The sequence below is a fragment of the Daktulosphaira vitifoliae genome, unplaced genomic scaffold, assembly GCF_025091365.1.
Source record: "Daktulosphaira vitifoliae isolate Bord-2020 unplaced genomic scaffold, ASM2509136v1 Scaffold_1, whole genome shotgun sequence".
NCBI classification, from domain to species: Eukaryota; Metazoa; Arthropoda; class Insecta; order Hemiptera; family Phylloxeridae; genus Daktulosphaira; species Daktulosphaira vitifoliae.
The window spans coordinates 44,452,535-44,524,623 of NW_026099572.1; the positions used below are offsets into that span (position 1 = coordinate 44,452,535).

General features: G+C 29.0%; 4 protein-coding genes across 14 annotated transcripts in view; 1 reads left to right on the plus strand and 3 right to left on the minus strand.

The window, feature by feature from the left end:
* The first annotated feature begins 19,783 nt into the window (after positions 1–19,783).
* LOC126901014 (DNA topoisomerase 2) lies at positions 19,784–31,451 on the plus strand. Of its 5 annotated transcripts, none has more exons than XM_050677141.1 (25): positions 19,784–20,042; positions 20,114–20,227; positions 20,376–20,540; positions 20,629–20,809; positions 21,760–22,003; positions 22,071–22,283; positions 22,372–22,545; positions 22,618–22,857; positions 23,144–23,437; positions 23,498–23,629; positions 23,690–24,010; positions 24,080–24,310; positions 24,383–24,630; positions 24,684–24,915; positions 25,724–25,923; positions 25,980–26,115; positions 26,169–26,326; positions 26,396–26,537; positions 28,171–28,422; positions 28,652–28,888; positions 29,784–30,000; positions 30,152–30,272; positions 30,348–30,670; positions 30,837–30,962; positions 31,064–31,451. In XM_050677141.1, the coding sequence occupies exons 3-25, from the start codon at positions 20,414–20,416 to the stop codon at positions 31,156–31,158; spliced, it is 4,644 nt and encodes a 1,547-aa protein (XP_050533098.1). In that variant the 5' UTR covers positions 19,784–20,042; positions 20,114–20,227; positions 20,376–20,413; the 3' UTR covers positions 31,159–31,451. The 5 variants fall into 5 exon arrangements, with proteins under 5 accessions (XP_050533098.1, XP_050533107.1, XP_050533085.1 ...); XM_050677150.1 differs by having other exon boundaries at positions 20,114–20,160; XM_050677128.1 differs by having other exon boundaries at positions 19,784–20,160.
* A 353-nt stretch (positions 31,452–31,804) lies between these two features.
* Positions 31,805–49,678, minus strand: LOC126901091 (uncharacterized). 2 transcript variants are annotated; one of them, XM_050677320.1, is made up of 5 exons: positions 49,409–49,678; positions 33,353–33,514; positions 32,865–33,066; positions 32,524–32,802; positions 31,805–32,449 (listed from the first exon to the last, which is right to left on the minus strand). In XM_050677320.1, the coding sequence occupies exons 2-5, from the start codon at positions 33,462–33,464 to the stop codon at positions 32,167–32,169; spliced, it is 876 nt and encodes a 291-aa protein (XP_050533277.1). In that variant the 5' UTR covers positions 33,465–33,514; positions 49,409–49,678; the 3' UTR covers positions 31,805–32,166. The 2 variants fall into 2 exon arrangements, with proteins under 2 accessions (XP_050533277.1, XP_050533279.1); XM_050677322.1 differs by lacking the exon at positions 49,409–49,678 and adding an exon at positions 35,464–35,694.
* Positions 49,679–55,115: 5,437 nt separating this feature from the next.
* Positions 55,116–59,991, minus strand: LOC126901060 (uncharacterized). 2 transcript variants are annotated; one of them, XM_050677239.1, is made up of 3 exons: positions 58,576–59,991; positions 57,752–58,006; positions 55,117–55,497 (listed from the first exon to the last, which is right to left on the minus strand). In XM_050677239.1, the coding sequence occupies exons 1-2, from the start codon at positions 59,936–59,938 to the stop codon at positions 57,753–57,755; spliced, it is 1,617 nt and encodes a 538-aa protein (XP_050533196.1). In that variant the 5' UTR covers positions 59,939–59,991; the 3' UTR covers positions 55,117–55,497; position 57,752. The 2 variants fall into 2 exon arrangements, with proteins under 2 accessions (XP_050533185.1, XP_050533196.1); XM_050677228.1 differs by having other exon boundaries at positions 55,116–58,006.
* Positions 59,992–66,724: 6,733 nt separating this feature from the next.
* The window catches only part of LOC126901045 (uncharacterized), a 12,895-nt gene continuing 7,530 nt past the window's right edge, over positions 66,725–72,089 (minus strand). For 2 of the 5 annotated variants that reach the window (XM_050677182.1, XM_050677176.1), the window contains exons 3-7: positions 71,705–71,893; positions 70,664–71,022; positions 69,478–69,691; positions 68,610–69,016; positions 66,725–67,127 (exon numbers count right to left, since the gene is read on the minus strand). In XM_050677182.1, the coding sequence (XP_050533139.1) occupies positions 66,969–67,127; positions 68,610–69,016; positions 69,478–69,691; positions 70,664–71,022; positions 71,705–71,893 (1,328 nt within the window). In that variant the 3' untranslated portion in view covers positions 66,725–66,968. The remainder of the gene's footprint in view (positions 67,128–68,609; positions 69,017–69,477; positions 69,692–70,663; positions 71,023–71,704; positions 71,894–72,089) is intronic. The other 3 variants (XM_050677212.1, XM_050677202.1, XM_050677191.1) reach the window with 2 other exon arrangements.

Here is a 72,089-nt window from a genome sequence, read left to right on the forward strand (position 1 = left end):
GAGTTTTTTTAGGAAATATTACTAAATCCAATTTTAAAGGAAAAATTTGATGAAACTTCAACCACTCAGTAAAAATATTAAAATATTTAAAAAAATATATTTATGCTAAATTTTGAAAAATTTTTATGTTAAGTTATTTTTCCCAAAATATAATGAATTTATGAAAAATATTATTATCTTTTTTGTAGACAATAATAAGTTCTATAATTAATATTCTATTCATTTTAGTGCTAAGTGTAATAGTTGTCGAGTTAAACATAAAAAAAGCAAAAACAACTATCAAGTGCCATATTTCAACCCTAATGCGGCACCAGAAGGGTTTGAATAAAATCTTACAAATTTTACCTACATTAAAAAAATTGAGTTTGAAAAATAAGGACCACCCTACTACGTATATATGGTGTTGTGCGGAAGAGGTGACTATGAAATAAAATGTGTATAAAACAATTTGTGTGTCGAAAATATCAAAATATTCAATCAATAATATAAAAAACTTACCTTGTGCAGCACCAGTTAAATGTATATCAACCATTGTTATTCGATTTTAAATTAAAAAAAAAAACCCAGCACTGTGGGGTCGCGGTATAGTGTGGAAGTTGCATTGTTGGGTCCAGTATAGATTTAATCTGACAGTGATTAAAATCACTATCATACGAAACGATTCGATGCAAGTCTATAGATACTGTTTAATTCTATGAAATTAATGAATAACTACAAAGCAACATCAACTTCTATTTCCTTATTTATACCCAGATTAGTAATTCTTTTAATTATATATTATATAATTTTTAAAATTAATTGTTTTCAAATTATTATTGGTTTTGATTTTTAATATGTTTAAAGTAAACATTTTGAACCTACTTTTTTAGCTTTGATGCAAAACTGAGAAGGTATTAATTTTACCATGATGCGTTTTTTTTTTTTTTTATGTCTGTTGCCACTTTTTCTCAGCTCTCACCGAACCGATTTCTTTCAATGATACGTCAAAAGATCACAAATCGTATCTAGTCGAAGACATTACCCTCAAAAATTGAAAAAATTTCCCTCGTTCCCCGTAAATGGGGGAAACCTCCAAAAAAATTACAAATTTAAAAATCGCTAATTTCACTACTGTGCCGCGACACCCCTGTGCTGGGTTTTTGTTCTTTAAAGTGAATGTTTTAATAAAAAAAAAATTAATTAATTACCATAACTTTTAGTTCAACTTGCAAGTTTGAAATTGACATTATTAAATAGAAAAAAATGAAATTATTAAGATTAAAATCAATCAGGGAATTTTATAATTACTATTTACAGTACATTTATCAGAAAAGTTCGATTTTTTTACATTTTTATCGTAATAGATCACTTAAATAAAAATTATAGTAATCATTTCTAATTAACTTTTGGTGTTTAAAAATATTTTACAATGGAAATTATAATTGCAAAAATCCATCGTTAAATTCAGGTGAAACTAAAAATAATTTTTTTTTTTAATTTATGATTTATATAGCAACATGTTACAAAAAAATTATAGACTGATTGTAGCACACACAAATGGAGTTAAAAATTAATAAATTACAAAGTAAAATTATTTACTCTTGTAGTTAATTACTTTTATCATATCAAATATAATTCGACAATAAATACTTTAAGAATATTAGAAATGAATGATTTTAATTGTGTGTATGGAAAAAGCTAGTTAAGCTACTTTTTCTTTGAATAAGGAATATTTTTTCGATTTTTAAGAGTAATAACTTAAACTAATCATTAACTTAAATATAATAAACTTAAATGAATCATTTGACGTATGGTTGAAAAAATAGGTATAGTGAGGGCTGGCAAAATAAATCGTGACCACAAAAAGAACAACATAGTAAAATAATATTAACATGAATATAAATTTCTTCTCACGAGGGGAGACTACAGTAATAGGATCTTTTATATTTATTGAAGTTATTGAATCTAAATGAGATAACTATTAAATGATTTGAAAATTTTATTCTAACTCAAAAAAAATGCAAAATATTAAAGCCACAGACGCATTTGAACCTCGTACCGTAAGCACGAAAGACTCAAGTGTTACCGATTTGGCAATTGTTCGTTGCTTTAGTCGCATGATAAAATTGGCTATTTAAGCTAATTCAAATTTAAAAATTACTTTTTCGACTTAAAAAAAATAAAAAAAGATTAATTTCTTATATCTTATGAACTTTATTCTTTGTCAATTAAATTATAAAATATTCATGAAAGTCAGCGTATTGCCCTTAAAATAAAATAAAATACAAAACCCAGGATTTTAACACAAAAATAGCATATTTTTGAATACGGTAGCCATTTGCGCATAGAAGATAGGTCGTCGGGACAAAATTTTTTTTTTAATTTTATAGTGTTGACATAAGCTATAATTTGATTTATGTTTAAAGGACGCAGTATTTCCAGAACATTCTCAAAAATTAAGCTGAAAAAGTTAATTTTTTGTGAAAAAGTTGTCATTTTAAACCCCCCTCAATGGGCAGATTAAGAGCCATATTTACAAAAAATATATACTAAATGATAGACAAAGACATCAAGCATATAAAAAAAAAAAATTATATTAATATATTCATTTTTGAAAAAGTTACAGCAGTTTTTAGTAAAAAAATTGAAAAAATTTCGAAAATTAGCGAATTTGTAATTTTTTTTGAGGTTTCCCCCATTTACGGGGAAAGAGGGAAAATTTTTCAATTTTTGAGAGTAATGTCTTCGACTAGATACAATTTGTGATCTTTTGGCGTATTGTTGAAATAAATCGGTCCAGTGAGAGCTGAGAAAAAGTGGCAACAGACATAAAAAAAAAAAAAAACGCATCATGGTAAAATTAATACCTTCTCAGTTTCGCATCGAAGCTAAAAAATTAAATTGACACCCATATATGGTATAAGGAGTTAACATAAAAAATGATTGATAATTTGAAAAAAACATATACCTAAAAGAAACCAACTATAAAATTCTCAATATTATATTTATTTTTCAAATAATTAAGAGGTTTATAATAAATATATTACTCTGAATGTTGTGACATCTCTTTAATATTTTTATAGTCGAGTAAAAAATGTAAATATATTTCTACTCCATAATGATGTTTTCAGAATTATATTTTTAATTATAATTATTTTACAATTTTTGTTTTGATTTATATTTATACTGTGAAGTAATTAATACTTAAGACTAATTTTTATTTGAACTAGAAGGATAATGTAATACAACAAATGCTAATTTTGATATGTGTGAATATGATTTGTCTTTTAAATGGTTTTGTGTTTTGAAAATATATTAATTAAAGATGAATGATATACAGAGTGATTTTTTTATTATAACCCACACAATTACTTGCAGAATAATAATAATTTAAATATTTTTTTTTTTTATTATCTTTAGTTACACATTATTCTTGAATTATTAACTATGTAATACTTTTTAAGTTCATCCCTTATGCCTGGTAAGGGTGTCAACTTTGTTTTTTTAAATGGTAACACATATTTTTAATTTAATAAAATGTTTGAGTTTTTAATTNGTAACACATATTTTTTAATTTAATAAATGTTTGAGTTTTTAATTTAATAGTAAATGGCATTTGAATTTTTAATATAACTTTATTAGCTTATTAGATATAAACATTTAAAGTTTCAAAATTTTGAGTTAATATACATGTATAATACACATGGGATTGTAAATACAGGTAGCTAATTGGATTTTTATGACATTGCTGTCTCAGTCACAGATTGTTTATTATCAATTATGATTATCAATAGATATACTTTCTGTATTGTCAGTTAGTGTATTTATAAACTCATAACAATGTACCTTACTATCATTGATAATAACAATGATGTGTACCTGCTAATATCGATGTTATAAAAAACCAATTAGCTACCTATATTTGTAATCCTTAATATATTATACCTGTATATTAATTCAAAAATTTGAAACTTTAAATGTTTATATCTAATAAGCTAATAAAGTTATATTAAAAATTCAAATGCCATTTACTATTAAATTAAAAACTCAAACATTTTATTAAATTAAAAATATGTGTTACCATTTAAAAAAACAAAGTTGACCCCTTTCCAAGGCATAAGGGATGAACTTAAAAAATATTACATAGTTAAAAATTCAAGAATAATATGTAACTAAAGATAATAAAAAAAAAAAAAATGTTTAAATTATTATTATTCTGCAAGTAATTGAGTGGTTTATGATAAAAAAATCACCCTGTATATAAAATACTTAATTAGTATTTAATAATGTATATCATGTACAAATTATTTACAATGATACTAAATTAAACCAATTTTAGTAAAAAAAAATGTGTTAAATGTAGGTATATTATTATGTAGAAAACCATGGCTGCTTTAACGAGTATCTGCACCGTATTCGTAAAGCAGTCGCGCCGTCATGTGACCACTGTTCGAATCACAGCGCTCTGCACACCCTCTTCCGGTGCGAGCTGTAGGCCCAGGTCAGGACTTTCTGGAGTCCCGTTTGGGGTCCATTATCGGAGTCGAGTCCTTGGTAGACCTGATGTTGAGGAGCCGGGAGGCGTGGAGGCTCGTTTAGGCGTTCGCCGAATCCATCTTGGAAAAGAAGGAGGAAGTGAAACGCCTGAGACAGAGGTAGCCGCGCCGCCTGGTACATGAGGACCTAAGGCGCTGGTTTAGGCCGGTGCCTTAGGTATTCGTGTTTTATGTTTTTGTGAATTATTAATTGCCCCCACCTCCACATGGTGCAACCCGGGCAACGGATCCCAGTCAGGGATCCGGCTAACGGGGGAGACCACACCACGTTGTGAATCAGCCCGAAATTAATCAAGAGCTGAAAGACGGCGAGGGCCGCCCTGCAGTAATACCTAACGGTAGTTCCAAGGCGGTCCACAACTAAGACGATCGGAGAAAAAAAAAAAAAAAAAAGGTGGTCAGCTGACTCGGCGTTACGTCGTTGTCGGTGTGACGTATGCAGCAACGCGTAACCCTCAATCAGGAGCATCACAGGTGTTACGTTATATAATCGCCCTTAAGGTCAACACGTCACATACAATAATATTAAAAAAAAAAAAAAAATTTGGTAATCGTCGTTCCCCCTCCCATTGCAGTATGTTAGTATACGTTGGATTTTCATCCCCACTCAACACCTATTTGGCACCACCTGATGGTGGGGTGGGTGGGTGAAGCGTAGAGGGCCCATTATTCCCTTTTTTACCCTACTGAGTGATGTGACATCATCGACGCTGCATAGAGATGGCTTTGAACAACAGTTAAAAGTAATATATAAATTTTTATTTTACAAGCTATAAATATACAGTATGAAATATTTTTTTCTATTGACATAAATGATTTTATTACAGCATAATTAATTTATATTAAACTTTGGCTTTTCATAAAAAACAGTTAGTTGCGTAATACAAAATACAAAATTTAATCAGCTGTAAATAATGCAAATATCATATGTGCTAAAATAAAATATTTAAAATTAAATAAAACTCTTAAATAGGTTTATGCAAAATTAACAATGTATAATAAAAAAATTTTTGAAATAGAGAAAAAAAAATTATTTGAATTTTTTTATTAAAGATAAATAATTAAAAATATGCTTTTAATATAGTCCAAATTAGTAAAAATTAGTTTAAAAAAGTAACATAAAATATTTGCTTAATCAAAAGTTATTAGATTTATCAAAACATCGTGGACCACCCAGGGCAGTATTTAGTAGTGGCGCTAATTAGTGCGATTATCCTTTTTTTTTCTTCCGCCGGCATTGCTGTGGACCGCCCTGGAACTTCAGTTAGGCATTACTTTAGGGCGGCCCACACCGTTTATATAATTCACACCACCACGTTGTAAATCAGCCCGAAATTAATCAAGAGCTGATACGCAACGTGGTGTGGCCCACTTCCATTAAACCGGATCCCAGAGTGGTAACCGTGAGGGAGAGTTGGCAAAAGAACTCAAAACAAAAATAATACACAATAACAAGAACCTGAGGCACCGGCATAAACCAGCGCCTCAGATCCTCCTGTGCCGGGCGACGTGGCTGCCTCTGTCTTAGGCGTTCCACTTCCTCCTTTAACAAGAAGGATTCGGCTAACGCCTGGACGAGCCTTCACGCCTCCCGACTCCTTAACATCAGATCTACCATGAACCTGACTCGGAGCGTGGACCTTAGTCGGGACTCCAAAGAATACCACTCCTGGGCCCATGCTTCGCTCCGGAAGAGGGTGTTCAGAGCGCTGTAACCCTCTTCCTGGCGATCCGAACAGTGGTCACACGACGGCGCGAATGTTTTACGAATATATTTATTATATACCTCTTAATTATTTGAAAAATAAAAATAATATTGAGAATTTTATATTTGGTTTCTTTTAGGTATATGTTTTTCTCAAATTATCAATCATTTTTTATGTTAACTCCTTATACCATATATGGGTGTCAATTTAATTTTTTAGCTTCGATGCGAAGCTGAGAAGGTTTTGGTTTTAACTATGAAGTGTTTTTTTTTGTCTGTTAACACTTTTTTTTCAGCTTTCACTGAACGGATTTCTTTCAACGATACGTCAAAAGATCACAAATTGTATCTAATCGAAGACATTACCCTCAAAAATTGAAAAAATTTCCCTCGTTCCCCGTACATGGGGGAAACCTCCAAAAAAATTACAAATATAAAAATCGCTAATTTTCGAAATTTTTTCAATTTTTTTTACTAAAAACTGCCGTAACTTTTTCAAAAATAAATATATTAATATAATTTTTTTTTTTTAGATGCTTGATATCTTTGTCTATCATTTGGTATATATTTTTTGTAAATGTGACACTTAACCTGCCCACAGGGGGGGATTTAAAATGACAATTTTTTCACAAAAAATTAACTTTTTTAACTTGACTTTTGAAAATCTTTCGGAAAGTCTGACACTTTTATATATATCTTAAATTAAAGCTAATGTAATGTACTTTATTATGAAAAAATAAAACTTTGAACTTTATTTAGTCTTTGTGGTGAAAATGGCTACCGAATGCTATTTTTGTGTGAAATTTCACTATTTTATATTTTACATTTTTTACTTTAAAATTCTATAACTTTTTAAAAAATGTATGGATCAATACAATTTTTTCATGAGAAATAGTATTTATATACATCTTTCATGGTCATACTTTTTTTTTAAATCAGACCATTTCCCTATATACGGGTGGGGCTTCAAATATAAAAAATTCATATAGAAAGTAGAACTTTTTCAACTTAACTTTTGAAAGTGTTCCGGAAGGTCTGACACTTTTATATATATCTTAAATTAAAGCTAATAAAATATACTTTATTATAAAAAAAAAAATTTTGGACTTTATTTTATCTACACGGTGAAAATAGACATCAAAGTTAATAAAAAATTACGATTTTTGTAAAATGATTTTTTTTTTATTTTTAACTTAATATTGCTATAACATTTCGGAAAGTGTATGGATCACTAAATTTTTTTTATTATAGATGCTTGATGTCTTTACCTATCATTTAATATATTTTTTTTGTAAATCTGACACTTAACCTGCCCACAGGGGGAGATTTAAAATGACAACTTTTTCACAAAAAATTAACTTTTATATATATCTTAAATTTAAGCTAATGTAATATACTTTAATTTGAAAAACAAAAATTTGACCTCTGGACTTGTCTTCGTGGTGAAAATGCCTACCGTATGCTATTATTGTGTGATAATTCTCGATTTTATTTTTTATATTTTTAACTTTATAATGCTATAAGTTATTGAAAAGTGTATGGTTCAACACAATTTTTTATGAGAAATAATATAGGGATTTAATAATCCCTTTTTAATTCAGGGTATTAATAAGAAAATAGCAGATCATGTAGCTTTTGGAATAATCCACCAATTTTTTAAAATTAAACACTATCTAAAGATTTGCATCGAAGCGTTTTTTTTTATAGTGATTTTAATCACTGTCAGATATTATTATACTTGATCCAACTATGCCACGTCACCACTGTGCTGCGACCCCCCTGTGCTGGGTTTTTTTAGTCTCAACATACATAATTAACTAACATATTTAACACAATATGATCTAATTAAAAAAAATCTAGCCGATAGAAACTTTTGGATCAGTATTTTAGAAGTTATTGACTTTGTTAAATCTTGTTATTATATTAGTACGTCAGTACTAGTGCGACAACGGACGCAATAACCTATTCGCTAGTTCCGCTCAATGTCAATTAATTATAAATTGTATAGAATTTATATTTGTGAATTAATAAATTATTTTTAAATTAATTACATAAAATTGTATTGTTGAGAATATCATTTTTATATCCTACAGTCCGCTAATCATTAAAAGAGGAATAAAATAACACAAAACCATTACGTGGCGNAAATAAAATAACACAAAACCATTACGTGGCGTTAACAGACATTTTTATTCCTTGTCAATTGTACATTGATGATTGCATTGAGAAATTAAATAATAATTATTCCAGAAAATATTGTCGTAACACAATAAAAGGAAATTGGCGGTAAATGAAATGGTAATGTGTACGAAGATAAAGATGAGGATGTCGTGCCTGCTGTCTAGGCATTCACGTGCGTGTTGTCGTAAAGCAGTCACCGTTCTCGGCTGACATTCCAGGTTAGCTGTGGGTATCGAAAGGCTGTTGTTATAGGAAGAGAATAAGGGTAACACCAAGGTATGAGGTGCAGAAGAAGTGCAAGACACAAGTAGTTTAGTTATTAGTAGAGGATAATGAAGTACGAGGTGCAGACGAAATGCAAGACTCAAATACTAGACGTACCAGATGAGGAAAATAACAGAGTACGAGGTACAGACGAAGTGCAAGACACAAGTACTCTGAAATGTTGTGAAAGAGTGTAGATAGGTTTAAAAAGGAAAATACAAAGACTTTATTTTAAGCAGTAAGCCGGACAGCGACAACCGAGTACTGAGACTGATGAAAGACACAAGGCACTGGAGTCGACTGACCACGATGGTCAGGTCTTTTGGGTTTTTACAATAATTAGAACTATTGCCAAATTGGCAATAAATATTATTTATTAATTCATCAGTCTCAGGCAGCGGATGTGCTGTCTGTATTTTAATAAAATAATTCTCACGATAATGGTAACGTGACATCACCTCAATATTATAAATAAAAAATCTTTTGTTCATTCTTCATATTGTTTAATTAAAATGTCATAGCGATTTTAAAACATTATTTCATTTTCTATATTGTATTATATTAATAGAACATATGTGACAATTTAGTAGTATAATTTGAATATGAACCAATCAATAATTTGCTTATTATTTTCGTTTTGAATTTAATATTTTAAAACACGTTTAACTGCTTAATTTGATATTTTCTTTCAGGCTTTAATTTAAAGTATAGTTGAACATTGTTTATACAGTTGGGAAAATTTTTGCATAGTTGTGAAAAATATTTCGAGCATCCAAAAATTACTAAAATTTGAATAAAAACAAGCTACAAAAATAATTCTTGGAAATATTAGTATTTCAAATTAACTGTTCTCTATGATACTATCATTAAAGTGTATTTTAATTCTAAACATAATAAAAAACAATGTAATTATTCATATATAGGTAGATAAATCATTGTCGTAGCCATATATTTTTTTGGGTGGGGAGGGGGTTGCACACGACTTATGTCGCAAAAAATGTGGTCGACGCTGGTTTTGAGGGTAGAGACTCGTGGGTCGTTTATTAAAAGAGCAACAACAGGTTATTTTAACAAAAAATAAAACAAACCGAAAAAATGAACACAATAATAATAATATCGCGGCACTTTTGCTGGCGTCGACGACACGATGTCCGGCGTGATCCTTGGACGACAAAAGATTAGCAGCGTTGTAGGCGATGGCGCGCGGGTGCGGTTCGGTTGGTCGACGTTGTCGCTTTCACAATGGGAAGAAGACTACTGTATCATTTGCGGCGGGTCGTCGTCGGCTGTGCGGCACTTGCTGGACTTTGCACCGTAGCAAATGGCACGCGGTGTTGGTCAGTCAAATACTCATAGTAGGACGACGGCTGATAAAGGTGGCACGAGTCGCGGGGCATCGTGTATAACGAAGCGACGCGGGCCGTGTCAGGGTAAAGAAATGTTTTATTATTTGTTTGCTATATATCTATGTAAAAGTACAGTTTTTGGTAAATAATTCAATCATGTAGTGGCAAAGCTACTAAAATAAATAATTTTTAGAATTTTTTTTCTAGACTGTTAATTTTAATTAGACTGTTAATTTACAGCAAACTAAGTTGTGCAAATTTGTTTAAGTCCCTGTGCATAAATTTAACTAATTGATTTGTTCTTGTTCAATAGATAACAAATTTGTTGGAAGGTCAGCACTTGGTTTTTAATTTTAGGACGCAGCTCCCTTCGACAACTCCCGCGACGCCCCTGGGAGCCGCGACGCACATTTTAAATACCTCTGAGTTAAAGTATATCATTAAAATTAATTAAGTTTGTAACGTAATAAAATTATCATGGGTATCAGGTCACAGGTAACTGTATTCAAACAGTGCGCGTCGTATCTCTGTAGGTTCAGTGTTGCACATACACACATAATTATTTATTAAATTGATATATATTTCCTACCACCTGTGATTCTCATCCTAAAAACCATAATAATGAACACACTGTCACGTACCCTCTCCCATGTGTGATCAAGCCGTCATAAGAAAAAATCACGGTTATGTTCAAAAAGAAGCTCTCAATCATCATTTGTTTTTTTTTCTACTTCTTCTTCATTTGGATCAATGGCATCGTCTCTTCAATATTTTGACGTGTGTTACGATTCCGTGATGGAGGAGTAAAGTTCTTCAATTTGGCTTGGCCATCATAATGGCATCAACACCAATACATTTTCTTGGGCATTCAACAACAAATTATTCTAACATGGTATATTTGTTCCTTTTCTGTTTGTTATATTTTGTCTTGCATATGTAAATTACTTCATTGTGTTACGGGTTATGACTTTTTCGTCATCCTTTTATTTTTTAGTTAATGACTATATGGATTATAACTATGATCTGAGATTATGTTATATGGTCAATTCTTTCTGTTTCTTTAATTTTTCTTTCTTCACCTTACGTGAGTTGACAGGTTCTCGGGTGTGGTCAGAGTGGACATGGTGAACAATGTTCACTGAACATCTCAATTGGTCCTCTACACTTATGTAGAGGATACCCATTGACGTTAGTGACATGTCCATTTTACCCTGACCCATGCGATGGATATGTCATACCCACGTTACCCTCCTATTTTCTTTGTGTTTTCTCTTGTTGATACATTATTAAATGAATTATTTGATCCAGTTAATATTTGATATGTCAAGTCGTTCTGAAATGAATTCTTAAATACTGATTATGTGAACATTATGTTTAAACCACATGGACCATGTATAATTATACAACTCGTAAAATACAAAGGCCGTTATGAAGCCAGTCTGTCTGTAGACAGTTAACTCAATATAATTTCAATCAATCACCATTCACTGTTTTACCTTTATGGGTGTAAAATGCTGCATGCACATAAAAGATCATTTATTAGGCCAAAATCATATTAACTGGGTTTATCTAAATGTACCTGTTTTTCTTTCTGTTATTGCCTTACTTACCTTTTACTCATATATTGTATTCTGATCTTTGAGCATTGTTTAATTTTCCTAGTATTTTATTTAACATTCTTCGGTTTATTCGGATATATATAGATCTATTTTGTTTATTAGTAAAATTTAATTGTCTATTAAGTTTAGTTGTTATGATAAACAAAAATTGAACTCGTAATAATTAATAAATTTTAATCATTGTTATCTTAAAGAATTACTACTCTTCATTACCTTTCCCCATAGAATAAGGTACAAAATCCCTGGTGCTCCGGCATTGCCTCGGCCCAGGGTGGGCTCTTCTTGAGGTCCTTGTAAAGTGAGGCTGATGAGGCTAAACTAATAAACATTAGTCTAGTTTACAAGTTCTAAATATTTTAATTGTAGAATCTTTTTAAACACTTAAAGTTACTTAGAAATAATTACTATGACCTATCTAAGTGATCTATTACACTAAAAATTCAAAAAAAAAAATATTGACTTTTCTGATAAATTTACATTAAATAGTAATTATAAAATTTCCTGACTGCATATTAATCTTAAAAATACCTTTTTTTAATTCTCATAAACTTGCAGTTGAGCTAAAATTTATGGAATAAATTCAATTTATTGTCGACTATATTAATCGAAAAAATGCTATCGACACAAATGTCGCGGCAAAAAAGTATTGCCGACTTAAATACGTTTCTTAAAACTTTTGACGAGAATATTTCTTTGCTTAAAGTATTAAATATACCCGATATAGGGTCATTTATTTTGTTTGCGCTACCCAAACATTAGCCGATGATGTAATTAAATTTTTAAAAAGACGAGTAGCCGTTTTAGAAAACGTTCAACATTGTCGCCCTGTTCATGGTAATTAACAAAATGTTCATACAATTAGGCGTAATGAGCAAAATAGTAGGTTTCCGGTAATGTCGCCCGTTACCACAAAACTGGTCAATAACATTTAAGTATCGAAACAATGCACAACATGCAAAAATTAGCATACGCTAATTAAAGAATATTATTCTATTATTAAAAAATATAATGCAAGTATCATGTGTTGCTGAAATCAATTGTTTAAAATCAAATGAAACTCTTAAATAAGGTTATGTAAAATTGACTAAAGTATCTAATAACTTTTGATCCAGAGAAAAATAATAATAAATTTTATAGATGCATAATGTCTTTATCTATCTTATTTTTTTTATAAATTTCACACTTTACCTGCCTACAGGGAGGATTCAAAATGACAACTTATTCACAAAAAATTAACTTTTTGAAGTTTTCCGGTAATACTGACACTTTTATACAGGGTGGCCCACCACTCACTGACAACTTAAATAACTTTTGATCCAGTTAATATTTTTAGTTGATTTTTTTTTTAAATAATAGTTATACGTTAGGTCTATAGCTATATCTCAATAATTAATTTTTTTACATTTTATTAAAAATATTAATTATTTTTAAATTTTAAATAAAATGTAAAAAAAAAATCTAAGATAGCTATTTTGTAGAGTAGAATTTAAGAAAAATTTTAGTAAAAAAATATCTTATTAATATTCAGTAGTAAATATTCTGTAGCGTTTTGAAGTTTGTGAAAATTTGAATTTTCATGTATTATTTTACGGTATTAAACATTGAAATACGTATTGAGAAAAGGACAGAAGAAAACGCTATCTTTTCAATATACTTTTGAATGAGAGTGATAAGTAATAATTGCCTTATCTAATTTCTTATCATGGTATTAATGCCAAGTTTGTAATGTATACACATTATCATCATATGTATACACAGTAATCATGAAAAGATAGCGTTTTCTTCTGTCCTTTTCTCAATACGTATTTCAATGTTTAATACCGTAAAATAATACATGAAAATTCAAATTTTCACAAACTTCAAAACGCTACAGAATATTTACTACTGAATATTAATAAGATATTTTTTTACTAAAATTTTTCTTAAATTCTACTCTACAAAATAGCTATCTTAGATTTTTTTTTTACATTTTATTTAAAATTTAAAAATAATTAATATTTTTAATAAAATGTAAAAAAATTAATTATTGAGATATAGCTATAGACCTAACGTATAACTATTATTTAAAAAAAAAATCAACTAAAAATATTAACTGGATCAAAAGTTATTTAAGTTGTCAGTGAGTGGTGGGCCACCCTGTATATACCTTAAATTAAAGCTTATGTAATATACATTTTTATGAAAAAATTTCGAACTTTATTTTGTCTTCATGGTGAAAATGGCTACCAAATACTATTTTTGTATGAAAATTCTCGATTTTATTTTTTACATTTTTTACTTTATGATGCTACAACTTATTGAAAAGTGTATGGACCAACACAATTTTTTTATGAGAAATAATATTTATATCCCTTTTTCATTCGAAATACTTTATCTTAATCAGGATATTAATAAGTAAATAGGAGATCATGTATATATTGAAATAGTCCACCAATTTTTTAAAATTAATCACTATCTACAGATTTGCATCGAAGCGTTTTTTATAATAGTGATTTTAATCACTGTCAGATATCTTTATACTTGACACAACTATGCCACGTCACCACTGTGTTGGGTTTTTTTAGTTATTTTTAAATAATTAATAATCAATAACACATGAATAATTCAATTACTAAATCATTTTATTATGTTTTCATTAAAAAATATTAGTTGATAAAATTTTAGTGAAGTAAGAAAGGGATAGGATGTTTTTTTTTTTTTAATATTATAAAACATGAGAAATAATAAACTTCTATAATGAAAAAATCTTATAATGTTGTATATTTTTACAGATTTGCGTGAATCAAAGTTTAATAATTGCCTGTAAAAAAAATTATTTACTTATTTTATGACATGTATAAAGAAATAATTTACAGAAGACTGAGATTTGATTAAAAAAAAAAAAAAAATTTGAACAAATATGTAGTGGTCTAAAATTATTAATAATTAATAAAAATATTAAAAAAAGGAAAAGTTATAATAGTAATAAAAATAATTAATAAAATTATCCTGTGTGTAACAATAATTAACAAAAATAATAATCTAAAATGGCTGAACTTTAAATTTGATTTTAAAAAAAGTATCTAAATATACTTTTTAGTGAATAATAAATTATTACATTAAAAAGTTTATGTATAATATAATATTTTAATTGATAGTTGTTTGTAAATTACAAGGTAAGGAAGAACAATAAAGAAAAATAAATATTATGTATTATACCTCCTAATATTAAAATCCAAAATTTCTGCACAATAAGAAAACACCATCTTTAACATGTAAGTTTAATTTTGGGTCAATATGATTATTATACAAAGAATTATATTGTAGTTTTTTCAATTCAGAAATATATTTTTTTAAGAAACGTTCAACTGTTAATTCAAAGAAGTATTTTGTTTTAAAATTTCCGTGTTTTTTAGCAAAATCATAAATTTTCTGAAGTGTGTTATTTATAAATTCATAATTTAGAGTGTTGTCTGAATTATGAAAGTTGTTAATAGTAGTCAATTCGTCAGTTAATAATAATGATTCGTTGAGAACATCGAGTACAAGATTCTTATTATTACATACAAAATAATTTAATGCATTAGCCATACAAGACATAAGTGGTTTAAACGTAGAAAACATTTCGATTAATTTTTTCAAATTTGTCAATTTAGATTCCTCATTTGGGTACTTTTTATTTTTGTATGACATAGCTCTATAGTAACTACGTAAATGATTTAGCATATCTATGTAAATTTTACTTAATGCCATTGAAGCATAATACTCTACTGTTTCAAAATAGATTTTATTGACATTATTGTTAGTAGGAAATGCATGGACCCATTCCCTGACTGGTACATAACTATCATCCATGTCTACAAATCCAAAACCATCTATATTATGCCATCCTATTGAATTAATAATATTATTAAATTTAGTAACTTCGTCAGGATTTGCTATTGGTTCTCGTTCTGGTTCTGGTTCTGGTTCTGGCTCTGGTTCTGGCTCTGGCTCTGGCTCTGGTTCTGGCTCTGGTTCTGGCTTTATTTTACAGCGACTAAATCTGCTACTAGTAAGACATATTAACATAAAAACGAAAATTAATCGTGTGAGCAACATCATAAAAATCGTAATTAAACAAAAAAATAACTTACTCCTATACGCCTTTTACCATTATTACTTTTAATTTATATGTATAGAGTATTTACATATATTAATAAAATATGTAAAATTATTATTTATGTATACTTGTTTTATTAATATTTATTCATATTTATTTAGTCAATGTAAGTATTTTTGTGTTAGGTGTTCATTTATCACTATACAGCATAAAAATAAAATTATACTTATCAAATAACATTGTAGCTTCGATGCGAAGCTGAGAATATATTGGTTTTACTATGATGTGTTTTTTTTTTGTGTGTCTGTTACCACTTTTATCAGCTCTCGCTGAACCGATTTCTTTCAACGATAAGTCAAAAGATCACTAATATCTAGTCGAAGACATTACCCTCAAAAATTGAAAAAATTTCCCTCGTTCCCCGTAAATGGGGGAAACCTCCAAAAAATTACAAATTTTAAAATAAATTAAAAATCGCTAATTTTCGAAATTTTTTTTTGTATATAATCAATGGAGGATTTCTCCACTATAAAGTTATTTGACAAATGTATCAAACAAATTTTTTTTCCATTTTCTTATTCATTTTCCCATTCTAAATTTTGATAGAATATATCTTCAACAAAAGTACAATTTTCTTTTCTTTAATCTTTATTTCTATTGAATTTGTACGCCATTGACCTTTGCAATGTTTATATATTATAGAACATTTAAGCCCTGTTTTTCGGCAGCCACAATTTTTACCAGCTGCAGCACCTGACTAAAGGCCGTTTTATGACAATTATCTTTATTATTAGCAAAAATTACGGTGGCAATTGACATAATATAATTGTTGTATGGGAATGTACAATTTAGCGTTTAGCTGTTTAGCTTAAACAATATAGCGTTAAATCAATTACCTACTCTATCGGTTTCGCATAGAAGATAGGTCATCAGGACAAATTTTTTTTTTTCATTTTATAGCACATAAAACAAGCTTTAATTTAATATATGTTTAAAGGACGCAGTATTTCCGGAACATTTTCAAAAACTAAGTTGAAAAAGTTAGTTCCCCCCCAATGAGCAGGTTAAGTGTTATTTTAGCTTAAAATTTGGTTGGGAATTTTTTCCGCTATTCGCCAAAATTACTCCTTCGTTGACTGGCCTATTTAATCACTAACAGATATCATATATATTTTTAGTTTCGATGCGAAGGTATTGATTTTACCATGATGTGTTTTTTTTTATGTCTGTTGCCACTTTTTCTCAGCTCTTACTAGACCGATTTCTTTCAACAATACGTCAAAAAATCACTAATCGTATCTAGTTGAAGACATTACCCTTAAAAATTGAAAAAACTTCCCTCGTTCCCCGTAAAGTGGGGAAACCTCCAAAAAAATTACAAATTTAAAAATCGCTAATTTTCAAAATTTTACCTTTCATTTGGTATATTTTTTTTTTTATATCTGACCCTTTAACTGCCCACAGGGGGGGATTTAAAATGACAATTTTTTTACAAAAAATTAACTTTTTCAACTTAACTTTTGAAAATGTTCCGCAAGGTCTGACACTTTTATATATATCTTAAATTAAAGCTTATGTAATATTCTTTATTATGGTAAAAAAATTTTCGGACTCTATTTTATCTTCATGGTGAAAACAGACATCAAAGTTAATAAAAAAATACGATTTTTGTAAAAAAAGTCTTTTTTATATTTTTAACTTTATAATGCTATAACTTTTTGAAAGATGTATGGATCAATATAACTCTTTTTTTTGTAGATGCATGATGTCTTTACCTATCATTTGGCATATTCTTTTTATAAATCTGACGTTTTACCTACCTACAGGGAGGGATTTAAAATTACAACTTTTTCACAAAAAATTTTTTTTTTGATAGTGATTTTAATCACGGTCAGATATCATAATACTTGATCCAACTATGCAACGTCACCACTGTGCCGCGACCCCCCTGTGCTGGGTTTTTAAATTTGAGTAAGTTTAAATAGACAATTTTATCGAAAGTCGAAAGCATCGATCAATTACCGAGTCGGTAACACTTATATTTATCACGCGAAGGGTACGAGGTTCAAATTCCGTCTATGGCTAAAAAAATTTTGCATTTTTTTTGTGTTCAAATAAAATTTTCAAATTATTTGATATTTATCTCATTTAGATTCAATAACTCCAATAAATATAAAGAATCCTATCACTATAGTCTCCCTTTTGAGAAGAAATTTCTTATTCATGTTAATATTATTTTACCATTTGGTTCTTTTTGTGACTATGATTTATTTTGCCAACCCTCATTAGACCTACTTTTTTCAACGATACGTCAAATGATTACAATTCGTATTTAGTTTAAGTTATTACTCTTAAAAATCAAAAAAATATTCCTTATTCAAATAAAAAGTAGATTAACCAGCTTTTTCCATACAAACAATTAAAATCATTAATTTTAAATATTCTTGAAGTATTTATTGTCGAATTAGATATGATATGATAAAAGTATTCAACTACAAAAGTAAATAATTTTACTTTGTAATTTATTAATTTTTTAACTCTATTTGTGTGTTCTACTACCAGTCTATAATATTCCAAATTTTTTTGTAACATGTTGCTATATAAATCATAAATATAAAAAAAAAATGATTTTTAGTTTCACCTGAATTTAACGATGGATTTTTACAATTATAATCAAATTTATATAAAATAATAATAATCAATTTTATTTTTTAATCATAACTTTTTTATCAGATACTATTGAGGGGCAACTACCCTCCGGTTATATTTTATTTTATTATTTGCTATCATCATCCATGGTTAAGACAATATCATTTCATAGTAATTTTAACACAAAAATCATTTTTTGATCACTTCAACCGAACTCCCGAAGAATTTTTTAGGAAAAATGAAAACAGTAATTAAAATAATCATTATTAATTCATAAATATATATATGGAATGAGTAATGATTCAAATAATACAACTAACGGCGTACATAGAGGGTATATTTGGCCCGTTCTGTATAACAACCGTGATTAACACCTGATTTGGTTGAAGTGTTATGCAAAAAGATAACGCTTGAAAATCACTCCATAAGCGAAAATGTCTAGATGCCGCATAAAATGTTTTCACAATAAATATCTAATAGATATTTTTAATTACAAAAATTACTCTTCTAGGAAAATTATGGCCGTTGATAACATGATTCTAGTTCCCTTAAAAAAGCTATTTCCTTATCAAAGTGGTCTCACGATTTTTAGAGCCGGCTCGAGATAAAATATTTTAATTCGATTTTTAACTAGTATTTATCAGCGTTGAACTATCTCTCGATAAGAAAAGTTTGTGTGTACTTTTTACCATTAGTACCATTTTTTGTTTTTTCTTTTGACAATTATCGTTAATTGTAAGATTGTCATAATCGAGATATTAATCGAATTTTCTCACGATCCCAAAATGATTTGAATTGTTGTCTACCGTGTCTTTCAATTGTAAATATTTATACTAATTTCGTAATTGAATTAGTACATTTGATATTTCAATAATAGTATACATACATTACACGCACTAATAGTTGAGTATTAATACGATTGTTATTTTAAAATAATAATTTAATTAATAATAGGTATTATGTCAACAAATACAAAAAAATAAAAATTAATTATTCATTTACTAGTGAATATGCAATAGTAGGTGCACATTTTTTTTACTTATACATATTTGAATAATTTGGTTATAAGTTATAACTTATAAACGTATTTAATGTGATTGAAACATACTCAAAATCAGTAAAAACAATCGATTATTTTTATCAAACGGATAAACGATTATAATTTCAAAAGATCCTCTTGTATTCAATAATTTGATTATGCCCATCACTAATTATTAATCAACCTGTGAATAATCACATGTATTGTGGCTGTTAAACTTTCCCGCCAAAATGATATCTCATGAACACTAATATTATTCACTTTTGATTTTGTGACTAGATCTTTACGGATCTACGCGTGCGTTGTCAATGAAAAAATTGTAACGCATGCGTAGTTAGTAGATTTGCTCTCCCGGCAATTGGCTTTGTCGACCGGCCGCCATCTTTCGAAAACGGTTATTTTTTTCATCGTGTTATTTTGTTGTGTGTACCGTCTTGTCCAATTTGGTACACTTTTAAAAATTGTTATTATAATATATGTGATTTAGAGTTTTTATTGTTATTTTCTCATATAAATATTTTGACAACGACAGCTAGCCGCTGTCTATCAGCATTGTTTACGTCGGTAATGAACTACTGTAAATGATCTTCGTGTAAAAACTCAATAATAACAAATATTAACAGGTAAATAATTCAAAACTGTTGTAATAGTTGCTCAATTTTGTGACTTTAACTTCGAGTTGCATGTTATTCAGCCGGTTCCTGAGATCAATTTCAATTGTTGGTGTTGGTAAAGTTCTCAGTACGTTTTATGTGATACCTATTAATTAAGACCTTGACCGACGTTAGGATTTTTGCACTCTTTCAAGGTTAATTTTTATTTAAAATTGCCCTCAATTAATAAGTTAGTTGTGAACATCTTTAGATCAATTTTTACTCAGAGAATTTAATATATAAAAATGATTTTACTCCAATTCAGTATACGGTAATTAAACACTAAATTAATTGTTTTTACAGATTTATCTAAAAAAGAAAACTTTACTTCAGTCTCCAAAATGGCGACTATGGAAAATGGAGCTGTTGAAGCTCCCACTAACAAATCAAAGAAAACAGCAGTTGAAGAAATTTATCAAAAAAAATCACAGCTTGAACACATATTACTGCGACCTGATACTTATATTGGTTAGTTACTTACAAAATTTTAATTTAATGAAAATTTTAAACACTCATTGATTTGTTCTCTATTTAATTATTCATATAAAATGTTTAGGTTCTGTCGAACCCGTAACAGAAAATATGTGGGTATATGATACTGAAGAAAATTCAATGGTTCAAAGAGAAATAACTTATGTACCAGGATTGTACAAGATCTTTGATGAAATTTTGGTAAATGCTGCTGATAATAAACAACGTGATCCGACCATGGATACCATAAAAGTTGATATCAATAAGTAAGTGTAATTTTTTTTTCTACTCAAATAATAATGCTTAATAAGGGTAAAGTTTTCTTATTTAGTTTTATTACAAACGTTGTCACTAGTCTAGAATAGTCTGTTTATTTTTAATAAAAGTTAAATATCATATTCTGCTCTGTTGAAATGCTTCATTTAGATTGTTTATATTTTAATAAATGTTAATTTTTTCATACTTTTACTGCAGAAATATTTTATTGTATACATAAAATTATTTAAAATGGCAGGTTATTGTCGGGCTATTATATTTCTATAGTATACTTGCTGTATTTGACTGCCTATATTATTAATTTGGTATATTCACTTAATATATCCTTGCTAATTGGAAATAAAGTAATAACCATTACATCAAAACAATTTTTTATGACAGTATATATATGTATAGAATTATAGATAAACGTAATATTAGTTTTTAATGAAAAAAAACAGATTCCATACCACACAATAAATAAATAACTTCAATTTTTAGACATGATACTATTATATATTACATCTAATGATATAAATCAGTAATATTACTTTGGTAAAGTATTTTAACTAATTAATTTGTTGAATTATTATTTTATTCCTTAAATGTATTAATTATTATTAATGACTGATTGTTTGATTTGAATTAAGGTAGATTCTGTATTATTATTAATTTAATGATTAGACTTAATTGAAATACGTTATTTCAAATAAATTAAAGTGATGATAAACAATAATCATTAAATTTAAATAACTTAATATAATTTTCTAAGCTTGTTAAAAATTACCACCCAAAAATAAATTACTGGTAATTTTGCATTACTGAAAAATGCAAAAAAAAAATGTAATATAATTTTTTATAACAACAAATTTATTTTTATTTAGTTTTTTTAGGTGCATTTTTTTAGAACTGTGTAGGTTTTTTTTTTATAAAAAATTAAATTGGTAATTTTTGTGTATAGAGAAGACAATATCATATCTGTTTGGAATAATGGACAAGGTATTCCTGTAGTAGAACATAAAGATGAAAAAATGTACGTACCTACTATGATATTCGGACATTTATTGACAAGCTCTAACTATAATGATGAAGAAGCTAAAGTAACAGGTGGTAGAAATGGTTTTGGTGCAAAACTTTGTAATATATTCAGTAACAAATTTACTGTAGAAACTGCTAGTCGAGAATACCATAAAGCTTTTAAACAAGTAATGGATTGTACATTTATTGTTATGGAATTATTATTCAATAATAAATTATTTTATATTGTTTTAGACTTGGGCTAATAATATGGCAAAATCATCTGATCCTAGTATTAAAGAAGTAAAAACTAATGATTTTACCAAAGTGACATTTAGTCCTGATTTAGAAAAATTTAAAATGACTTGTCTTGATAAAGATATTGTTGACCTGATGTCAAGACGTGCTTATGATGTAGCTGCTTCTACTCGTGGTGTCAAAGTATACTTAAATGGGAAATTGTTGCCTGTATGTTAAATAGTTACATAATTAATCTTTACTAGTTTTCTTTTTATCAATAAGTAATTTTAGGATTTTAAGACAAATTTATTTTTAGGTTAAAAGTTTCCAAGATTATGTTAATTTATATATAAAAGGAAAAGAAGATGAAATAGGAAATCCTTTGAAAGTAGTGTATGAAAATGCAGGAGCTCGTTGGGAAGTTGCTGTTACACTATCGGATACTGGTTTTAAACAAGTTTCTTTTGTCAACAGTATTGCCACAACTAAAGTAATTTAGTTGTCAGCCTTTGAATATTTGAAATATTTTTAATGTATTATTATTTAATTAAATTATTTTTAGGGGGGACGACATGTAGATTACATAACTGATATGATTGTAAAACAGCTAATAGATATTGTTAAGAAACGTAATAAAGGTGGTATGGATTTAAAAAACCACCAAGTCAAAAATCATCTATGGGTATTTGTAAATTGTCTTATTGTAAACCCAACATTTGATTCACAAACAAAAGAACACATGACTTTGCAAGTTAAAAGTTTTGGATCGAAATGCTCACTGAGTGAAAAGTTTGTAACTGGTGTAAGTTTTTTTGATTATTTATTTTATAAATAGGTGTTGGTAAAGTACACAGATATAAATTAAAAGTATAGTGCAAATAATTCACAACTGATGACACAATGATAGTGAGAAATAACTTAAGTGACTTCTTGTCTCATACACAAATGTTTACCTGATCCCAGTTGTTAATTTCTATTAGAATGATATTTGTAAATTGGACTCTTACTACCATCCCTGTAAAAATAACATTAAACAATTTGAAAGAAAAACTACTTATGTAATAAATTTATAATTATTCATGTACTAGGTATCTAAATGTGGTGTTGTTGAAGCAGTTCTTAGTTGGGCCAAGTTTAAAGCCCAAACACAACTCCAAAAACAAAGTGGGAAAAAACAGAGTAAACTTAAAGGTGTTCCAAAATTGGAAGATGCAAATGATGCTGGAACCAAAAATTCGATTGATTGTACGCTTATTTTAACTGAAGGAGATTCAGCTAAGTCATTAGCTGTATCTGGATTGGGTGTTGTTGGTCGTGACAAATATGGTGTGTTTCCACTTAGGGGTAAACTTTTAAATGTGCGAGAAGCCTCTCACAAACAGGTAATATATTGTATTAAACATGAATTAGCTGTATTTTTAAATGTAATATATCTATTTAAGATAATGGAAAATGCAGAAATAAATAATATTGTAAAAATTGTGGGGTTGCAATACAAGAAAAAGTATGAAACAATGGAAGATTTAAAAACTTTAAGATATGGTAGATTAATGATAATGACTGATCAAGATCAGGTATTATTTTATTGTATTTAAATCATTATTTTTACTAATGAAACGTGTAATTAAATTTAGGATGGTTCTCATATTAAAGGGTTAATCATAAATTTTATTCATCACAACTGGCCATCATTATTAAAATTACCCTTTTTAGAAGAATTTATTACTCCTATTGTAAAAGCAACCAAAGGTAAAGAGGAATTATCTTTTTATTCTCTACCAGAATTTGAAGAATGGAAAGAAGCTACGAGAAATTGGAATAAGTATAAAATCAAGTACTACAAAGGTTTGGGTACCTCTACGTCTAAAGAGGCTAAAGAATATTTCCAAAATATGAGGAGACACAGGATTTTGTTCAAATATGAAGGTACCCATGATGATGAACACATTGAAATGGTAATTTTATTTTTACTTTTATTGCTTTCATGCTAAGTAATATATTAAATTTATTAATTAATACTTTAGGCATTTAGTAAAAAAATGGTAGATGCTCGTAAAGAATGGCTAACAAACTGGATGGTTGAAAGTAAAAGGCGTAAAGAAGCTGGACTGGCTGAGGAATATTTGTATGAAAAAAATACCAGAGCTGTTACTTACAAAGATTTTGTAAATAAAGAATTAGTATTGTTCAGTAATATGGATAATGAACGATCAATTGCATCAGTTGTTGATGGTTTAAAACCTGGTTCTAGAAAAGTATTTATTTTAATATTTTGATTAATAAATATTTAAAAGAAACATTTACTATAATCTTATAAAATATTTTAGGTCTTGTTTACATGTCTTAAAAGAAATGACAAACGAGAAATTAAGGTTGCTCAGTTAGCTGGTTCAGTTGCTGAACACTCAGCATACCATCATGGTGAAACATCATTGATGTCTACAATTGTTAATCTAGCCCAAAATTATGTAGGTAGTAACAATATTAATTTGCTTCAACCCATTGGTCAGTTTGGTACTAGGCTTCAAGGTGGTAAAGATGCAGCTAGTCCTAGATATATCTTCACTATGTTGAGGTATTATTTATCATTCAAATGTATATATGAAAATTAAATTCTTTATATTTTAGTCCATTGACACGGTTGATATTTCATCCGCATGATGATCCTTTATTAACATATCTTCGAGATGATAATCAAAAAATTGAACCTGTATGGTATATGCCTATCATACCAATGGTTTTAATCAATGGAGCTGAAGGTATTGGTACTGGATGGATGACAAAAATTCCAAATCACAATCCAAGAGAAGTAGTTGAAAATCTAAGGCGAATGATCAGAGGAGAAGAACCATTACCAATGGTAAATTTAAAATATAGATCTTAATTAAAAACATTTTATAAACTTACTATTCCAAAATTTATTAGTAAATAACATTATTAAAAGAACACATCTTTTAGAATACTTTTTCTTGTCAAATAAAAGTATCAAAATTTTTTAAAAAATGTGTGTTAGTAGCATAGATATGATTTTGAAATAAATTTTTGATTATTTTCTGCTATCTTCAATCAATTTTGTGGTGTAAATTTTAAAGTGTTTTGTCTCAAGTTTTAGCATAACCAAAATAACTAATTTGAAAATTAATTTTTATAACTTGTTTTAATTGTTAGTTTAATTATTAACTAAATAAGCTATTAAATAATTATTACCTATGGCGTGATCAATTTATCGTTGACCATTAGATTTCTTCTAAAAAAATAATAATTTTGAGAAATTCTTTTTTTATTTATGAAAGGTAGTATTTATATCTCAATATACAAGTGGTTAAATGTTTTTTCGGTTCATCCCTTATAAGGGTACCAATTTTTTTTTTTTTATTGCTACATATTTTACTAGTAAACATTAAAACTAATTTGGTACCCTTATAAGGGATAATGAATGAACCTAAAAAAAAATTTAACCACTTGTAAATTGAGAAATAAATACTTCTTTAATAAGTCAACAAATAAATTCCTTGAAATTGTTATTACTTTGTATATAAAATAAGTGTCATTATTATAATAGTTATTTATTCAAAATTTTACTCATTACTAGTTATTTTCATGAGATGATAAATTACTTCTAAAAAAATTTCATTTTATAGTTCTTAAGCTTATTTTTATATTTTTAGAAACCATGGTACAAAAATTTCATAGGTCATATTGAAAAACTATCTGATCATAAATTCATTAGTAGTGGTGAAGTGGGTATTATTAGAGACAACAAAGTTGAAATAACTGAGTTACCTGTGGGTGTATGGACTCAAAATTATAAGGAAAGTGTTTTGGAAACTATGCTAGCTGATAGTGAAAAATCCCCTGCAGTTATTACGTAAGTATTAACATAAGATTGTAATTAAACATTTTCATTATTATGTACTATTATAGTGACTATAAAGAGTACAACACTGATACCACTATCAAGTTTGTTGTCTCTATGAACCCACAAAAACTCCAAAAAGCTGAAAATGAAGGAATCCACAAATTTTTCAAGTTACATTCTTCCCTCAGTTTAACTTCAATGGTAAAAGTTAGATATTAATTATTATATTTTTCAACAACATACAAATTTTTCAGTGCGCTTTCGACAAAGATTGTGTTTTAAAAAAATATGACAGTAGCTTACAAATTATGCATGAATTTTATAGTGTTAGATTAGAGTTTTATGGAAAAAGAAAAGCTTATTTGGAAGGTATGTTAGGTGCAGAGGCAGCCAAACTAACCAATCAAGCTCGGTAAGTAAAATAAATAATTTTTTTTTTCTATTAGATAGATACTTATTAATGCTCCTCTTTTATATATAGATTCATTGTAGAAAAATGTGATGGTGATTTGAGGATTGAAAATCGGAAAAAAAGTGAAATGGTAAAGGAATTAGTTAGAAGGGGTTATAATAGTGACCCAGTAAAAGCCTGGAAATTGATTCAAGATCGAGAGTCAGTATTGGTAAGAACAATAATAGCATAACCATTTATAATTGTTAACATTTTAAAATGTGGAGATTAAAAACTACAGAATTTTTATTGTCTCTTTGGTGTGATATTTGAATTTTTATTCAACTTTTATGTATTTACGTAATATTAGTCATTAAAATTAAAACTATAATTAAAAAATTTCTGCCACTATTAATTATATTGAGCTTTAATTTAATTAAATAAATGAAACATTAAGCAACAATTTTTGAAAAGCTCATATAAAACAATTTATTTTTAATAATATATATATATATATATTTGTATACAAAGTAGTGTTGGGATATAAATCAGAATTTTTCTTAAAATCTGTTAAATCCTAATTTTAGATTTCAAACTTCTATTTAAAAAAAATCTGTATTTTATGAGGAAATGGAATTTATAGATTAATTCCGTTTGAACTTCAAACTTGGTCTTATAACTTTCATTTAACTCTTTTAATCTTTAATATAGAGTGATTGATTTATTTTTGATCACTAGATATCTTCTAAAATAATAATTTAAAAAAATTTTAGCTTATTTAAGAAGTATTTATTTCTCAATTTTTAATGGTTAAATATTTTTACGAAAAAAATATTAATGGTAAATATAGATAGTGACAACTCTAATAAAATCAGTGTGAATAACTAAATAAATGATTAGGTTAATCAAATATTCTGTTATTCCAACTGTCTAACTTAATTGTAGTTGTCACTATATTAACCATTAATAAAATTTCACCTTCTGGATTTGTAAAGGAAAATTTGAAATTCAGATTTCAATGTTCAAATTTTAAAAATCTGGTTTTCTGAACTTGGGAAAATCGGGATATTCTTATCACTATTACAAAGTGATTGATTAACTATGCCTCCCACAGTATATTTAAAAGTATATAAAATATTATAATTTTTTCTTTTCAGAAGACAGTAGTATTCAATGTTCTATAATTTTCAAAAAAAATTGTATCCTATGCCTTCTCTCTCTATTAAAATGGCATTTACTTAAGTTTTTTAATTGAAAATATATATTGATACATTAATTATGAAGTATTTTTTAGGTCTATCCCATATATAAATAAGAATTTTAACTTTAATTTTTTGAATAGCAAAATACATAATTAATTAGCTTAAAAATAATAAAATGATTAGTCGATATTAATTATTAAATAGTATTTTAAGAAATGTTAGCACTTTTATACTAGGACAGGATGAGTAGTGTGGTTCATTAATGTCTAGAAATAAAAAATATACATACTTGCACTTCATCTCCAGTATTTATAGTAAATATTAAATATTTCAAATGTTAATGATCAGTAATTTTCTTAATTAAACAATTTGCTTATATATAAGCTATTTAAAAATATATGTTCCATAATAAAAACTTAAGTTATTACTATTTTAAAGTGGTGAAAGAGGGATATGACTAAAATTTATTTTTGAAAAATATAGAACATAGGATACTATTAATTAATGAAAAAAAAATATTTTATATTTCTAAAATTCTTGTGTTAGGCATAGTTAATTAATCACTCAGTATATGAGTTATTAATATAATAACCTTAAAGTTGAATTATTATTATTGTAGAGTTCATAACTAATAATATTAAAAATATAACATTTATGCTTTAGGAGGATGAAGCTGCTCAAGCTGCTGAAGAAACTGAAGAAGATGAATCAATACCATCAGTTAGCAATGCATCTACAAAAGACGATGACTTGGACTTTGATTATTTACTTGGTATGTCATTCTGGCATCTAACATTGGAGAAAAAGAATGAACTTCTAAGGAAAAAAGAAGAAAAATGTACTGAATTAGATATCTTAAAGAAAAAAACACCTTCTGACCTCTGGACTGAAGATTTAGATGCTTTTCTTGAAAAAGTAATTATAAAATATTGACTACTATTCTAATAGTTATATATATTGTTTGTGTTTGATACTGGTTTTTTTTTTGTAAATGATTTTTTTAAATTAAATATTTTTTAGTTTTAAATTAATTATTAAATACCAAACTATTTGCTTGTATAAATTAATTTTTACAAAAATAATTCTTTCAAAAATTGTTTTTTTCATAATTTTTAACTGATGAAAATTATATATTATTAATTAGTTGGAAGAAGTTGAAGAAAAAGAAAGACAAGAGGAAGCAGGTGAAGGAAAATTTAAAACTGGACCAAAAAGCTCTAAATTACCAGCTGTAGGAAAGAAAAAATTACTTTTAGCTGCTGATTCTTTACCTTCACCAGCTGCTAGACGAATCATTCCTAAAATTGATGCTGAAATGTTGAAAAAGGAAGAAAAATTAATAGCTGCTAAAGAAAATAAGGGAAAACGTGCTGAAAAAAAGGTATGGAATATTTATTGTAATATAAATCATCATTTATTTCTAAAGCTAGGTGTTAAAGTTTGCTTTTTATTTGTTAATTAACAGCATTAGATAGATTTCTAAATATATTATTTACTCAAATAAAATGTATTAATAAGTTAAAAAAATGTATCAAATTGAAATGTATATCTTAAAGTTGGTATTTGTTTTAATATAAAATTATTGATAATGTACAAACAAACCATTAACATAGGTTTTTAATAAAAACGTGAAATTATTGGTTTAAGGTAAATTATTAATATCAAATATACCTTTTTTTACAAGAAACATTTAAAAAAAAATTTAACAAATTTTTTTTTTCAATATCCCAATGGTGCAAACGATAGAAATGATTTTAGAGTATGAAATTATTTTTATTTTATTGGGTGATTTTATAACTTATTTTACTTTATTTTATAAACCGCATCTCTGTTAGATAAAAGCAATACTAAAATAACTAAAAAATTAGAGGAAATGAAAAACTGAAAAAGAAGTGGTTGGATGTAATTGGGTGTGATATAAAGATTGCTGATGTGTGTATCATGTTTAGTGAAGGTTCAGGATATCGGTGGCTGACCTCAATTATTTGGAATAAATGAGAAAAAAAGAAAAAACGTTTTTTAAAAACTACAATTTTATATAAAAAAAAAATAGTTTTTCCAAATAACTAAATTTTTTTTAGTTTATCTTGACTAAAATACATCCAGATTATAGAATTTTTTATTGAAATAACTAGAAATCTTATTATAATAATTTTTTAAATAATAATATGTAAACATATTAGCATATAATGATTAATGTTTCTTACATTTTTAAAAGTTATAATTCATTATTATTAAAGACAAATTATTAATGATATATTATAATTATTATTTAGAAAAAAGGTGAAGAAATTGGAGAAGATGGTGAAGTAATTAAAAAAGAGAAGAAGGAGCCAAAAGAAAAGAAAGAAAAAGTACCTAGAAAAAAAACTGATGGTTTAAAACAAACAAAACTTAAATTTAGCAAAAAAGATTCTGGTGATGAAGATGATAATGGAAACTTATCTGATTCTCCGCCTCCACCCCCAAGAACTGTGTCTAAACGACAAGCAGGTAATTAAATTTATCTATGATTTTAGATTTAATATATAAAAATAATTTATATATATTTTAATTTGTTTACCTCATACATATTATCCAGATGAATGTTGAATAAAATATTTTTTTAGCTGCAAATGTATNGTTGAATAAAATATTTTTTTAGCTGCAAATGTATCTTTCAAATTTGATGATCAAAGTGGTGATGAAGATGATCCAGGAAATAAGTCAGATCATAGTGCTAATAGTTTCAAAACTTCTCCTATGCGAGATGTATTTTCGGATGAGTTAGTATAATAATGAAGTATAATTTTATTGTGGTATTAAATATAAAATATTTATATAATTAATTTTTTTTTCAGATTAATGTCAGACGATGATGATTTTATTCCAAAAAAGAAAAAGGAATCTCCTAAAAAGGCTCCTAAAAAAGAACCAGCCCCTAAAAAAGCATCTACTAAAAAGAATGGTCCTGGTATTACAACAAGCAGCCCTAATTCTAAACCACCTACTAAAAAAGCACCAGCTAAAAAACAACCTGCTATTGAAATTAGTGATGATGACAGTGATATACCTGTATCTAAGCCAGAAAAAAAACCAAGAGCAGCTGCATCAAAGCCCAAGCGTAAATATAGTTCTTCAGATGATTCAGATGATATATTCAAATCTCCAAATAATAGTAATAGTATGTATAAGTAAATTATTTCAGTACATCTACAGTAACGCATCTAGTCAATAATGGGTTTATTTTATTATGACTTAAGTATCTTTATCTAGATTTCAATTATATTTAATTTTAACATACTATATTAATTATTTAAATTTTAATTGCTCTTACTTATTTTATTTAGATAAACCTCAAAAGTCTTTTGACGATCTTTTTGGGGAATCCAATCTCAAAAAACAAGCCTCTGATGACGATGATGACTTTATTATGTCTAATGAATCGGATGACGAATTCGTTCCTAAATCTAAAAGTAATGTTTTTTTTTTATTTTATATCATATTCTATCCAGAAATATAAGTCAATGCTTACTATTTTTAAATATTAATTTTAATATTTTAATTATTTTTTTAGCAGCGAAAAAGAAAGCTCCAGCAAAAACTACTACCAAAAAACCACCTGCCAAAAAAGTTAAAGCTAAATCTTCATTTCATTCAGACTCTGATTAAATAATAACATTTATGTAAAGTTAGTGTTTAATCTTACTAAGAAATAAGATTTATTTTATTTAATGATAAGACATTATTTAATAATTTTTTTTTTCTTATAAGCCTTATTATTTTAAAATATTCTTATGGAATAAGTTAATAAATAATGTTCAGGCGGTAGTGGTTTTCTATACCTATTTCATTTTTTTTTTAAATTTGTACAATTTTTTTAATGTTAGTTATGTTTGATGTTTTTTAACAAAATACCCATGTAATTTATATTGAGTAAATTATGAATATTATGTTTTATATCAGACATAAATTGAATATTACACTTAATTTTTTTACTTTAAATTTGTAATAATTATTTATATTTTTTATTATGATTCTTATCACTTATTTAGTTTTTGACAAACTATACCTCTAGTAATTAAAAACATAGTTTGTTTATTATTAAATATAAATTAATTTTACAAATAATTTATAACATTTTGTAAAAGTTTTTATTCTTAATTTAAATAAAATATAAAGTTGTACATAAATTAATGTGTTTAGGTATTTTTTACATTACAATATTGCATTTTACATTAAAATTGTATACAAATAATTTTCTACCATTCAAATAGTTCAATGGAACATTAAAAAGTTATTATATTTTTGAAATAAAATTTTAATTTATAACAATATTATGAACACAACGGAAATTTATTTTATTGTTTCATTCAATTATAGATATTTTTTACGTTTAATGTTTTTGTAGCCTCAAAAAGAAAAAGTTTTATCTGGATGTTGACAACCTGAATTTTTTTAAATATTCAGAAAAAAATCTCAAAATTTATATTTTTAGTATTCATTAGTAAAACTGAAATATTTTCAATCAAGTTACTCTTATCACAATAACTTAAAATTATCTACCATAAAAGAAATTAAAAAAGTATTTAAACATCTATAACAATAAATATAAAGTATAACATTTCATTTTATATAAAATTTATTTACATTGCATAATTTATTGCTTATTATTAATAACTAATATCTTCGTCCATTCATATGCCGGTCTGAATGCTTGCCAATAGAAAAGCGATCGCTGTATTCATCATGGTCTGAATGAATGGGCTGTGGCGGATATTTTTCTGTTTTGTAATGTATTTCAGGTGTTGCACCAAAACTCTTTTGCCAATGATGTGTCCAATAGTGATTCTGCATAGCGACTTCTTTTGGGGTTTTGGCATCTCTACAGACAGTGACACAATAAATGAGACTACCCATGAGTGTTAAAAATCCAAATATTAAAAACACGATACCAAGTACCCTAAAAAAAATGCAATAGTTAATAATATCAAAGCATAAAATATTCAATATATAAAAATGATAGTGTTTTCTTACCAAACAAAAAGAGGTTCGAAAAACTGAATAACGATCACAAATCCCAGCGTGACCAAAATCAGTCCTAAGTTGAGCAATAACATTAAACAACACATACCCTTGGTGTTTGGACAAAACGGGTTAGGTGCTGACATGGTTTCTATGGTAACGCCTGGTTTGCGCGTTATCTTAGACTTTACAGTGGAAACTTCGGACGGTGCTCTGCCGTTACTTCTGTACGAATAGTGACTGGGAGCCCCTCTACTTCGATTGCTCTTATTCGTGTAATGAGAACCTCGGCTGAAATTTCGTATCGTATTAAATTATTTTCCATATGTATTACCACAGTTTGTATTATTCACCTCATTTCAGATGGCGGTCTATAGACACCGCTGGTCACATAAACATCCGAGTCTCGATGACTGGCTGCTGACCGAGCCCTGGAACTACTCGATGGTCTCTCTAAACTTCGAGATCTTTTAGATCTAGGAGTCCGATGACCGCGCGATGAAGGTCTATCGGTCGCAATGGTGTACTCTGATAACGTTCTTTGACTATCTTCGCCTAAAATATGCGTGACTTGCATTTATTATTATACTGATTAATTTACACTATTCAAATTTTATTTAATCGACTATATAAGATTGATAAAAAAAACTGAAGGACATTTTTATCATCATCATCTATTAAAGCCTTGTCGTTGAAGCCACTCCTCTGTTTGGCATTTTTATATATTTATTAAAATTTCAATGAATAATAATTTTATGTAATAAATAAATGTCTAATTAAATAATTTTCTATGCACCGGATCAATTAATTCTTAAGATAGTAATTAAACTATAATATTTACCATCAGTGGAGTACCCTCGATGAACGTACGGCAATGTTTCTGATGATCTATGACGGTGTCTATTTTCACCCGGCGTGGCCACATAATGATGTTTACTGACTCGCTTTACCATTTCGTTAACTTTTAAGTAAAAAATATTTCGTTTAAGATTATATGATTAACCTAAAACAAAAGTCGTATAAACTTATTAGCTATTTTCATAAAGAACGCATATATTAAATCTTAATTATGACGAAAAGTATATTTTTTAATGTTGCATTTGTTAGCAGCCATTAATGTCTAGAATTTAAAGGATTTTAAGTGTTAAGCCCCCAAAAAATAATACCATAGTATAATTACAGCGGCGTATCCAGCGTATAACTGGGCCTGTCCTAAATAATATTTATCCCAAGTACGTTTCTACATAATTACATCTAATTTTTTCTTTGAAAAACTTGTATATAACCGTTTAATTATTGTTAAATTATTATGTAACAAGAACAGACGGAATTCGTTTTTTGGGAGCCACGTATGATTCACATGGGTCTGATTGAAAACCGGGTAATAATTTATCAAATATATTAATTGCGCAATGTATGAACATCATAAATTGTGTTAAAATTTATGTACCAGGAACTCATGAGAATTATCGACTGGTAGCATTATAATTTGTTACAGAATTATGGAAGTGACCATTAAATAGCTAACAAAATGCTCCTTTCCGAGACACCTGGACATAATATGTCCTTATAAATTCCTGGTACTAGATTTTGACATTTGTTATAGAATACCGACATCGGTCGAAAGTATTAATCAGAAAACTCTTTGCGCGTTGCCTTATGAATTCCTGGTACGAAATTTTAATCTCGCACAGTCGTTTTTAATTGTGCGCTGGATATCCTACAAATAATCTGACAGATGTACAAATAACGTGATAACAGCTGCGACTGCCACGAAAGAGCAATTAAGATATTTTACAAAAAGGCGTACCCTAAGTTGGAAAGGAATTACACTCCTTTATGACAAAAGTAATCATGTAATCTAACAAGTGAACATCACAAAGCGATGAATGAGGTTTCAGGTTGAAACCTATGCAGTGAGATGTTTACATTAGGGGCTACTTGGGGCAGCTACCCCAGAGCACAACGAAAAGGGAGCCCCTGAATCTTTTGGAAACGTCATAGCCGATGAACCTGATAAAACTCGGGTAGAAATGTATGCAATGTTATTTATAATTAATATTCTTGCGTTTATGCATATTTTAATTTTCTTTTTAAATATTTTTTTCGGGGTAGCTGAAAAAAATTTTTTATTTTTGCTCAACAAAAATTTTGGAGAAGCATCAAATACAAACTGCTCCGGGGCATTTAGACCTTTAATACGCCACTGAACATATGCTATTCAATAGTATTGTTTTTGTCAAATCAACTCCACCAAAATTTTAGGTACTATGAACTGAGGACTGAGGGACGAGAAGATATTAGCGATTAATTTGAACTTGTGGACGTATGGAATTTGTCGTTTTTTGGGCTATTCATAATTTTTAATAATTAAATCATACTTCAAAGGCGTATAGTTGAAAATATTTTGATGAGACTAAATCTCATTTTCTCCCCCTTAAAAATATTTTTTTATGAAGTTTCATAATTTTTTTTTTTAATATTTAGTGCTACTAAATTTAAACTGTCGAGCTAAATTCTCCCACCATATGCCTAACACTTCCCTTGCAAAATATTAAGAAGATCTAAAGTAGTTAAAATATATTTTCACAATATAAAATTCAACTATATAATAACTACATCGTGATAACAATAACTCTTCAACTATTGTAGAACTGTTAAATATTTCATAATTTAGTAAAGTTCAACGAACAAAAATAATATAAAATGATAAATAGCACAAAAAATATTAAATTCCATGTGTTCTCATATTAACATAGCTTATATCTCCTCACTCTCAAACCATAGCACCTAAAATTTTGTTCAAGTTCATTTGACAAACAATACTATCGAATCACGCATATCTTAACCTGATATTCCATTCATCCATTTGTGACGTTTACTTGTAAGATACAATAACCTCTCTAAAAAATATCCCGAACATGGATTTTCGTAAAGTATATTTTATTATACCAGAAATTTATTGGTCCAATTTTTTCAAGAACTGTAGACATAACTTTTTTTTGTTCTTAGGAAGACCGGCCTTGGTTGTTAGAGTTTTTAATGATTCAATTTTCTCCAAAAATAACCCTTCTTGTAATTATATAATTTAAACAATAGTTATTTCGTAGCATTTATAGTTAACTTGTTTGTTGAATTATGCTTTAATTGTTTCACTATTGTATTTTACTGTTGATAATAATTATTAAAAGTAACAGTTATTGTTTTTCAGGCGTCATCCAAAACTATTCGGTAGATACCTGGGAATTTTCGGATGACATGGTCATTTTAAAGTATAACAATACTTATTTTGTATTTGTACTTTTACTATTAGACAAAAGGACTTCCGGCTTAACCGTTATTCTCGTTTAGTTAAAAAATTTTGCCTCAGTCTTCATAGTATAAAATATTCAAAATAAAATCGTCGCATGTAATGGACCGTAAACTTTATTATTTCAATGGTCGTCATTGTATTCTCATATTGTATGCCAATAAGTAAAACATTTAACCGGATCTCTCTCTGCTTTTTCTTCGTCAACACGTTAAAAAAAAATTGCGGTATGTATTTATAAACAGTACAATGATAGTTTTAAATAAATGCATATTTCACAGAGGATTTTAGTATCTAATAATACATGGAATATTAACGGGTTGATTGAGTTATTATAAAGTAAGTATGCTCCTATTTAAGAATGGTGGTGATTAGAACAAAAAAAAACAAAATTTTAGGATAAAAAAATTATTTGATAGAATGTTCACTATGGGTAACACTATGTCGGCTAATATTTAACCGACAAAACGTATAATAACTTTTAGATCAAACGTTCAAAAAAATATATATATATAAAATTTATGAATTGTAAATGTAATTTAAACATGGAAAAAGTACAATAAGAATACGAGTCTATAAAAGTAATCGGTTTAGAGATTGTAGGAAATGTTTAATGAGTTGTATTAGTAGTTAAATTTTATTAAATCGGTAGGCATGTAACAGTTAAACAAACAATATTGATCATTTATTTATCAAACCTTATTTGTTTTACTAAAAAATTCACACTTGTTATTACACTATGCGCACGTAACGTTCTTAAGTACATATTGAAATTGACGCCTATGGCTATGAGTGTGTTGCCGTCTGTAAATAATCGACAATTATAATTATTAATCCGTCGAATACACGACCTTGATGGTATTAATTACGATTTCGCTTATATGTATGCAGATTTACAATAGTTATTTTTTACAACAATTCTCCTACGTTTTTATTATATAAAAATACATCGTCTCTAATGAATAGAGCATGAAATTTAATTCCTAAATATGTATATATTTTTTGTTATTTTTATTTTTAGGATGTCCGTTTTTTTTACTCTTAAGCTAATTTATTCTTATGTTGTTTGCAGGTCAATTTTATGGAAGGGCAAATTTTAAATATTTTTTTTAACTAGTTAATAAGTCATAGATGAAAGTAATGTTTTAAACTTGAAGGTATTTCATCTCCGAAAGCCAAATAATTGTATCTATTCATTAATGTCACCTACCTGTATGTGATTATAAATATATTATATTAATAATCATAATTTGACTAATAATACAATATAATGAATCTTATAGTATTAGCTAAAAAAATAAACACTTTATATAATTGTTATTAAGACAACTCCAACTTGTATCAATTTTTTATTACAACAGTAACACATAATGATGAACGAGTAGCATAAAAAGCTAATTATAGCCAAATTAAACAATAAAGTCTAATACTCTTTTAAAAAAATCAATTTAACTGTGGCTATAGATATTAATGTGTCACGTGACAAATGTAAAATATGTTTATACAGAGTATAGAGAGGAAATAATCTAACTGACAGCTCAAATAATTTTTGATACAATTAACATTTCATCGTAAAAATGTTTTATATGACATGCATTCTTAGGCTACGTTATAATCATATTTTTATAATTTGTTTTTAAAAATAATATATATATATTTCCAAAATTTCAAAATAGTTGGTGTAATGTGCATTATAAATATACATCACCCTCCCCAGGTTGATTATATCTAATATGTTACCTCCGTGTACATTGAATTTTATTAAGTCCAGCTTGGCATGTTTAAATGATGAATATAAAAAACAAAGTAAGCATTGAATAACCAACCAGTAATGATTCCAGTGTAAAATTTTTGATGAGGCGCCATCAATCAATTCGCAGACATAGTTTAATGGTTACGGGATTGATTCACGTAACCTATTTTTTATTTGTGTGCTATAAATTATGGAGCACATAAATAAGTCACACAAGTCCATCCTAATTTACAGTCACGTAGCTCGTAAAGGATTATTGCTAATTATGCATTAGTTGTATGTGTGTATGATTTTCATATGACTATCTCCGCCTAGGATGCAAAAAATCCTAGACACACTACAGTCATTTTACTTTAAACAAGCATATTGAAATATAATTTTTGTGCGATTCCACTTGGATCCGGTTATCTAAATCTGACGCTGTTTTGTACGGGTTCGCAACAGCAATTTCGATCCGACCTGTTACAAACGTGAAAAAACGCTTGGTCGTTACAACGAGTCGGTTNTGTGAGCAATCCGACCTGTTACAAACGTGAAAAAACGCTTGGTCGTTACAACGAGTCGGTTGTTTTATAGCGTAATTAGTTAAGCTTATAANCGATCCGACCTGTTACAAACGTGAAAAAACGCTTGGTCGTTACAACGAGTCGGTTGTTTTATAGCGTAATTAGTTAAGCTTATAATGGAATCTCTCATAAAACAAACGCGTGTTTGCCTCATGGGAAATGCATACGTCCACCTGTCAAAACACAACCATAGCGATACCCTACGTGAACAGACCTCAGTAATCTCAGTCTCGTTAAACTTGAACGCCTAAATCATTCACATACACGTTTTGGCTGCACGCGAATATCACGGCCGAGATCTTGTTCAGTTAAACGCTCTTGTGTGGGTGGTTCTTCTTCGTGACAACTTGAATATTCGCAAACAACTCTGAATGATGAATTGTTGTTGAACGTTATGTGCCTCTTAGTCTCTCACGAATCGTTTTTTAGGAACGCGAGAGGCCCTTTTATAATTCTACAGCCTAAACCTCAGCTTAATGAAATAATTAAAAACGTTATATATTTTCAATTACATTAGATTTCGCTTATAAGCAACTATAAAACGACGGCTGGCTTACGAACAAACCAAATTTTTTCTACGGTACGTGTAATTAACCTACAAATAAAATTAGGAGAAAAAAGTTTTTGTTCATATTATTCGTATTTTCCTTTACCACGGGAGATGTTAAGGGTGTCATTGATGTCGAACAATTCGTTTTAAAATGTTCTACTTCTGTGTTAAATTAGTTAACATCTTTTTTATTTATAATCAAACTCTATCTACAAATTATCAGATGAACTATGTTTGGTCATATCTCGCAATGATGCGTCAATGTAAAAAATTATTGAGGGATGTAAAACGTAGCCAGATGATGTGATCAGTACCATTATTCATTCGACAAAAAGTTGGTGTTGTAGTTGGCCTAATCGCCGAGCAGTGTATCTATCTGTTTGCATAAATATTTATTATCTCATTAAGGTGATAAAAACGTGAACCAGACATGGTCCACCGGGTGATCTAAGCCGTGTCGTAATATTCTCGATGTGATGACTTGAGGTTAAAAACCCATCAACAGTGCTTGACGACAGCTCCTGCTGCAGTAGCGTCTCATACGGTTGGCTAATCATGAGGAAACGACTTGGACATTTCTCTCGGAGCTGAATAAGAACTGTGGCGGAAAAGGTCGCCCGCATCGGCCAAAATTACACGACAAAACCAAACGCCGACGTCATTTCGCATGCACAACGGCCGCAATCAAATTTCTATTATGATCGTGTGGACTTTATCAACAATAACCGATCGTATTGTACATGTTCAAATGTATTATGTAAAGTCGTGTTGTTTTTTACCATTACCATAATATTTAATATCATATTATACTTTCACTGGGAAACAGAGTAAACAATAGAGTAGACGCACAACAAGAAAGCGTTACACGCAGACAGCAGCTTCAGGTGGCGGTCGGGACGAAGGAGAAAAAACCGCTATTATTATTATTCAAACTTTATGTTTTTTTATTTTTTTACTTCCGGAAAATATTGTTGTTTTAATAAAACTCGTATAACGTCCGGCGGCGCTTGCATTTCAATACAAATATCCATATAACATTTTTTTTTTAACGCTGCTCGGTCATAATTGTGCCATTCATAAAACTAAGTTACGCGCCATTTGCTTTTTTTTTATTATTTAAACAAAAAATTCGACGTTGACGACACGATCAATTGGTTGTCCTTTGATAGTGCCGATTTCGCATAGTCTATACTCATTTACTGGCCGTAGTTGATAACTTCGTTTTATATTATAGAGAACCGATTTTACACGAAATATATATTATCCTCTGCGACAGCTTCCTCGACATGTTGTAGAAAAAAATCGATTAGTAACACCTCAAAAAAACTTTGATTTTTTTAAACAAATTATGCTGTCATGGTGGCGTTATTGTCCAGAGGAGGTATTCTATAATATTATCATTAAATTATACATATGCGATGTGAAACTCATGTCAAGTAAATTGTTAAAATGAGTTTATCAATTACATTATCGTTTTGTCAAAATTTCTATTATTTCAAATCAAAATTAACAAAGCAACCTTTTTAAAGAAAAATAATAACAATTTCACTATTCGGTACAATTTAATTTGACGTGCTATGTTTTTTTTTTATATGACGTTGTTATGTATCGAACAAAAAACTCCATAGGTCAACATGAAAACTCGATACAATCTTCTTTAGTTCTACGCTATGATTGATAAACCCTTCACGTTGAAGACCCGTACAAAACGAGCAACGTAAATTATGTTGTCTTGCTCTTCAGCCTTCACGATGTTAAACTATTACCGAGGGAATAAACCTGTAATTCTGATGTTGGAATGTTTTACGCGCCCAACGTCAGTATGATAATCATATACGTTAATCATTGCGACGATAAAAGATTTATCATAATAGTTTATTTATAATAGTCATAAGAAAGTTGCATTGACATGGATTAAAAAACTTTACTGATAGTATAACGAGATGAAATACATTTGAACGAGTTTTATAATGTCGTGTGGAAAATTATTATTATTACAACTTTTAATCGCTATGTGCGATCGCCGATCTACTAAACTATAAAAGTTAATCGAAGGATAATGGTTTTTTATACAATATCAACGAATTATACTACAGCAAATTATGTACCCATTTGACCACAGTGAAGTTTTTACTGTTGATCCCACTGTTTTTTAAACTTAAACGAGTCTAGCTGTACGCATTATATCCGACTGATTTAATGATGTTAAGTAAATTGTTTATAATAATTCAATATAAATAGAGTGAAATTACATCGAATCGATTAAATTATTGATGTACAAATTGAACGAATCGATAGAATTTCTACTAGAGAAGTTTAACTTAATCGAGAGACGACACCACTGACACAACTATAAAAAATCAAAATACAACTCCCATTACATCTGTGCTCGTCAGGCACGTAGCCAGAAAATGTTTATTGGAGGGGCCAACAATTTTGGGCCCTTGTATCATTTTCCATAATATGTTTACCATGAAAAGCTTGTGGGGGGGGTCCCTCCACTCCTTCATAGACAGTATCCCATTCTATGAATCTTACAAGTTCAAAATTTGTGTTTATTTTTCGAAAATTGGTGGATTATTCCAAAAGTTACATGATCTGCTATTTCCTTATTAATATCCTGATTAAGAAAAAGTATATCGAATGAAAAAGAGATTATTAAAAAATATTATTTCTCATAAAAAAATTGTGCTGATCCATACATTTTTCAAAAAGTTATAGCATTATAAAGTTAAAAATGTAAAATACAAAATCGAGAATTTTTACACAAAAATAGCATTCGGTAGCCATTTTTACCGTGAAGACAAAATTAACTCCGAAATTTTTTTAAATAAAATAGTACATTACGTTAGCTTTAATTTAAGATATAGATAAATTATCAGACTTTCCGGAACATTTTAAATATTTAAGCGAAAAAAGTTGTCATTTTAAATCCCCCCCGTGGACAGGTAAAGGGTCAGATTTATAAAAAAAATATATCAAATGAAAAGTAACGATATCATACATCTATATCAAAAAGTTATGGCAATTTTTAAGGCTAATGTCTTCGACTAGATACGATTTGTGATCTTTTGACGTATTACTGAAAGAAATAGAAAGAGCTGAGAAAAAGTGGTAACAGACACAAAAAACACATCATAGTAAAAATAATACCTTCTCAGCTTTGCATCGAAGCTAATAAAATAATGATGTGAACATAAGCTGATTTACTTTTTCAACTTTTATTTTTAACTTTAAAGCTATTAAGAAAAAATAATTTATTCCTAAATACTAATAACAATTAAGTTATAAAAAATTTAAAAATAAATATAAATTATAAACAATGTAAAATTTATTTTATTTAAAATTAAAAACAATTCCTGCCTTTTTTTAGTCATATTTTCATTACTATTATTTAGAGCACGTAAATAACAAATTAACAAAAACAAATAAATTACCTATTGTAACTACTAAATTATAAAAAAAGAAACAAATTAAAGATAAGATTTATCAAAAATTTTTTCATAGAGTATACTCTATCGAATTTTGTAATCAACTAGATTCTAATCAATGCAGATACTTGGTAGTTTGTTATCATTTGTTAGACCAGAGTTAAAAAAAATTTGCCTACAACCACGTTTGGAGTAATTGCTATTCCATTTATTATTACGTCTAGAACGTTATCTTTTTCAAATAACGTTTTCTATGAATATAAAAATGAAAATACAGCCATAATAATAACTGTATTACTCAATAGTAATCACAAATTAATAACAATTTCAATGTATATAAGGCCTAGCACGTTTTTGATAATTTGTAAAAATAATTGAATTTTAAATTTGGAGGAGCCGGCTCTTGGCCACATTAAATTTTAGGGGGGGCCAGGCCCACCCTTGTCTAAGTGCCTGGTGCTCGTCAGCATTCGAGTTATGCGCATTGTTGGAAAATGACGAGGAGACAAAACCGCTGGACCAAAACACATTTTGACGACGGCGACAACCGAAAATTTCAAAAACACAGGGCACTCGGCCTTTTTTTTAACGCCAGCGTCGATTCTCGGCGAAAACTAGTGAAAGTAGGTGTGCACCGTGGGCCACACAAACGCCTACAACCGGTCATGTGGTGGGTAGACGTCGTCGTCGCCACGGATGATGATGTCATTGCACATGTCGTTTAGCGACAACAGCGGCGGTAGCAAAAGTCGGTGTGTGTGTGTGTGTGTTATTGTGTAGGCAATACGAATACGTTATATGGGAACGGCAAGGTCGAACGTCGTCAGACATCCGGACCAGAATAACCTTCTCGGTTAAAATAACGTGTAGCTCGAAGGCATTGGATAGTTATAATAACTCTTGATAATTCCGATTGCAACGTTTTCTACACGTTATCAGGTTTTGCAATCAATGTCGTTGTTGTAACAAAAAATTCACTGGTCCGGACAGTTTTTATGTCAACACGAACGAATCGAAAATAACGTTTGATTTTTTTTAATCGTCAATCGGCGTTGCGCTTATCGTTTTTTTACCGCCGCCGTTGGCCGACAATAAGTACGACATCTCGATGTCACCGCGAGAACGATTTTCATATTCAAATATTGTGTCGAGCGGTTTGCCTGCGATTTTAAATGTGTTCCGCGAAAGTATCCTTGAAGTTTGTATGTGCTACTCGATTGCATATTGGCCGTATTTTGCAATGTGAACCGACAGGAAAAATCTCACGCTCGTCAGTGCTCATCTCCGAAAGTCTTGTTTTTAAAACGCATTGTTCGTGTGTCAGAGAAATAAAAAACCGCCTTTTCTTGGTAATTTACGTTTGACACTTTGTACGTCGTCCGCGTTCGAAAATACATGTGTAAATGAAAACGTACAAGTATCATAACGAGCAGAGTTTCAACACAAATGAAACATAATAACAAAAGGTCGTATATCGTTTACACTCAACGGAAGCGTATTCAGAACTCATTTTAGGAAAAGGCGACTTAGTTTTTTTAGGCGTGTTAGAAAAATGTTCGCTTGCAACAATATTTCCAAGTGACGACCAAGAATTAGTCTTCAGAGACATATTTCGTAAATATCGGTTTAATAAAATATCCGTGGGGGGGGGGCAAACACGCCCCTGGTACTTGAATTTAGAACTTTCCTTGTGTAACACGTTGCAGGCAGACAAGTTCAATGATTTCTCCGGAAATATTTACTATGCGAATGGGGCAAGTTGTTGTCAATAGAGTAACATGATCTTATCGTGTTTTGAACCTGCGCCCAGACTTATGTGCACGAGAACTAACGGCTGCGATACGTCGACTTGTGTCAATTTAAAATATACAACACTTTAAGCCTGCGGTTGGGTGAAACGACATTGTTAACGGTAACGAATCGAGTTCCGCCTGTGGAGTTGGACGGTTTTTCAATGTAAACACGCCCCCGCGTGTGTGAGTTCTGACACAAAACTATGAAGTGTATACGCGCCGAGCTCGTAATTTTCGGCTACCGTGCAGATTATAACGACCATAAATCACAGTGCCAACAGCCATACGATGAAAACGTTATGATATTTTTATTGTTATCAAAATGCCCCCAACCGTATTTTGCATCGCGGCCGTGTCATTACTGTGCGACGCTATGAGAAAACGGTCAGTGAACTGTGCGAGGTGTGAACGAAAAAGATCCTACGCGGGCGCGTTGACGGAGCCCCATACGGGACAGCGCCACGGGACAGCTATGTCTGTGCGCACGTCGGATAATTATTCATAAAAACGCAAAATGAAAATAGAAATTCCGTGTAACGCCTGCGGCCGACCGTATGCAAAATACCCAAGTCGGTGAGGTTCGCGAACAGCCGTCGGCATGCGACTAATGCGAATTCGTGTGATGCGCTGGACGTAATAAATAATGTTAACGAGGCTGTGCTGACGCTAAACTTTAGGTCCAATTAGCGAACAATTATTTTTTAATCATGTCACACGGCGGACAATGTGATGTTGCGGTGGTTCAACAACCGATCCCATCGGGTCACCTATTCGTTCGAGGGTGCTGAATAACGTGTACGGCGGCATCCATACGAGACCATCACAGATAACAATCGGCTTCGCGCGTTATCGGTGATTACTAGTTCCCTGCAAAACTCCGGCGTTGCATAACACGACTTCAACATTATTTTCTTTATCTGTTATTCCTTGAAAACTAATAGCCCGTTGTGAACGCCCGACTCGAGTCGGGTAGAATAACGGGCATGGATAGTGATGACACCTGTCACTAATCGACGTTAATCTAAAAGTCAATTGACACCACGATGTAAATGCGACGGGAATGTCGATTCGATAGAAATTTACCGTCGAGTTTGTCCGGTCGCGTGTAAGTGCTATTGTTTTAGCATAATGAACGTTTTATGCGCCGGCCGCGTATTACTCTTCATATTTACTGGAAGATAATGCCGTTATAAACGACCGTAGTTCATCATTGTGCACGTTGTAATTTCGCTCGGACTCGTTTTATTGGTAATTATTGTTCTTCCGACCGGGTTAAGCTGAAATTATACACTGTGGGAAGCGACCGGAGAAAAATCGCATCACTGAGCGACTACTCATCTCCAGAAACGTTTGTGTTACACCCGCAATGGACGGAACCCAGGCACTGTGTTGGAATTATTGGCGTCGGGTGGGCGTGCCGGCGTCGCGAGCACAGCGCCCCAACAGTATACTTCACGTCTTCTTTGATCTCTTCCGGTTTGCCAACCGACGACATTGCCATCGACCGCGTCATTAATTATTGTTAACCTCTTCGAGGGTGTGATCGGAGGCGCACCTATTGTTAGCCGTTGACTATAGTAACGCTGCCATATGTTTTGTACAATGTGTTCGCCCTACACAATCGATTGTACCGCGGGCCCACAGTGTCGCGTGTAAAAATATCAACCGTATCACGTTAAAACACATCGTCACTGTTCTACGTGGCGCCCACCATTAATTACTGTAATAAAAAAATCGTCATAGTCCATGACACGCGTTGCAACCGAGCGTGGAACTTGCACACATTGTGACCGTTTCAGACGTTTTTCGCAGTCGACAGAATTTTACCGAAAGACGACCGGTGCGGTTGAACGCGTCGCAGTGGAAATTATGAAATATTATCGTTTTGGTGTGTGTGTGCGTGCGCCTTGCCGCCAACGATGGTGAGAAGATTGAACGTTTCGTAACAATCGATGCAAATCGTATTTCACAGCCGGCCGCGGGGTCGACAGTGGTGTTGGTTGTGCCACGGCAAACAATCACGTTCGGTGCACGACCAGAGAGAATCGGTAATGTGCGCGTTTCCAAGGAAGTCGATACTTATGAACTCCAGTAGACAACTGCTCACCTAGCCGTCGACGGTAAATGCGACGCTCCACACAACGTTTACTTTGCACGGCACAAGTCATTCACATGCATTCGTCAGTCTATGAGTAATCGGACACATACACACTTCAGCAAAGGTGGACGTAAGGCTGATGTAGTGTTGTGTCGAAATAGACACAGTAATCGCGGCCAACGATTTTTAGTCTTGTACTTTTACAAATGCCGTGTAAAAAACTTTATGGATAAAAACATTTCCAAGTAACAATCAAAGTGCCGAGTTGTTACAATCAATTAGTAGTCACTTTAGCAATAACATTCGTACGTATCGGCCTGTAATAAAATCGTTGTGTTTCGATTGCGGAATCCTTTTGCAATTGTCAATTGCCGTTTGTGAACTGTTCAATTATCCACATTGGGACGGTCGAATAATGACGTGTGTTGGCTACAAAATCAAACGCCAAATGTACTTGTTGCAACAACTTCTGAGGTTTTCCATTCGGTAAGTCCACCGCGGTCGCAATTGTTTCTCGAAACTCTTGTCGAAAAACTGTGCGTGATTTGTTCGTAAAGTCGTAGTAATTGTTTCCGAAAATAATTAGGATTACTGAACAAAGAACGCAACCACAACCTTGACAAAAACGATCAATCAGATATCAAACGATCTCCAGCCGAGTGTAGAGTGACTGTGTGTCTATCGTCGAGACAATCAAAATAAGTCGACTTCCAGTACTCTATTGGTTCCATTGTGTTTTGTAAGCACAACGTTTTCCACGTTCGCGCGAGGCCCAAGATGCGATATGGTCGTAGGCACAAGACATTCGGTCATGACGAAAACAAATCGCCGACGGGTTGACCCGCTATAATAAACCTAATTTGCATTTCCATTATTATTATTACTAGTGTGTATTGTAATAATTCCAAGTTGCGTTATTGTTGGCAATTTTCCATCGACCCGAAAATAGAAGGTACACATGTGCGGTGCTAATTAAATTTCGAACGTGATCGATCGGAATGCTGTGGTGGACTTACTGCGGGTGTGTAACGATTAGCTTTTAGAATTTATTGCTCAAGACTCGACTCGTGACTCCGGCTCGGCATTAGGAATTAGACGGTCGATTCCCATGTCTTAGTGTTTTAGTCAGAACTCGGAAACCGCACCGCTACCGTATGACTTGTGTGTGACTCGACAAAAAAAAAAAAAANATTTATTGCTCAAGACTCGACTCGTGACTCCGGCTCGGCATTAGGAATTAGACGGTCGATTCCCATGTCTTAGTGTTTTAGTCAGAACTCGGAAACCGCACCGCTACCGTACGACTTGTGTGTGACTCGAAAAAAAAAAAAAAAGAGGAGGTTTTCAAATCCATTAAGATACTCGCCTCAATAATTATTGTCAGAGACGACAAATTACCGACGGCGGCGACGACGTAGGCGCTTATTTTCTCATGATTCGGTTTGCATCAATCGCGAGAGTGTCACGTTTCTGGTTACACGTCTTGCTGCCCGTCTGTCGTCTGATAAAACGGTCTTCCGCAGCCGAATCTAATTGCTCGCACTCGCCTTGTGTGACATTAGGCTTGCCGAAATGGTTACACGTCTCTTAATAATCTCCGACACGTATTGTCGTAAGACTCATAACCTGACATTCTCCGGAGGTACTTCCAAATACTCAACCAATCGGTTGAATCAACGGTATTTGCGGACGCGCTAAAACGTGGAATTTCTCCGCTGGCGATTCACACTGGACTAGTACATTGTCGAGCGATTACACAGAAAAAAGCCATAATAATTGTAGTGCATAGGTTTTTAATAAGTACACTCTGAAAGACATTACGGTCATCGTCACGGGAGTCCTAGAACTTAAAAAAATAATACGTCACATAGCTTCTTGAAATAAGAAAACAAAACATAACGAGACAAAGGTAATTCCAGGAGATAACCGAGCAATTTATGTATACCTAATAGGTACTACCAATATGTTACTAACATACATATGTAATATGAGACTTAATAGAGTGCTTAACGTCAGTTAAACGCTGCGACATGTTTTCTGTCCCGAAACAATGTTAAGAGTTCCATTAATTTTCACGACTACCGAGATTCAAAAAACGATAATCACCAAACAGCGGTCTGCCTAACACTTTAGTTAAAACAATTCATTTCTTTAATCCAAACATACGATTCAAATTACAATCACGATCCGGGTGTGCATTATATTTTTATAATCGTGCGAAGTAAACTCATTCGTTATAACCTATGCCTAATAATTGTTGCGCAATACTTATTATTGTAGTTGAAGTGTGATTTATTATGCTTTAAATAGAATAATGAATAAAAAAATGCAGCCATAAAAACTATTGACATCTAATGGAAACGCATTGGGTTTCAAAACCTAATTATGCGTAACATAATTTATGTTTTTAATTAATTTTTAAAGAGTTTTGAATATACTCGAAACACGGTAAGTGTTATAGTCCGATTGTTTAAAAGCGCGTGGACAGTTTCACACGTATATATTGTATAATTTTATTTTTTTAACGTTTTGATTATGCAACACAGTTATACACGAGTAATTAATACGAAATACTTTTTCCGATCAAATTTGTTTATTATTCTCAATGTTTATTGCTTTTAATTACTAGGTATGAATTGAAACTCTGAGAAATGCGATTAGGCCTGAGAAAAAAATGTATGACATAATAACACTCGCTAATAAGGCAAAAAACAAATCGTTTGAATTGAACATACACGAACAACTCTTTTATGTTGTGCGCCATTTGATTGTCGTCATGTAGACCACAGCTGGTACGTTTGTATTTATGCAATGCGATGAGTTTTTTAAGAGGTATTAAAAGTTAAGTCACGTGAAAGCAACCAGCTGCTGGCCTAGGGCGTCTACTACTCTATAATATTATTTACTATGTGATTATCAAAACGCAACGTGAATAGATAAAATTTGTAAGTGTTATGTAAACATTGCTGGATATACCGAAAACCGTAAATAGCATTTCACATCTATGTAATTGAACTGCTGTTTGATTGATTTCAAAATAGAAATTTAATTATAAAACTAAATTGCCACTTTTAAAGTACTAAGAGACCTAATGATACGTATAATAATAATAAAAGCCACTAGACAAGTAGTCGTTACGGATTTCCTTGAACTACCATAACAGTCGTATTGACCTTCTTATTGTCTGTTTCAAACGTGTGTGATATATTATGTCATTAACATATGAACTACATTAATGTCATTGATAAGCACACGTTCGACTATGTTAATAAAGAAAAAGTATTTAAGTAATAACACGCGTTCACAGGTTGACTAATGTTTTGTTTGTCTTGTTAGAACTTGAATGTTCCGAGTTTCACGAGAGTAAATTAAAATCTACGCAAATTGTCTACTTACATAATTTGTTACAAGTTTATTTTCATAAGATTGTTTACGTCGCGTGGATTGAAATTAAACCAATATCACGGTCACTGATACACACCAAAATTGCAAAAAACATGATTAAATGTGCGGTCACCTAGTTCGGATAAAAACCAGTCGAATTGTAGTGTTTTATTAATTCGAATAATAAAAACACGGCCGACTTGAGTTGATGGATGAACACAAGAGCGGTGACTTAAACGACCGACGGTGCCGGCGTGAAGCTCATTACTGGCGCGCGGCTACGGTAAACAGGTCTCTCGTGAATGGCTTTGAACGGAGAAGAGCGCCCTACCCGTTCGTCCTTCCTGGTCCATTGCTTCATTCACTCGGTTTACACTTTACGACGCCTACCGGAATGAAGTAAGCTCTGTGTGCACTTGCTCCTAACACCAAATTAGGATCTATAACATGTATATTGTTTTATTATCGAATAATGTACTTAAGACCCCGCTGCGAGAGATATCAGTGAGTTTTTTCAAGTATTTAATTTCTTTACAACACATACTGATTGACAGAACATTAGTTCATTACCGAGAGCGTTTTATTAATATTACCAATGGATACATTAAACACAAGTGTTGTCTAATAATGATTGAAGGTCTAACTCTTCGGAAAATATCATTGCTATTGGATATACTTAATTCAGTACACGTTATTTCCAAGTATAAAAGTCAACGTGATTAAGAAAGTGTTATATTAGTTAAACATATAAACATCCATTTTTAAAATATCCAAAAAGCAAAAACTTTATAACAAAATTCCAACATTCAACAACGTATTAGAGATTTTAGGTAGTTACTTTTCCTTTTGTATATTAAACATATTTATTTTGCTTCTTCGTCAAATTTGGACGTGTTTGATAAAAGTGCCCACAATAGAGAAAAGGCGGTACATCATTTTTGCTTTTCTAAAATTGAGTTTCATAATGTGCTTATGTTTTGCTCATTGACCAATAGTCGATCTTTAATTGCTAAAAAACTTTCCTTCTAACATAAATTTTATTTAAATGATTTTATGAAGGCGTTTGTCGACAGTTTAAAAAAATATCTCTTTTAGTTTGAGTTAACATTGATTTCATGAATATAAAATATAAATTTGCAAAAATATTTTCATAAGCCAATTAAAACTTAGTTAAGATTAACAGTACTTTACACAACAATAAAGGAGTTAACGAAACACGGTAACAGTTCTAATCGTCTATTTGAAAAATGATAAGTATTATAAGCTCTTAAAAGTAAAATATGCGCCTGTAGAAAAAATGTCCATAATCTTACGGATAGTAACATGTATACGCTAATATTTTTATGTTCGACATCATACATAATATTTATTATTTAATATTCTTTACAAGATAAGGTATATACAGAAAAAATGCGCAACAAACTAAACGTTTTCAACAGTAGATCAATGTAGGATCTTGATTGTGGGCATATAATTTATAAGGCTTCAGAGAGAGGTACAGTTAGTTGGCAGTAGCTCAGTTTAATTTATCTTGTGGTTTAATTATGACCGACCTGATATTATGAAATTTATCCGGATCTATAAAAAAAAGAGCAACTTGAGATTTTATTATGCAATAACCGACTTATTATATGGAAATTGGCCATGTAAAATAACCAGTTGTTTTCTTGTGGAATGCAAATGAAACGGTTGTATCAACAGCGCGGAGGTGAGGCCTTGTCGGCGGCGTAGGACTTTTTGGAAGGCTAAGACGTTGTGTTAAGTTTATCAGGATCGTCCGGAAATGCAGTCAAATACTTCTGTAAAATTATGATAAAATACGCTTACATTAGATAACATTATTTATCATCTATACTTTGAAAATTTAGGGCAAATTAATGTGACACAATTATTATCCATTATAGTTCACAGATTACCTATTCAAAGTATCGGGTTACAATAACGGTTTACAGTAACATTGTGCATATTAGATGCCGGGAAAATAACATGTGGTCAATACGACGCAACGACACGTGTTGGGCAAGTCGGGAAAAAGAGTTAGCTACACTTTTCATCTCGTTTATAACGAAAACGTAAATGTTGTCAAGGTGATGCAAAGGTTAAACAATATAAGCACGCAGAAAATAAATGTCAAATTTGTTTGACTGCAACTAGTAGGTCTATGAATTACATAAATTCACGAAATTTGAATAAATGGTACACAAATCATCTGTTAATCTTTCCATTCTTTGACCATTCGTAGTTCATTTTTTTGTGTCACAATGTCCTAAACGCAAATTGAGGTTTATCTACGGTCTATAAATTTCAAATGTCTTTTAACGCAGTGCGTAAACACTTGATTTTCTTTCCTTTTTTTTGTACAGAATATTTACTAAATTCACGTCAAATGGTGTTTAATTCGGTATAATCGTATATATAGGTACACGATTATAGGTACACGATTATAGGTACCTACTGAAATACTGACCTTTCTGTCACAGTTGGCCGCACTCGAGTTTTTTAACATCTTTTCCGACGTTCGTGTACCGCATTCGTTTTTACCATTATAAACAGATATGTGTATAGGACTATATGGAACATAACAAAATTATTTGTTCCAAATTCGCCATTATTTAATTTATTCCATACTATGATGCATTTATGGCTGAAACTCATCCGAGTTGAAAATTATTAGACCAGCTTTCATCTGCGAAGTACGTTTATACATTGTATAATATGTAGGTGAGTCCATAAAAGCAGTTCTATTTAATTTTAATTTTTTCATCACGCCCATTCAATTATTTTTATGATTATCTATACGTTTATATTTAAAATATAGATTTACGTTTTTACAATAGACGCTGACCGCAATTTTTAAAGCGCACAAAAAATACTTTTTTTAATTAATTATTATACGAATTAACATTATTATGTCTTACGAAATTTATTTATTTCCAACTATTACAAAAATGATCTCCTCGAAACTTAAAAGCATTTTCCTTAGTAGACTACTCCCAACAATTTTTGTTATTTAATTTTATTTAGATAACAAAAACAGGACCAGTAAATGTACGTTAAAACAATATTGTGGGAAATTATTTGCTAAACCTTACACTTTGGCAATCCTAAATATACATAGGTATTTCAATGTCGCAATTTAACCTAAATAATCCCATCGATGATCAAATTCTTTTCGATAATTTGTACTATTGTTTTAATTTTAATCGTTAATAAACTGTCAACACTAACTTTATAAGTACTTTCAACAACAAAACGTGGGGAAATTACTTGCCATAATTTTCCATGGTCTCTAAATTGTTATGTACTTATACGTGATTTATTTTTACATACAGATGTTCGACAATGCACAAATTTGTAGTTTTTATATATAGAGTAATCAATATTTAGAAACTTTGAATATTTTATGTTCAACAAATTGGAAATCATCTAATATTTAAATAGGTTATATAAATAATATAAAAATAGGTTGCTGAGGTACACTTAAATGAAAAATTTGTCAAATAGTTGTTATTCTTGTACTTCTGCTTTCATGTAATCGATTCAAATCGACTGCTATTGGTAGTTTTCCAATTGATTAATAGTTGCGTTTTCAATCCAGATTAGATCTTAATTCAGATATTGATAAAAGTCCATAATTAAAAATATATTTTCTGTAGGTATCTAAGTAGTATGATACTTTTTAAGTTTAGAAGAAAAATTCTAAGTCTATTAGACAATACAGTTTTAAATCAATGAAATTATGTTTAAAAGTAATTTTATGTTATACGAAGTTAGTTTAATCACATCCATTCAAATAAAAATGTATTACAATAATTTTAAATACATTTTTTTTTTTGAGTTATTTTAATAATTTTGCTATTTTTTACTTTTAATTTTGTAGCTGTAATTAAGCAAAATTTATCAATTATTCATTTTTAGTTTTCTATAGTTCAACTTTAATGATAATTTATTTTGGCTAAGTATTTACGACATGGTAATGTGTACATACTACAATGTTTCTCTAGAGCGTACAGAGGCTTCTTATAAGCGTTTTTTATGGATAATCCTACATAGCACATGCGTTATTTTACAACAGTATAATAATGCTACTTATTTAATGTTTAGCATAGAAAAGGATTGTTTTGTTTTAACTTTAAACACAACTTCTAATTTGTTTCTAATTTCAAAGAATTCCTTTTAAGCATGTTAAATTTATCAGGATAGGCGTCCTTCATAGACGTAATATAAACAAAATATTTTAATTATTTTTTTTTTATTGTGTCCAACGCAGTCAATATAATTTTATAACAATATATTTATTAAATTAATATTTGCATGCTTAACTCTCTCAACTTGTGCTGCGTCTTGATAAGTTAATAATGAATAATATAATAATAATAATTATTACGTTTAATCAAATGATATTATCTCGTAGAGTAGTAAAAATGTACTTAATTTATCACCGACACAATTAGAGTATTGTTCTAGGGGAGGGATACACAATACAGAAAAATGTTCACAAATAAAAAAATATTGAATTTTCATAATATAATTGTTATTTTCTAGAAAAGCCACCCTCCTCATATCCTTTAATTGTGTTTTTGTGGCATATGTAGAATAATTTTTGAGGGTATTCAAATTTTTAAAGTAATTTTTTCGTTTTTTACTCAGTAAATGAGTATTTAAAATTATATGGATATTTGTATTATATTAAAATAGGTTAAATGAAAAACAATTTTTAACGTTACAGACCCGGAAACGCATTAATCACTTGTGTTTTTTCTCTATTATGTACATATGCGTGCATTTATTTTTAACGTTATTACAAGATCGGTCGGATGAGCACGTCGTGAATCTATTGAAAACTCGACGGCTGTTCGTCGGCGATAAAAATAAGTATAATTTATTTATTTATAACAGCAAATAATTTATGGACATGATAATTAAATAATTATAAGTCAACTTCATTTATTAGTAATGCTTTTTTATCTGTTTTATGTGTAGAGTAGCATTTAGAAAATTTGCCACCTATGAAACATTTTGTAATATGGTAATAAATTAAAATAATTATATATTTTTTACTTATCACCTCAAAGAAAAAAAAATTTAACAATAAAATGATTACCTGACATTCAAAAATGTATATAATACTGTTTTCTTTAAGTAGTTCTAGGGTTAATCAATGTCATTTATCCATGATAACCTAAATTTTTTTTAATTTTCAAAGTTTTTTCTTTATATTATATTTAGATAAAAAAAATCGTTAAATGTAACTTTCAATTCTTAGAAAGCTGATATAATCCTCAAATCACTTTTTTTAACTCGCAAATGTTTTTTTGTGTATATATAAACACTGTTGGATTCAGGGTGTGCCGTTTAACGTTTCACTAGAACATTATGTGTTTAAGTTGTGCTATAATAACATCCCTGCAGAGTTGTCAGCCGCAACTTACAATGAGGAGGGGCAAAGGAGAAGTATAGAATTGTCTAATAAGTATAATTGAAAATTTCCCTTAACCACTAATTCTTCTTTCGCCGTTCGTTCCTGTTATGTGAGCCTAATGTTTACACTTGTAGCCGAATGAATCATGTTGATTTATTTATGGTCACTCAGAGAACAGCCTCTATTGTTTTAGATTATATTTTGTAAGAACAAATAGCTAAGATGCTATGTTTTTAACTTCGATGAGAAGCTGAGAGATATTTTATAGATGAATACATTTGTAATTTATGTTTATTAAACATTAATTAAATATGACTAATTTTTAATTTTTAAATTTCTGCGTTAAAATTACAATACAAAATATTGAATGTCAATTTCAAACTAAATTATTTTCTATAATATGCATTGTTCATATATATTATAAAACTAGAAATCGGGATATAATTAAGGAAATGAGAGTAGATGTTGCTTTTGGAATAATCCAACAATTCTTTCTAAATATTAAATACTATCTACAGATTTGCATCGAAGCGTTTTCTATGATTTTAATCACTGTCAGATACTATCTATATTAGTCCCAACTATGCCGCGTTCTGACCATGTCGGGTTGGGATTTTTTTATCTTTTTTCCTTTGTAACTGTCACTACTTTTTTCAGCTCTTACTGAACCAATTTCTTTCTACAATACATCAAAAGATCAAAAGTTAGTTCTAGTTTAAGACATTGCCCTCAAAAATTGAAAAATTTATCCTTGTTACCAGTATATGAAAAATAAATTAATATTTTGAAAATCGGTTAATTTCGACATTTATTAAACTTTTTTTTACTTAAAATTTTCAAAACTTTTTTAAAAATTTATAACTCAAAATAATATTTTAATAAATGCCTTAGGTATTTAGGTTTTATTTGGTATCAATTTTTTAAAACCTGTTGTTTAGCCTGATTATTAAGGGGTTTTAAAATAAAAACATTTTATGAAAAGTTAATATATTCAACTTAACTTTTGAAAATGTTCTATAAAAATTCTGAGATTCAAACATATGTTAAATTGAAGCTTCTATTAAATATTATAAGTTTAAAAAAAACGTTATCCTGTTGACTTATCAACTATGTGGAAATGACTGCTGTAGCAAAAAACATACTATTTTTGCATTAAAATGTTCGATTTTATATATTATATTTTCATCTTTAAATTGTTATTACTATTTTAAAAAGATGTGGATTATTACAATTCTTTTTTAGTAAATATTTAATATATGTTTTCTTTATCCACATTTTTAAAAATTTTCCTCTTATAGTGTGGGGTTTAGAAATAAAAAATTAATAAAAACAAAACCCAGCACAGTGAGGTCGCGGCACATTGGTGACGTGGCATAGTTGGGTCTAGTATAGAGGATATCTAATGATAGTGATTAAAATCACTATCATAAAAAATGCTTCGATATAAATCTGTAGATAGTGACTAATTTAAAAAATTGGTGGAAGCTGAGAAGATAATAATTTTACTATTGTGTTTTTTTTTTGTGTATGTTACCACTTTTTCTCACCTCTCACAGATTCTGATTGCTTTAAACGATACGTCAAAAGATTACAAATCGTATCTAATCGATGACATTACCCTCAAAAATTGAAAAAATTTCCCTCGTTCCCCGTAAATAAGGGAAAATTAAAAAAATTACAAATATAAAAATGGCTAATTTTCGAGAGTTTTTCAATTTTTTTTAGTTAAAACTGCTATAACTTTTTAAAAATGACCGAATCAATATAATTTTTTTTTATAGATACCTTAGGTATTTACCCATCATTTGATATATTTTTGTAAACATTTGACCATTTACCAAGCCCACGAGCAGGGTTTCAAAATGGCAACTTTTTCACTAAAAATTAACTTTTAAAAATGTTCCGGAAAGACTGACACTTTTATATATACCTTAAATTAAAGCTTGTGTAATATTCTTTAATTTGAAAAAAAATTGACCTCAGGACTTGTCTTCATGGTGAAAATGACTACCGTATGCAAAAATATACTATTTTTGTGAAAAAATTCTTGTTATTATTTTTTACATTTTATAACATTATGTTGCTAACTTTTTAAAAATTGCATGATTCAATTCTATTCTTTAATGATAAATACTTTATATATACCTCTTTCATTCGACATACTTTTTTTTTAAATCGGATCATACCCCTTTATACAAGGAGAGTCAAAACTTTAAACATGCGTATTGAAACAAGGACATTTTTAATTAAATTTTTTAGTGTCAGTATTTACGGAACACTTCCAAAAGTTAAGTTGAAAAAGTTTATTTCTTGTGAAAAAGTTGTCATTTTTGAATCCTCCACCTATGAGCAAGAAAAGAGACAGATTTATAAAAAAAATATATCAAATATTAAATAAAGTCATTATGCATCTATATAATAAAAAGTTATTTTGATTTAATCATTTTTGAAAAAGTTTTAAGTAAAAAAAATTGAAAAAATTTCGAAAATTAGCGATTTTTAAATTTGTATTTTTTTTTAGGTTTCCCCCATTTACTGGAAACGAGGGAACTTTTTTCAATTTTTGAGGGTAATGTCTTCGACTAGATACGATTTGTGATCTTTTGGCGTATTGTTCATCAAAATCGGTTCAGCAAGAGCTGAAATTGAGCGTTCACAGACACAAAAAAAAAATAAAAATTTGTATTTTTTTATTTTGTAATCTAGTTAAATATGTATGTTACTTTAAATGCTGTAACTTAAAAATTAAAAATATCTAAATCTCATAAATACCAAAATAATTTTCTTAACATAATTATTATTTTAATAGAAATTGTGTGGCTAGCGTTAAAAGATTCATTCTGTATAATAAAATGGAAAAAATAAGATTTTTGCAAATAAGTAATGACAATATACAATATGCAATATAAAAAAAAAATTAATAAACATCTCACTTTACATGTTGTACGGCAAATAATCAATCTTATAAAGCGGTTTAAAAGTTGATTGAATTTCAGGGGAGTAATGTGTTTTGATATCATATTCATCAAGTTCATCATTAAGATTCTCTAGGTTAAATTCTGTAATTTTATCATCCACAGCATCCACGTCTTTATAATATTCTATATTATTTTTATTACTATCATTCATACTGGCATTCAAACTAGCATTGTATATTTCAGAATGTGCTTCCATATTACAAATACGATCTAAAATAAATAAAACAAGAATTCATAAATGTGCACGAATTGCAAATAATTGCTTTGGGCATTAAAATGATAGAGATTTCTAAATACAATGCTCATTATTTTTATTTTGTCTTTGAAATTTGTTTGATTTGAAGATCAGTTAACAGCAAAAAATAGAAAATTATTTAGTTAACCTACTTAAAATTAAATTAATTTTATTTAATTTTTTATATGATCATCGCAAATTTTATTCTCTATATTTAAACCATCGGAACAATAACAAAAATAGAACTTATAAAATATGTATTTTGAGCTATGTAATTTTCGTTCAAAATTTTAAAAAATATGAATCCTTAAAAAAATATTGGATAAAACTTTCATAAATTATTTATACAATTTGAAGTGTGAAATTGACATTTATAAGAAGCAAAACTCTTTATTTCAATTATCTTATTATTGAATTATTTTTATGCCCGACGACGATACATGGGCTCAGCTTTTTTTTGTTTAATTTATAGCAGATAATACATATCAATACATAAGTACATAAATAATATAAATTATTGAAAAAGTACTACATTGTTTCTTACCTAAAACTTTGTAATTAATAAATTGATTACAATTTAAACAATTGATAGACCTAATCTTAAAATTTTTTATAATATTACTAAAATGGCTACTCCATTTTCGAAAGTCATTCATATAGATACCAACTTTTTGAATATTTTTTTCTAATTGACTTCTAATAACATCAGCATTATTTTCAGTAATATTTTTTTTATTTAGAACTATATCACTTGTAAAGTATAATTTGTTTCTGATGAAGAAATTCGAAAGTATTTTAATTAATAATTTATTATTTTGATTATCACTTTTGGTCAACTTTTCTTGTATAGTATAATTTTGTAAGGCATTATTAAATCTGTAATAGACGTCGTTTATCAGAAATTTCTTATTATAACTGATTAGAGAGATGAATTCTATTATATATGCTTTTATTTGTTGGCCCATATTAATAAATGTCGGTTTTAACCAAAATGTTACACTATCTGAATTTTCTGAAGATACAACTTGAATTAAGGTTAAAAAGTTACGAATAAGAATAGCTATTGGTCGAAATGTAGCCACCATTACCATCATCATGTATGCTAAAACATCTACAGAATTAAAAGTATATTTCATATACTCAAATACATCTTGTATAGTTAAACGAGTACTGTCAGAGCATTGAATATCAAGTGGAGTGAATCGAAGTAGGTTTAATTCTATGTGTTGATTATTATCTATTTTTATAGTATCGTTTTTGTTGTTAAATATCGGTTGAGTCATTATATTGTAAAATAAAATATTTTTCGGATGAAAATGTTTGTATGTATTTCTTTTAAGTGATTGGCCTAACATTGTTAGTATCTTATTTTTAAGATAATAATTTATATTTAATAGATTAGTAGTAGTATACTCGTATTTATCAATTGGAGTATCACAATTAACCATATGATAATGAAACAGTACGTTATTACAATTTTTATTGATGTAGATGTTCAGTTGTTCTTTAATTGCGAGATGAATAATCTTATAGCCTTCTAATACATTATTAGCATCATGCTTTTCACCGTTATTATTTTGAGCAATCATATTTAAAGAGTCAGAGACGTTATTTAAGTACAAATTTATCGTTATCAAACTATAAGGAAATTCAACTGCATAGCTGTTCATCACGTCAGCCAAGAATAACATAATTACTTTACTGTGTGTTTGAAGTGCCTTGCCATAGATCAAAAGATTTTCAATAGTGATATTATCTTTATTTTTTTCGCATTCTAACAAATATCTTTCATTATGGTTAAAAAAGTTTAGAAAATAACGAGTATAGGAGCACTGAAAATAATTTACATGTAAACTTAAGCTTATTTTTAACGACATCATTAATATTAAAATTAATTTTTTTTTCATTTTGTCACTTAAATATTTTTAGTTGATTCCTAAATGAATTTAACTTGAAGAAATTTGCGACACTAGTTGTAAAAAAATGTAAAATATATTTTTTATGAATTTTTTGTGATATTTATTTAAGTATACGTGTTCATCATACAACACATTAAATTATTATTATTATTAACTGACGTAATTATTAGATCTACGAATTAAAATACTGAGATCAATATTTTTAGCTCTGTCAATAACTAAATTTTTTTTAGAATATCTGTACTTAAAATTTAAGAGAATGTTAATATTGAAAACAAATTACAATATTAATCTTATTTTAGCTTCGAAGTTGAGAAGGATTTGTATTTTGATGGTGTACGTTTATTTTTATGTCTGTCCATAAAAGCTCTCATTTTTTTCTTAAATGATTAATACCTCAAAAAAGCCTGACGCCGAAAATAGGAAAAAGTCCTCTCAATATATCAAAATTTCTCTACGATAAAATAACATCATTTCCAAAAAAAATTTTCTGCATTTCAAAACAGCTATAACTTTTTTTAATAACACTGATTATAATTAAATGTTATAGAATATACTTGAGATAATAATTTTCTTTTAGTACGTTTCTTTTTATAAAAATCCGATTAAAATTTTAAGTACATGGAGAGTTTGAAAGATACTACCTACGCATGTATAAAAAAATTGTTTATTTGTGCTGGATTTTTTCTTTATTTTTTTCTTTATCTTTTCAAAAGTACTAATTTTCTCGAACTCTTTATAAATATGCTTCTGTAAGTTAAAGTAATAGTTCTAAATTTTACATTTTTTATTATTATTATAATGTTTTATATATGAAACACTTAAATAATCAGAAAATAAAAATAATATTAATAATTTTTTTATTTGTTTCTTTTAATTCAATGTTTATCTCAATTTTTCAATCAGCTTATTAAACAAATATAGATCTAATTAAGAATATCGATAACAACTTTTAGACCAACATTTCTAAAGTCAAAACTAAGTAAACACTTTTCGGCCGTACTCTTCCTCTCATATAGAAATAAATAAGTCAACAACTTCCGAAATACCGGTCCAAAAATTGTAATTTTCTTAATTAGTTCACTATCTATTAAATAAACTAGTTAATTAGGGTTGTTACCATTTGAGAAACTAAAGTTGACCACCTCATAAAAGATGAACAAAAAAAAAACTCAATGATTTAAAAATTGAGAGAAACATTGAACTAAAAGAAATATCAAAAAATGGTAGCACAGTAGAGTAGCAGCACATTGTGTACCTGGCATAGTTGGGACAAGTATGGATAATATCTGAAAGTGATTAAAACCACTATCATACGAATCGCTTCGAAGCAAATCTGTAGATAGTGTTTAATATTTAGAAATAATTGCTGAATTATTCCAAAAGCAACATCTACTCTTATTTCCTTACTTATATCCCGATTTCTAGTTTTATGTTATATATGAATAAATATTTAATAAATTTGTTTAATTTGCACATAGAAGACAGGTTGTCGAAACATTTTTTTTTTAACTTATAGTACGTAACATAAGCTTTATTTTAACATATATTTAAAAAGACACAATATTTCCCATAACATTTTCAAAAGTTAAGTCGAACAAATTGGTATTTGTAAAAGAGTTGCTATTTTGAATTCATCCCTATGGACAGGTAACAATAGTATTAAAAAAAATATATATCAAATAAATGAGAAATTTCTAAGGTTATTATATTAAAAAAAAAAATTATTTTGATTTGTTAATTTTTGTAAACAATATGGCATTTTTAAGCAAAAAATGTTTAAAAAATTTCAAAATTTACTGATTTAAAAAATCGAAATATTTTTGAGGATTTTCCCCATTTATAGACAATGAGGTAAATTTTTTCAATTTTTAAGGTCAATGTCTTTAGTTAGATACGATATGTGATCTTCTGACGTATCGTTGAAAGAAATCAAGCCGGTGATTAAATTTGTTTTTATTATTATAAAATTTTTCTAAATAGGCCAATGAAAAAAAAAATTCCAAATTTATCTTTCTAACTTTAGATAATGCGATCAAATAAAGGTTAAGATACAGTCTACTTCGAATAAAAGTTAAATAATTATTCAATTCTTAATTCTCGAGATTACAAATAATTTTGAGTAACATTAAAAAATAACCAAATTTATACATAACGGCCAAAATCAGGCCTTTAAACTTTAAATAATTATGTAAATATTTGAATATTACCACAATAATACCACAAATGAAACATTATAAATCAATAGAAATGCAAAAATATTAAGAAGCCATAGAAATGAAAAATACATTTTAAAACCATAAAAGTGCAAAATTATGAGAAGCCATAAAAATGAAAAACATTAAGAAGCCCTAGAAATTTAAAAATTGAGAAGACATAGAAATGCAAAAAAACATTTTAAAACCATAAAAGTGCAAAAATATTGAGAAGCCATAAAAATGCAAAACATTAAGAAGCCCTAGAAATTTAAAAATTGAGAAGCCATAGAAATGAAAAAAACATTTTAAAACCATAGAAATGCAAAAAAACATTTTAAAACCATAAAAGTGCATCGTAGAAATGCAGAAATTGAGAAGCCATAGAATAATTTGTTTACTCAAATTTCTTTAGAGAGTATTTGATATTTTTTTTTATTACTCAACTATAAAGAAAGTTGTATAAATGGTATTAACCATTAAAGATATCTGATTGCTAAGCATTCTTTATCGTGTGCAGCGTGTTTTAATAGTAAGGCCAGATAAGTAATCTTTTTTTAATATCTAAAACCAAGAGGTCTTCACGGCTTATAGATTATTATTTTTGTCTTTCAAATACTATCACATATTTTTTTAAATATTAATTATATATTAATATTCCAACGTCGTTTTAACTTGACTGAAATGAGTACTTCATTTAAGTCAAGTTTAGGTCACCTTTCATCATAATTAGCAAAAACTGTACGCATCTGAATCACTCGAATTTAAAATGCATTATTTGTTTATTTGGAAAAATTGTTGAGCAACTCTAAAAGCCTTGAATGGAAATGCGCGGAAGGCGATAGAATAAGCCCAACAGCTGATCAACGAGACGCTCCCCAGAGATGGAGGTGGATAACTTGGGCCAAAATATTTATTACAGTCAAGGTAAACGAGTTATCGCCGTTAACTTAAATTAGAGCAGCGGCAGGTAATGTTTAGTAGTGCGGTTTGGATAGGGTAATGTGTTAATATGTTTTTCGTGCATTAACAGTATGTATAATAATATAAGTTAATCCTTATTATTACGTAAATTGAACAACTAGCAGTGAGATAGATGATATATCATCAAAAATAATATAATTACAAAAATTAATAAAACTCAGTGTCACCGACAGATAGAGATACATATTTCATGCATAGGAGTACATTAAGTACTCCGAAAATTAATTACTAAGTAGCGCCACATATATAGATTTCTATGAAATCTATTTAATTTTTTTTTGTCACAATTCAATTTCGTTGTTAGGTTATTAGGTCAATTACGCACATCTATCAAAGTTTTTACACAACCATTTTTTGTAGATGATAATTTAATAAAAAAAATACATACATTTACTTTATGACAATATAATTAACTGGCAGATGCGTAATATACATTAAAAATAGTCGTTATAGCCGACCAATTATGTGGCAGTTCAACACTTATTTAAACGTATGATAAATTAAAAACTAAAATCAATATTTGTTGAAAAGTCATAATTCAACCATAATAGACAAAAATGCATGCAAGATGAATAGCCAATTCCTTAAAAAATAAAAGTTAACATTACAATAGCCTCACAAAATTATGTTCGTTTTATATATTCATTAAGTGATGATATTATTAACGATATTAAAAATGTTTTACTATTATTGTTTATTAGGCCAGTCAACGAAGGAGTAATTTTGGCGAATGGCGGAAAAAATTCCCAACCAAATTTTTTTTTTTTTTAAGTGGAATTAAGATATGTTTAATGACATACTAAAAGTTCTCATCGATTGGACATGAGCTTTTTTAATTTTCTCAAAAAATATTTAACTTACAAAAAAAAGTTTCATACAAAAGTTGTTTAACAGACAATTATTATAAAAAATTGTTTAAAAGACACAATGTTATAAATTCATGTGCGTGTATGTGTGAGTTTATTTATTTATAGTATCATTAAAGTGTAGTGTATATTAAGATACAGCCGATAGAGTAGGTAATTTATTTGACGCTATATTGTTTAAACCCAACTAAACGCTAAATTGTACATTCCCAAACAACAATTATATTATGTCAATTGCCACCGAAATTTCTGTTAATTTTGTTATATTTTTTCATTTAAACAAATATTTTTGAGTTACATTACATTTAATATGAGTACTAAAATTTATTTTCCGTTTTTTTCATTTTACCGTTACTTTTTATCATGTTATACTTACATTAGACACAATGTTATAAATGCATATGTGTGTATGTGTGAGTTTATTTATTTATTGTATCATTAAAGTGTAGTGTATATTAAGATACAGCCGATAGAGTAGGTAATTTATTTGACGCTATATTGTTTAAACCCAACTAAACGCTAAATTGTACATTCCCAAACAACAATTATATTATGTCAATTGCCACCGACATTTCTGCTAATAATAAAGATAATTGTCATAAAACGGCCTTTAGTCAGGTGCTGAATCTGGTAAAAATTGTGGCTGCCGAAAAACAGGACTTAAATGTTTTATTAAATATGAACATTGCAAAGGTCAATGGCGTACAAATTCAATAGAAATAAAGATTGAAGATTAAGAAAATTGTACTTTTGTTGAAGATATATTCTATCAAAATTTAGAATGGGAAAATGAATAAGAAAATGGAAAAACATTTTGTTTGATACATTTGTCAAATAACTTTATAGTGGAGAAATCCTCCATCGATTACATACTATGCACTAGTAATGCATATAACTTGTATTTAGGATATAAATAAGGAAATAGGAGATCATGTAGCTTTTGTAATAATCCATTAAAATTTTAAAATCAAACACTATCTACAGATTTGCATCAAGGCGTTGTTTTTTGATAATGATTTTAATCACTGTCACATATTATCTATACTGCATCCAATTATACACACTGTGCCGGGACACTGCTGGTTTTTTTTTAAATAGCGATTAGTTGAAATAGTAGCAATGGGTTTACTTTAATTATTTCATTATTAATTTTAACAATAGAAGTTATTGAAGATACAGTTATAACTTTATTTGACCTTTTAAGATTTATATCATGAAAGTTATTATCCACCATTGAGTTTACTAGAACAAGACCAATTTTAGACACTTTATGACAATTAATTTTATCATTACCAGAAATTCTGGCTGGATTGACAAAAGAGAACATGAGGTAGATGAAATGAGGAGATCAGTACAATAGGCGAGAGTGTAAATGGGTAGGTAGAAAGTTTTAAGTATTTAGGATCAGTAGTGCAAAAGAGCGGTGGTATTGACGAGAATGTAAGACACAGGATTAAGTGCGGGTGGTTGAAGTAGAGAGAAGCGTCTAGTGTCTTATGCCATAAAAGAATTCCAATGAGGCTAAAAGGTATATTCTACAACAATGTAGTGAGACCAGCTATGCTGTATGGTTCAGAGTGTTGGGCGGTTGATAAGAAAGTAGAGCAGAGAATGAGTGTAGCAGAGATGAAAATGCTTAGTTGGATGAGTGGAGTGACTAGAAAAGATAGAATAAGGAACGAGCATATAAGAGGGAGTATAAGTGTAGCGTCAATCATGGATGAGATGAGAGAAAATAGACTTAGATGATTTAGTTATGATGTTATGAGGAGAGAAGAATCGGAAGCTGTAAGATCAGTTATAGAAATGAATGTTGAAGAAAGAAGAGGTAGAGGAAGACCAAAAAATAGATTGAGGGATGTTATTGAATGCGATATGAGGACAGCTGATGTGAGCGTAGAAGTAGATGTGAGAGATCGTGTCAAGTGGAAGCTTAGGATAAGGGTGGCCGACCCCAAGTAGTTGGGATTAATACAAAAAAAAAAGAAAAAGATTACCAGAAATTCCAGTGGCAATTGACATAATATGATTGTTGTTTGGGAATGTAAAGTTTAGCGTTTAGTTGGGTTTAAACAATATAGCGTCAAAACAATTACCTACTCTATCGGCTGTATCTTAATATACACTACACTTTAATGATACTATAAATAAATAAACTCACACATACACACACATGAATTTATAACATTGTATCTAATGTAAGTATATCATGATAAAAAGTAACCGTAAAATGAAAAAAATTGGAAAATTCAAAGAGAGGGCTCATCTCAAGGTATCGCTCTGGGTGGGGCCCATATACCAGCCCTGATCCTAACCAAGCGTTTCAAGGAAAATAATATACTTGTTATTAAATATTAGTTTTCACTAAATAAATCGTAATTATTTAGGAAAAGTAATATTATTTAATAATGAACATCATTTTTCTTAAATAATGAAGCAATATTTTCGAGATATTCAACCAAATAACCATTTGCATCACAATAATACTCTAATACACAAGGTATTTTTCATTTTTTTAAGCCTCAACAAATAAATACACTTATCATGAATTCGTCTTTATTTTAAAAATACTATTAGGTAACAAATTAAATAAATAAATTTATATCACAACTTAACAATTTATCATTAAAAATTAATTTAACAATAATATGTAGATATCATAGTATCAATGAAGTTTAATTTAAAATAATTTAAATTGATAACTAAATAAATAACTATGTAAAATCGTATAGCTTATTTTAAACTAAAATGTATACTCTATTTTAAACAATTTTTTCGTTAAAATCATAAGACTATTCGAATTAATAATAAGACAACATAATTATTTTCTATTAGTTAGACATTATATAATATATTTTGTTTGATTTCAATTTATATTAAAAAAATATATAAATAAATAAATATTGAAAATATCACTTAGTTTAAAAACTATTGAAATATCATAAAATTAATATATAAAAATTAAATAGTACTTTATGAATCTATACTATTTTTATAAAAATAAATTTCAAAAAACATAATCCTGTCTAAGGTCCACGTGGTTTCACTGGATAACATTTCTTCATTATGTGATTTAAGATTTTCGGACATACTTTGATACCAGTTCAGCAAACTTGATGTTCGAGTAAGTATCTGCAAATGATCGTCGAATTGGAGTATTTTTTAAATTTAATTTTAAATATTAAAATTCGTTGATAAGTACAGATATAAATGTATGAATTGAAGTTTATAATTTTTAATATTCTGATATTGTATGTTCCATTATAGAAAAAATATTACACAAACTTCGATTTAATTATATACTAATAGCAGTTTTTATGAAACTTATTCAGTGGTGCAGACAGCGGCGTATTTATATAAAGGCAATACAGACAACTGCCTACAGCGGCATATTTTAAGGGGCGGCAAATATTGAATCCCAACAAATTTATAAAAAGCGAGTTTTTTTTTTTTATAGTTGTTATGACAAATTGACTTCCTAATGATTATCAAAATCGTTTTCATTTATTGTGTATTTAAGATATGTATATTAGTCGCTACAAGCAATTCATCTTATGATTTAATAATAAACATAGATTTTATTGTAAATATTTTTAAATACTTTTTTCTTTTTTGTAGGAAGAATTAGTAGTGTTATGGCAAAAATATATAAAAATGAGCCCTCTCCGTCATAACGTAATGAAGGGCGGCATATGTTTAAATGCCTATAGACGAAAAATATGTGAATAAACTCCTGGGTACAGTGGATGGCACTACGGCAAATAGTTTTCGATTTTTTTTTCAAAAGTTGGTATAATATTCTAGTCATTGTCATAGACAGAATAAACTGATATAATAATAAATTTTTGCAAAACAAGATATTTTGTTTTACTATTTTACCAAAAAAATCAAGGTTGTTATGAAATTGGAAGTGACAAAAATTGTTGTAATATATATTCTGGGGATGTGAGAATTATTATATACAAAAAATTGTATGTATAAAATAACAATTACAAGGCAAGCATAGATAAAGAATTACATGAAGGAGAGCAACATTTTACTAGTCATTAAATAATGTTTTTTTTTTTGTAAATTTTTTCTTGCAAGGACTTTTTAACAAGCGATAATTATTAAAGAGGAAGACATAAAGTCATTGATAAGATGTCGAAAGATGGTGTAACAGGCAAAGACTTTTAAAAACTTAGCGTATATTCACTAATAAATGTACCTTTATAACACTGTATTATAAAATATGCTATGTATTGTAAATAATCAGAGATGTGACCATAATGAAAATTTAGGACAGTCCGGTTATTATAATTGGCTATACAAAGAAAAAATTTCTGGTGAGAAAAAAGAAGTTATCAAAAAAACGTGTTGAGAGGGCCGAAATACATGAGCATCCAGATATTATAATACGAAACTGAGATGTATTCACGTATCCGTCTCTAGGTTCGTTTTTATTTGGTCATTAATTGAAAATAAAACATTTTACGAGTCCCGTGCCTAAAGTTGCCTCTGAAAACAGGGTAAGCTAGGGCCTGTCTTACCTAATCACTGGGCACGCCTTTGCAAATTATGTAATTTTTTATAAAAAAAACTAATGAAACATAATTTTAATGGATTTTTAAATACCTCGTTTTGCATCATAAAAGACTTGACTTTACCCATGAAACCATTGGACTGTAGTATATTTCCTTCTTCACTTTGTTTAGATATAATATTGCTGTCATTGTAATGACTAAATAATTGTACGCTCATATTGACAGTTGAATACTCCAACAAGGTTTGATCAACAATACCTAGTACATCTGATTCAACTGAACTAAAAAACTCGGACAGTGATACACACTGAGTTCTTGATAATATTCTATAGCCTTTTATGCGATTTCCAGAAGGGCCATCTATAATCACTACCCAATCACTGATGTACTTAGAAGCCGAATTTTTATGCACGACTGTGTTTATGTGCTCGCTGTAATTATCCCGAATAATATAAACTCCACAAGGACGACATCGCACCAAACGCATTTTAGGAACTTCTGAAAAATAATCGTCTTTTCACAATATTTTAAAAATTAATTCAGGAAATTTTTTATCAAATTAAAATAAATTTTACATTCCTTTAATCGCTCGAATATATAAAAATAAAATACCATATAACATTCATACATACACTCATTAAGTAGAAACTGACCAATAATTCTTTATTGCTTTATTAACACTTATTACAAATATAGTAAGAAAGAATTTGAATATCACATCAGAAAACAAATTGTTTATCTTTCAGTTATTAAGTAATAATGTCATCTCATGTTACCATTTGAATATAAAAACATAAAACGTTCTTAGTAGAAACATTATTAAACAAAATTTCAATAAGTTTTTTAAAAAAATATTACAAATATACGCTATACTTAACATACGTATGTTAGCATGTATGTTATATAAGCAAAATAAAAATACTTTCCAACAAATAATTCTATGAAAAATAAAGTTTTACCTGGAATTGATTGACTGAAATTTTTATTGTAGCTAACAGGACAATTGATAATTGTAGATGGTTTGTTTTCGATTAAAGATTTGGTTACTACAATTTCTAACCAAATTATTTCTTCTAAAGACCAACCTGATATTTGAAATGTTTCACATTGAAACATTAAAGAATTAGCTATTTTCCGATAAAACCATTCTACATCAATTCCTTTTGTTAATACCTGTACACACAAGTTAAAAAAACTTATATTAATTATTATGGTTATACTACAATGAAATTATAATTAAAAGCAAATATTCAGGAACACCCAGAGGAGACAGGAGAGCATTTCCTGAGATATTTTGTGTCATTAACAATAAAACTAACACAAAACATATAATCCTAGCTACCAAATCTTTTGATTTGATTTTAAGTTTTTGTCCATGTAAATTAGTTTCCTGTTACCAACAGAATTTTAAAAACCAAAAGTGTTATTCGGGAGAGATAGATAGGTTTTGTACGGCCAATGGATAAAGAAATAAAATGTATAGTCTGTTTATTTCAAATAGTTAATAGCATTAATAGTAAAGTTATTGATGTTGAATTAAGGCAGATATTATGTAATAGGTATATTGATAAATATTAGGCCATAATTAGTGGTGTAGTAAACGATAATACAATAAAATTTTGGGGGAAGCTGGTGAAACATTTAAATTCAAATAGGAATTTATAACACACACAAATTTTTTAATAACTTTTTTTCTTGATCATAATTCTTCTAAAATACCATTTTCAGTAAAAAATTAGTACATTCCAGTAAGATATCGCATGAATTTGGGGGATATATATAATTTATGGGTGTGTAGAAGAAATTACCTCAATGGCTTAAACAGTTGTCAATAATTTTTGCNCATTCCAGTAAGATATCACATGAATTTGGGGGATATATATAATTTATGGGTGTGTAGAAGAAATTACCTCAATGGCTTAAACAGTTGTCAATAATTTTTGCATCCCTCAGGAAAATAAGATCCCTGAATATTCAAATAATACACAAAACGAAAAAATATGCTCAATATCTTTATTTAATAAGTAAATTGATCATTTATTAGAAAAATGTATAATTAAAAAACAAAACCTTATGTTAACTCATTTAATAAAAATAGTTTTTAAACTAAATTTATCGACATTTAAATAGTAATAATATTATTACCTTATTTTTGACTCCAAACCACTTAACTTCAGCTAAATATTTATTATTGTTTAAACTAGAACATTCGTCATGATACAATGCATACATATTTACATCAGCTTCGACATAAGAGTGTTTTTTTATCACATAGTTTACTAATACAGTAAAATCTTCTTTAATAAAACTAAAAAAATCCACTATGGTTGAACAAAATGGAGGCGAAAACACACAATAATTATTGAAGTCAATTCTTTCTTTAAAAAAGTCAACTACAGCAATTTTGTGCTCGGTTGTTTCCACGTGTTCTTCATATTTTTTTAAGTCCACAAAAATCCCACATTCAATACAGAATGTTTTTGTTTGATTGATTATATTCATGTCTGTTATAAAAAAGTTAAATTTTTGTGATTAAAAAAAGATAAAATTATCAAGAGTAAAAGACGAATTTTTTATTATTGTTTATTTTTTTGTACAAACATTATGTTTTATCAAGCAAGAACCACTGTTTGAACAAATGAATTAACTCAGCAAAGAAAAATAATATAGCTTATAATTTATAATAAATTAATCGATTCATTAATAGTTAATGCAATAAATTCTTTAAATGGCTATTTAAAAAAAATATATTTTACTTTTCAAAAAACAAATAATAAAAATTTACTTTTGGTGTAGTGTCCAAAACTGTAGAAATTCTTAAAAAAAGAAAAATAATGGGTATAGTGTATAGTGTTTAATAAACGACAAACTATTATTATTCTAACTCCAGACTTTTTAAATTACATTTTCAAAGTATACGTTTAAAAGTGAAAATAATGTAGTAGTAAAATGACTAATGCGACAGAAGCAAGTTCCTATAATTTTGATCTGATTAAAGACTTTAATTTCGTATTTATTCACTTAAGTATTATCACAAGTAAAACAAGTATTAATAAACATATTTGTTGTTGATTATATTTTTATCGAGTACTATAGTGAGCAGACACACATTAATACCCAATATGAACAAATCGTTAATTTAAAATAATAATATAATGCTAGTTTACACCGCCATTAAACACATACCACCATCCGAAATATTATCAAAAGGTAACGTGATGTTGATATCCGAGAATTCACTATTAATATTTGCATTAAAAGAATTAATTTCATATACTGTATCTTTAGTATCCAAACATTTATCAATCGGAATGTCAACTATTGTATGTGAAATAAATTTTGACTCCTGTAGTTCATCACTGATCACTTCAATAGCTGCAAAAAAATTTAATTTGCTAATATATCCTTATAAGTGTTATTAAACAATCTATCATGGACTGATGTTGAAAGATAAATGACGACCATATTAAAATAAATCAAAAAAGATTTTTAGATATTTTATAGAGATTGAGCCCATAAGGGAGGCGGATTAACAATATCCTTATAGTTCATGGTGTAAAATAAACATGTT

Bases quoted from the DNA above. Each gene is read 5' to 3' on its own strand.
- LOC126901014 (XM_050677128.1), top strand. From the start codon at position 20,103: ATGTTATTCAGCCGGTTCCTGAGATCAATTTCAATTGTTGGTGTTGGT. The intron at 26,327-26,395 runs GTAAGTAAAATA...TTTTATATATAG, and splicing joins AAACTAACCAATCAAGCTCG to ATTCATTGTAGAAAAATGTG. The intron at 30,671-30,836 runs GTATGTATAAGT...TATTTTATTTAG, and splicing joins ATCTCCAAATAATAGTAATA to ATAAACCTCAAAAGTCTTTT.
- LOC126901091 (XM_050677320.1), bottom strand. From the start codon at position 33,464: ATGGTAAAGCGAGTCAGTAAACATCATTATGTGGCCACGCCGGGTGAA. The intron at 33,067-33,352 runs GTAAATATTATA...CGCATATTTTAG, and splicing joins TCGAGGGTACTCCACTGATG to GCGAAGATAGTCAAAGAACG. The intron at 32,803-32,864 runs GTGAATAATACA...ACGAAATTTCAG, and splicing joins AGACCGCCATCTGAAATGAG to CCGAGGTTCTCATTACACGA.
- LOC126901060 (XM_050677228.1), bottom strand. From the start codon at position 59,938: ATGAAAAAAAAATTAATTTTAATATTAATGATGTCGTTAAAAATAAGC. The intron at 58,007-58,575 runs GTAAGAAACAAT...TATTTATTTTAG, and splicing joins TATTAATTACAAAGTTTTAG to ATCGTATTTGTAATATGGAA.